The sequence below is a fragment of the Heterodontus francisci genome, chromosome 34 (assembly GCF_036365525.1).
Source record: "Heterodontus francisci isolate sHetFra1 chromosome 34, sHetFra1.hap1, whole genome shotgun sequence".
In the NCBI taxonomy this organism is placed as follows: domain Eukaryota; kingdom Metazoa; phylum Chordata; class Chondrichthyes; order Heterodontiformes; family Heterodontidae; genus Heterodontus; species Heterodontus francisci.
Window position 1 is genome coordinate 17,723,983 of NC_090404.1, and position 70,860 is coordinate 17,794,842.

General features: G+C 47.1%; 2 protein-coding genes across 3 annotated transcripts; both read right to left on the reverse strand.

Moving 5' to 3' along the window:
• Window positions 1-29,817: 29,817 nt before the first annotated feature.
• LOC137349127 (gastrula zinc finger protein XlCGF8.2DB-like) lies at window positions 29,818-34,222 on the reverse strand. 2 transcript variants are annotated; one of them, XM_068014506.1, is made up of 2 exons: window positions 34,135-34,222; window positions 29,818-33,655 (listed from the first exon to the last, which is right to left on the reverse strand). In XM_068014506.1, the coding sequence occupies exon 2, from the start codon at window positions 33,282-33,284 to the stop codon at window positions 32,862-32,864; it is 423 nt and encodes a 140-aa protein (XP_067870607.1). In that variant the 5' UTR covers window positions 33,285-33,655; window positions 34,135-34,222; the 3' UTR covers window positions 29,818-32,861. The 2 variants fall into 2 exon arrangements, with proteins under 2 accessions (XP_067870607.1, XP_067870608.1); XM_068014507.1 differs by having other exon boundaries at window positions 34,151-34,196.
• A 15,665-nt stretch (window positions 34,223-49,887) lies between these two features.
• LOC137348677 (zinc finger protein 391-like) lies at window positions 49,888-60,686 on the reverse strand. The gene is made up of 4 exons (XM_068013936.1): window positions 60,589-60,686; window positions 53,232-53,388; window positions 52,601-52,742; window positions 49,888-51,245 (listed from the first exon to the last, which is right to left on the reverse strand). The coding sequence occupies exons 1-4, from the start codon at window positions 60,684-60,686 to the stop codon at window positions 50,494-50,496; spliced, it is 1,149 nt and encodes a 382-aa protein (XP_067870037.1). The 3' UTR covers window positions 49,888-50,493.
• Window positions 60,687-70,860: the final 10,174 nt, after the last annotated feature.

Sequence of the window (70,860 nt, forward strand, 5' to 3'; positions counted from 1 at the left end):
CACCCTGTAAATGGAGTTTACAAAAGCCATCGCTGTAAGTACAAGATAGAAATTCAGAAGACAATTCTAGTTTCTATGGAATATTTTTTCCTCTCCTGTTCTCCCAAAGCTCCCTCCTCCCTGTGCTGAAATCTAAAACCATTGCTCCATCTTCAACATTTCTTTCCTCGAAGGTAATAATCTCTGAGCCACGTGCAAATTGGCATAGGGCAAATAAGATTAGAGAAATTATGCGTGGCTCAAAGACTGGTGCGGTAGAAGTAGGTTCCGGTTCGTTGGGCACTGGCACCAGTACTGGGGAAAGTGGTGGCTGTACCATTGGGACCGTCTACACCTGAACTGTGCTGGGGCCTGTGTTCAAGCGAGCCGCATAACAAGGGAAGTAGAGAGGATTTAAAACTGAATAGTGGGGGCAAGGGATCAAATTTGGGAAAATATGGTAAAGCAAGGAGTAGAGACAAGGCAAGAGAGGAAGGTATTAATATGGGAAATGAAAAACAGACTGTGACGGGAAGGGACAGAGCATAAAAATCTTAGAATAAATCAACAGATAAGGCTAGAGGTTACAAAAGTAATAAAAGGACAAAACTAAAGGCTCTGTATCTGAATGCACGTAGCATTCGAAACAAAACAGATGAACTGAAAGCGCAAATAGAAATAAATAAGTACAATCTGATAGCCATTACAGAGACATGACACAGACTGGGACCTGAATATTGAAAGGTACATAGCATTTAGGAAGGACAGGAAGCTATGAATAGGTGGAGGGGTGGCTCTGTTAATTAATGATTGTATTCATGCAATACAGAGGAATGACCTAAGTTCAGGAGACCAGGATGTCGAAGCAGTTTGGGTAGCGATGAGAAATCATAAAGGCAAGAAGTCACTTGTAGCAGTGGTGTATAGGTCACCTAACATTAACCACACTGTAGGACGGGGTATAAAGGAAGAAATAATGGCAGCTTGTCAGAAAGGTACGGCGATAATTATGGGGGATTTTAACCTACATATGGACTAGAAAAATAAGATGGGCAGAGGAGTACATAGAATGCTTTCGAGATAATTTCTTGGAACAGTACATTCTGGAGCCAACCAGAGAGCAGGCTAATGTAGACCTGGTATTGTGCAATGAGATAGGATTAATTAATGACCTCATAGTTAAGGCAATTCAATTTTACATTCAGTTTGAGGGAGAGAAGAGTGAGCCCAAGACCAGAATTTTAAACTTAAATAAGGGCAATTATGAGGGCATGAAAGCAGAGTTAGCTAAATTAAACTGGCAAATTAGATTAAGGGATAGGTCAATAGAGATGCACTGGCAGACATTTAAGGGGATATTTCAAATTACACAGAATACCTATATTTCAACGAGAAAGAAAAATTCCAAGGGGGTGTCCTGCCATCCGTGGTTAACTAAAACAGTTAAAGATAGTATCAAACTTAAAGAAAAAGCCTAGAATTGTGCAAAGATGGGTGGCAGGTCAGAAGATTGGACAGAATATAAAAAGCAGCAAACAATGACTAAAAGATTGATAAGGAAGGTAAAATTAGAGTACGAGAGAAAGCGAGCTAGAAATATAAAGACAGATAGTAAGAGTTGCTATAGATATTTAAAAAAGAAAAGAGTTAACAAAGTGAATGTTGGCCCTATAGAAAGTGAGTCTGGGGAATTAATAATGGACAATAAGGAGATGGCAGATGAATTGAACAGGTATTCTGCATCAGTCTTCACCATAGAGGATACAAGTAACCTCCCAGAATTAGCTTTATGTCAGGAAATGGAAGGGAGGGAGGAACTCAAGAAAATTACAATCAGCAGGGAAGGGGCACTGAGCAAATTGTTGGAGCTGCGGGCTGACTAGTCCCGGGTCCTGATGGACTTCATCCTAGGGACTTAAAAGAAGTGGCTAGTGAGATAGTTGATGTGTTAGTTTTAATTTTCCAAAATTCCTTCCATTTGGGGAAGGTTCTGCTAAACTGGAAAATAGCAAATGTAACTTCTTTATTCAAAAAGGTAGGGAGAGAGAAAGCAGGAAACTACAGACCGGTTAGCTTAACATCTGTCTTAGGGAAAATGTTAGAGGGCACTTAGAAAAATTGAAGGTAATCAGGCAGAGTCAACATGGTTTTGTGAAAGAGAAATCAAGTTTAACCAATTTATTGGAGTTCTTTGAGGGAGTTACATGTGCTGTGGATGAAGGGGATCCAGTGGATGTATTATACTTAGATTTACAGAAGGCATTTGATAAGGTGCCACATCAAAGGTTATTGCAAAAAATAAAAGCTCATGGTGTAGGGGGGTAAGATATTGGCAATGGATAGAAGATTGGCTAGCTAATAGACAGTAAGCATATGCCAGTAGACATAAATGGGCCATTTTTGGGTTGGTAAGATGTATCGAGTGGTGTGCCACAGGGATCAGTACTGGGGCCTCAACTTTTTACAATTTATATAAATGACTTGGATGAAGGGACCGAAGGTATGGTTGCTAAATTTGCTGATGACACAAAGATAGGTAGGAAAGTTGGTTGTGAAGAGGACGTAAGGAGGCTACAAAGGGATACAAATAGGTTGAGTGAGTGGGCAAAAATCTGGCAGATGGAGTATAATGTGGGAAAATGCGAAGTTGTCCATTTTGGCAGGAAGAATAACAAAGAAGCATATTATCTAAATGGTGAGAGATTGCAGAGCTCTGAGATGCAGAGGGATCTGGGTGTCCCAGTACATGGATCTGGGTGGCACAGTGGCGCAGTGGTTAGCACTGCAGCCTCAAAGCTCCAGTGACCTGGGTTCAATTCTGGGTACTGCCTGTGTGGAGTTTGCAAGTTCTCCCTGTGACCGCGTGGGTTTTCGCTGGGTGCTCCGGTTTCCTCCCACAGCCAAAGACTTGCAGGTTGATAGGTAAATTGGCCATTGTAAATTGCCCCAAGTATAGGTAGGTGGTAGGGGAATTGAGGGAAGGTGGGGATGGGGTAGGAATATGGGAATAATGTAGGATTCGTATAAATGAGTGGTTGATGGTCGGCACAGACTTGGTGGGTCGAAAAGCCTGTTTCAGTGCTGTATCTCTAAATAAAAAATCGCAAAAGGTCAGTATGCAGGTACAGCACGTAATTAGGAAAGCTAATAGAATGTTATCGTTTGTTGCGAGGTGAATTGAATATAAAAGTAGGGAGGTTATGCTTCAGTTATACAGGGCATTGGTGAGACCACATCTGGAGTGCTGTGTACAGTATTGGTCTCTTTATTTAAGGAAGGATGTAAATGCCTTGGAAGCAGTTCAGAGAAGGTTTACTGGACTGATATCTGGAATGGGAGGACTATCTTACAAGGAAAGATTGGACAGGCTAGGCTTCTATTTGCTGGAATATAGAAGAGTAAGAGGCAACTTGATTGAAATATACAAGATCCTGAGGAGTGTTGACAGGGTGGATGTGGAAAGGATGTTTCCCCTTGTAGGAGAATCTAGATCTAGGGGTCACTGGTTAAAAATAAGGGGTCGCCCATTTAAGACAGAGATGAGGAGAAATCTTTTTCTCAGAGAGTCGTGAGTCTTTGGAATTCTCTTCCCGAAAAGGCAGTGGAAGCAGAGTCTTTGAATATGTTTAAGGCAGAGGTAGATAGATTCTTGATAAGCAAGGGGGTGAAAGGTTATCGGGGGTAGGTGGTAATGTGGAATAATCAGTTCAGCCATGAACTTACTGAATGGCAGAGCAGGTTCGAGGGTCCCAGTGGCCTAGTCCCACTCCTAATTTGTATGGTTGTACCTTCCTCCTCTCCCAGTTTTCTCCCTCCCTGAAGGTGCTGACTGTGGCTGGGTTCAGTTCTAGACTCACTGAACATAAGAAATAGGTGCAGTCGACCATTCGGCCCCTCGAACCTGTTCCGCCATTCAATACGATCATGGCTGATCTTCTGCCTCAACTCCACCTTCCCACCCACTCCCCATATCCCTTGCTTTCCTGAGATTAAAAATCTGTCGATCCCAGCCTTAAATCTATTCAATGATGGAGCATCCTCAACCCTCTGGGGCAGAGAATTCCAAAGATTCACAACCCTTTGAGTGAAGAAATGTCTCCTCATCTCAGTCCTAAATGGTCGTCCCCTTATCCTGAGACTGTGTCCCCATGTTCTAGCTTCTCCAGACAGGGGGAAACAACCTCTCAGTGTCTACCCTGTCAAGACCCTTCAGAATCTTTTATGCTTCAATGAGATCACCTCTCATTCTTCTGAACTCCAGCGTTTAGGCCCAATTTACTCAGCCTCTCATCATAGGACAACCCTCTCATTCCAGGAACCAATCTTGTGAACCTTCGCTGTACTGCCTCCAATGCAAGAATAACCTTTCATAGATGTGGAGATCAAAACTGAACACAGCGCTCCAGGTGTGGTCTCACCAAAGCCCTGTACAACTGTAGCAAGACTTTCTTATTCTTGTACTCCTGTTCCCTTGCAATAGGCCAACATGCCATTTTCCTTCCTAATTTCTTGCTGTACCTGTATGCTAATGTTCTGTGTTCCTTGTACAAGTACACCCAAGTTTCTCTGAACATCAAGATTTGCAAGTTTCACACCTTCTAAAAAATATTCTGTTTTTCTACTCCTGTGAATAACTTCACAAATACCCACATTATATTCCATCTGCCACCATGTTGCCCTTAACCTGTCCACATATTGTTGCAGTTTCTTCACAGAGTACATTTCCAACTAGCACCTCTCTCTCCTTCCCTGAAGGTGCAGACACTGACTGGGTTCAGTTCTGCACTCACTGATTCCCCATATATTGTGAAGTGTGTCAAGCACTTAATTAAACACACACAGCAGAAACACAGTAATCTGATAGGAAATAAAAACAAGAAATGCTGGAAATACTCAGCAGGTCTGGCAGCATCTATAGAGAGAGAAGCAGAGTTAATGTTTCAGGTCAGCGACCCGTCATCAGAACTGGCAAAGGTTAGAAATGTAATAGGTTTTAAGCAAATAAAACGGGGGTGGGGCAAGAGATAACAAAAGGGAAGGTATTGATAGTACAGGGTCACAGAGAATAACTGACCAGTAGGCCATGGAGCAAAGGCAAACGGTATGTTACGGTGTGTTGAAAGACAAAGTGGTAGTGCAGAGAGGGTGTTAATGGACAGAGAAATGAACAGCCCTAGGCAAAAGCACAGACATGAAAAAAACAGTGGGTAGGCACATGGTAAGAAAAATGAATGAAGTAACAAACTAAAATAAACATTAAAAAAATTTAAAATTATAAAATAACTGAAAATAGAAAGGGGAGCCCGTCATGCTCGGAAATTATTGAACTTAATGTTCAGTCCGGCAGGCTGTAGTGTGCCTGATTGGTAAATGAGATGCTGTTCCTTCAGCTTGCGTTGATGTTCACTGGAACACTGCAGCAATCCCAGGACAGGGATGTGGGCATGAGAGCAGGGGTGTGTGTTGAAATGACAAGCAACCGGAAGCTCGGGGTCCTGCTTGCGGACTGAGCGGAGGCGTTCTGCAAAGTGGTCACCCATCAGCACTTGGTCTCCCCAGTGCAGAGGAGTTCACATTGTGAGCAGCGAATACAGTATACTAAATTGAATGAAGTACAAGTAAATCGCTGCTTCACCTGAAAGGAGTGCTTGGGGCCATGGATAGTGAGGAGAGGAGGTAAAAGTGCAGGTATTACACCTCCTGCAATTGCACGGGAAGGGGACAAGGTGTTGGGGGTAATGGAGGAGTGGACGACGGTGTCACAAAGGGAACGATCCCTTCAGAATGCTGATGGGAGGGGAGAGGAAGATGCGTTTGGTAGTGGCATCATGCTGGAGGTGGCGGAAATGGCGAGGATGATCCTTTGGGGATGCAGGCTGGTGGGGTGCAAAGTGAGGACAAGGGGAACCTTGTTGTGGTTCTGGGAGGGAGGGGAAGGGGTGAGGCAGAGGTGCGGGAAATGGGCCGGACATGGTCGAGGGGCCTGTCAACCACAGTGGGGGGGAGGGGGGGTGGCGAATCCTTGGTTGACGAAAAAGGAAGACATATCAAAAGTGCTGTCGTGGAAAGCTGCATCATGAGAGCAGATCCGTCGGACACGAAGAAACTGGGAAAATGGAATGGAGTCGTTACAGGAGGCAGAGTGCGAAGAAGTGTAGTCGAGGTAGCTGTGGGAGTCGGTGGGATTATAATGAATATTAGTAGACAGCCTATCCCCAGAGATAGAGACAGAGAGGAAGGGAAGTGTCGGAGATGGACCATGTAAAGGTGAGAGAAGGTGGCCAGACCTGCCGGTATTTCTTGTTTTTATTTCAGATTTCCAACATCTGTAGTATTTTACTTTTATTTTTGTAATCTAATAGAAGATCACTTACACACAAGCAGCCTGCAGTGTGGACCCTCCCAAGAGTTTGCTCCCTTTACAGCCAGTATCGGGACACGAAAAAGAATCTCAGTAAAATCAGGGATATATTAATTCACACAAACCAATCTCCCAAAAATACTGAGTTATTTCTCCTCCATTTACAGATGTTCTCTGCCCAGTCCCCATTTCTCCTCCATTTAGAGACACTCCCTGACCAGTCTCCATTTCTCCTTCATTTACAGAAGCTCCCTGCCCAGTCTCCAATACTCCTTCATTTACAGAAGCTCCCTGCCCAGTCTCCATTTCTCCTCCATTTACAGATGCTCCCTGACCAGTCCCCATTTCTCCTCCATTTACAGACTCTCCCTGACCAACTTCATTTCTCCTCCATTTACAGACACTCTCTGACCAGTCCCCATTTCTCCTTCATTTACAGAAGCTCCCTGCCCAGTCTCCATTTCTCCTCCATTTACAGACACTCCCTGGCCAGTCCCCATTTCTCCTCCAATTATAGACACTCCCTGACCAGTCCCCATTTCTCCTCCATTTAGACGGTCCCTGACCAGTCCCCATTTCTCCTCCATTTAGACGCTCCCTGACCAGTCCCCATTTCTCCTTCATTTACAGACTCTCCCTGACCAGTCCCCATTTCTCCTTCATTCACAGATGCTCCCTGACCAGTCTCCATTTCTCCTCCATTTACAGAAGCTCCCTGACCAGTCTCCATTTCTCCTTCATTTACAGACTCTCCCTAACCAGTCCCCATTTCTCCTCCATTTATAGACGCTCCCTGACCAGTCTCCATTTCTCCCCCATTTACAGACACTCCCTGACCAGTCCCTATTTCTCCTCCATTCACAGACGCTCCCTGACCAGTCCCCATTTCTCCTTCATTTACAGACTCTCCCTAACCAGTCCCCATTTCTCCTCCATTTATAGACGCTCCCTGACCAGTCCCCATTTCTCCTTCATTCACAGATGCTCCCTGACCAGTCTCCATTTCTCCTCCATTTACAGAAGCTCCCTGACCAGTCTCCATTTCTCCTTCATTTACAGACTCTCCCTGACCAGTCCCCATTTCTCCTCCATTCACAGACGCTCCCTGACCAGTCCCCATTTCTCCTCCATTCACAGACGCTCCCTGACCAGTCCCCATTTCTCCTCCATTCACAGACGCTCCCTGACCAGTCCCCATTTCTCCTCCATTTACAGACACTCTCTGACCAGTCCCCATTTCTCCTTCATTTACAGAAGCTCCCTGCCCAGTCTCCATTTCTCCTCCATTTACAGACACTCCCTGGCCAGTCCCCATTTCTCCTCCAATTATAGACACTCCCTGACCAGTCCCCATTTCTCCTCCATTTAGACGCTCCCTGACCAGTCCCCATTTCTCCTCCATTTACAGACACTCCCTGGCCAGTCCCCATTTCTCCTCCAATTATAGACACTCCCTGACCAGTTCCCATTTCTCCTCCATTTAGACGCTCCCTGACCAGTCCCCATTTCTCCTCCATTTAGACGCTCCCTGACCAGTCCCCATTTCTCCTTCATTTACAGACTCTCCCTGACCAGTCCCCATTTCTCCTTCATTCACAGATGCTCCCTGACCAGTCTCCATTTCTCCTCCATTTACAGAAGCTCCCTGACCAGTCTCCATTTCTCCTTCATTTACAGACTCTCCCTAACCAGTCCCCATTTCTCCTCCATTTATAGACGCTCCCTGACCAGTCTCCATTTCTCCCCCATTTACAGACACTCCCTGACCAGTCCCTATTTCTCCTCCATTCACAGACGCTCCCTGACCAGTCCCCATTTCTCCTTCATTTACAGACTCTCCCTAACCAGTCCCCATTTCTCCTCCATTTATAGACACTCCCTGACCAGTCTCCATTTCTCCTCCATTTACAGAAGCTCCCTGACCAGTCTCCATTTCTCCTTCATTTACAGACTCTCCCTGACCAGTCCCCATTTCTCCTCCATTCACAGACGCTCCCTGACCAGTCCCCATTTCTCCTCCATTCACAGACGCTCCCTGACCAGTCCCCATTTCTCCTCCATTCACAGACGCTCCCTGACCAGTCCCCATTTCTCCTCCATTCACAGACGCTCCCTGACCAGTCCCCATTTCTCCTCCATTCACAGACGCTCCCTAACCAGTCCCCATTTCTCCTCCATTCACAGATGCTCCCTGACCAGTCTCCATTTCTCCTCCATTTACAGAAGCTCCCTGACCAGTCTCCATTTCTCCTTCATTTACAGACTCTCCCTGCCCAGTCTCCATTTCTCCTCCATTCACAGACGCTCCCTGACCAGTCCCCATTTCTCCTCCATTCACAGACGCTCCCTAACCAGTCCCCATTTCTCCTCCATTCACAGACGCTCCCTGACCAGTCTCCATTTCTCCTCCATTCACAGACGCTCCCTGACCAGTCCCCATTTCTCCACCATTTACAGACGCTCCCTGACCAGTCCCCATTTCTCCTCCATTCACAGACGCTCCCTGACCAGTCCCCATTTCTCCTCCATTCACAGACGCTCCCTGACCAGTCCCCATTTCTCCTCCATTTACAGAAGCTCCCTGACCAGTCTCCATTTCTCCTTCATTTACAGACTCTCCCTGACCAGTCCCCATTTCTCCTCCATTTACAGAAGCTCCCTGACCAGTCTCCATTTCTCCTTCATTTACAGACTCTCCCTGACCAGTCCCCATTTCTCCTCCATTCACAGATGCTCCCTGACCAGTCTCCATTTCTCCTCCATTTACAGAAGCTCCCTGACCAGTCTCCATTTCTCCTTCATTTACAGACTCTCCCTGCCCAGTCTCCATTTCTCCTCCATTCACAGACGCTCCCTGACCAGTCCCCATTTCTCCTCCATTCACAGACGCTCCCTAACCAGTCCCCATTTCTCCTCCATTCACAGAAGCTCCCTGACCAGTCTCCATTTCTCCTCCATTCACAGACGCTCCCTGACCAGTCCCCATTTCTCCACCATTTACAGACGCTCCCTGACCAGTCCCCATTTCTCCTCCATTCACAGACGCTCCCTGACCAGTCCCCATTTCTCCTCCATTCACAGACGCTCCCTGACCAGTCCCCATTTCTCCTCCATTTACAGAAGCTCCCTGACCAGTCCCCATTTCTCCTTCATTTACAGACTCTCCCTGACCAGTCCCCATTTCTCCTCCATTTACAGAAGCTCCCTGACCAGTCTCCATTTCTCCTTCATTTACAGACTCTCCCTGACCAGTCCCCATTTCTCCTCCATTTACAGAAGCTCCCTGACCAGTCTCCATTTCTCCTTCATTTACAGACGCTCCCTGACCAGTCCCCATTTCTCCTCCATTTATAGACGCTCCCTGACCAGTCCCCATTTCTCCTCCATTTACAGACGCTCCCTGAGTGGGCTTGCACTGCGCATAATCGGACCGAAACAAAATGCGGGTCTTGAGGCGGCGGGAATAACGAGCACGGTATTACATTCAAGGGTAGATAATGTTCGGTTTTACACTCGGCCCGCATTTGGTGTTTATAAAACCTGCATTTCATTTCGGGAGGGGGCAGATTTGGAAGTCATTCTCTCACCTGCTGCGTCAGCGCCTTTCGTTGCTCACTGCGCATGCTCGGCTCGCTCAGTGCGCGGGCGCTGATTGACAGCAGCCCTGGACCAATAGTCAGAGCGAAGACGCAGCTGGAGGACCGAGAGGGGCAACTGGTCCTCCAGCCAATCGGAGGCGGGGCCTGTGTCACTGAGTGGGCGGGGCTGAGTCCGGATCTCCCTCATTGGCTGAAACTCTGTATCATTGTGAAATGACTCCAGGAGCAAATTGTCCCTGTTCTGTTGTGGCTTTGAACAGATGAAACCCTGTGGGTGTGGAGCAAACATTTCAACATTTGTTATTGAAATGAATTAATTCAGGACAGACAGCAGGGATTATTTCAGGAAATAACACCGTGTAGTGAGAAAAGAAATGCAGTGGATGTTGTGTCGATGAATTGTCAAAAGGTGTTGATAAAGTGTCAGACAGGAGGCTTATTGATAAAATTAAAGCTCACGGTATTAAAGGGAGTGGGGCAGCGTGGATAGGAAGTTGGGTAAAGGGCAGAAAACAGAGAATCGTAGTTAATGGATGTTCTTCAGACTAGAGGGATGGAAATGGGGTGTCCCCCCAGGGTCAGTGTTGGGACCATTGCTCTTGTCAACATAGAGAAATGATCTGGGCTTGCGTATATTGAGCACAAGGTCAAAATCTCCAGATCACTTTAAAATAAGGAGTGTGGGGAACTGTGAAGAGGAAATGTAAGTGACTCAGTGAATATGCAGGTTAGTAAATGGGGCAGACAGGATGTATCCACTTACACCACACTCGTGAGCAGCGAGTTCCTGGTTATTAACACCCTCTGCGTAAAAAAGTTCTTCCTCATATTCCCCCTACATCTCTTGCCCAAAACCTTGATTGTGTCCCCTAGTCCTTGTACCATAAATTAATGGGAACAGTTTTTCCTTGTCTAACTTATCTAAGCCTGTCATAATCTTGTACACCTCTATCAAATCTTCCCTCAATCTCCTTTGCTCCAGGGAGAACAACCCCACCTTTTCCAACCTAGCCTTGTAACTAAAATTCTCCATCCCGGGAACCATTCTGGTAAATCTCCTCTGCACCCTCTCAAGGACCCTCACATCCTTCCTGAAGTGCGGTGACCAGAACTGGACGCAATACTCCAGTTGGGGCCGAACCAGAGCTTTATAAAGGTTCAGCATAACTTCCCTGCTTTTGTGCTCTATGCCTCTATTTATGAAGCCCAATATCCCATATACCTTGCTAACCACTCTCTCAATATGTCCTGCCACATTCAAAGATTGATGCACATGCACCCCCACATCCTTCTTTTCTTTCACTCTTTAAAACTACACCATTAAGTCTATAGATTGTCTCTCCCTATTCCTTCTGCCAAAATGCATCACCTCACACTTGTCTGTATTAAATTCCATATGCCACTTGACTGCCCATTCTGTTAGCCTATCTTTGTCCTGTTGCAAGCGGTTTGTATCATCCTCAATGTTTGCCACTCCTCCAAGTTTGGTGTCATCAGCAAATTTTGAGATTCTACTCTGTATTCTAAGATCCAAGTCATTTTTATATAGCAAAAAAAGCAGCGGTCCCAGCACTGACCCTTGGGGAACACCACTGTCTACCATCTTCTAGTCTGAAAAACAACCATTTACCACGACTCACTGTTTTCCATCCTTAAGCCAATTTTTAATCCAATTGGACACTGACCCTCCTAATCCAGGAGTCTCTCATTTTGTTAACCAGCCTTTTAAGAGGTACTGTATCAAATGCTTTCTTAAAATCCATATAGATAACATCCACTCTATTCCCTTCATAAACCTTCTTTGTTACTCCATCAAAAAAATCAATTAGATTAGTCAGGCATGATTTACTTTTACAAATCCATGCTGGCTATCCTTAATTAACTCAAACCTCTCTCAGTGTTTGCTGATATTTTCCCTGATCATTCTTTCAAAAACTTTACCCAACACTGATGTTAAACTAACTGGCCTGGACTGTCCTTACACCCTTTCTTGAATAAGGGTGTCACATTTGCCACTCTCCAATCCTCTGGCACCGCCCCCATATCTAGGGAAGATTGGAAGATTATGGGAACCCCTTCCACTATCTCCATCCCCACTTCCTTTAGCAACCTGGGATGCAAGCTATCCCGATCAGGTGACTTATCTACCCTAAGCTAGCCAGCCATTCCAGTACCTCCTCACTCTCAATTTGTACCCTATTCACTGCCTCTATATTCTCCACTGATATTTTGTCAGATTCCTCTTCCTTAGTAAACACCGATACAAAGTACTCATTAAGTATTCTAGCCTTGCTCTTCGCCTGTAAGGATATATTACCTACGTTGTCCTTAATAGGCCCCACTCCACCTCTCACTATCCACTAAGTATTTACATATTGGTAGAAGATCTTTGGGTTCCCTTTTATGTTGACTGCTATTCTATTCCCATATTCTCTTTCACCTGTCTTATTTTCCTCTTCACCGCACCTCTCAACTTATTGCATTTGGCCTGGTTGAAAAATTCACCTGACATGCATCATACACCCTCTTTTTTTGTTTCATCATAATCTCTATCTCCCTCATCATCCAAGGAGCAATTTCTTGGTTCCCCTACCTTTCTCCCTTGTTGCAATGTACCTAGCTTGTACCTAAAGCATCCCTTCCTTAAAGGATAACCCATTTGTTCTGTTACAGTTTTTTCTGTCAGTGTTGCTTCCATTTAGCTTACAGACGTACCTGAGGACCGGAGCGGGGGCTGGCGGACCTGGGAGGAGGCTGATCTGGAGCGGGACCTGAAAAAGAGAGCGTGGGGCTTGAGGCCCTTACTTACCTGGAGACCGGAGCGGCGGCAGGCGGACCTGGGATGAGGCTGATCCGGAGCGGGGTGCGAGGCGGACCTGGGAGGAGGCTGATCCGGAGCGGGGTGCCAGGCGGACCTGGGAGGAGGCTGATCCGGAGCGGGGCGCCAGGCGGACCTGGGAGGAGGCTGATCCGGAGTGGGTGCGAGGCGGACCTGGGAGGAGGCTGATCCAGAGAGGGGCACGAGGCAGACCTGGGAGGAGGCTGATTCGGAGCGGGGCGCGAGGCGGACCTGGGAGGAGGCTGATCCGGAGCGGGGCGCGAGGCGGACCTGGGAGGAGGCTGATCCGGAGCGGGTGCGAGGCGGACCTGGGAGGAGGCTGATCCGGAGCGGGTGCGAGGCGGACCTGGGAGGAGGCTGATCCGGAGCGGGGTGCCAGGCGGACCTGGGAGGAGGCTGATACGGAGCGGGGCGCGAGGCGGACCTGGGAGGAGGCTGATCCGGAGCGGGTGCGAGGCGGACCTGGGAGGAGGCTGATCCGGAGCGGGTGCGAGGCGGACCTGGGAGGAGGCTGATCCGGAGCGGGGTGCCAGGCGGACCTGGGAGGAGGCTGATACGGAGCGGGGCGCGAGGCGGACCTGGGATGAGGCTGATCCGGAGCGGGGCGCGAGGCGGACCTGGGAGGAGGCTGATCCGGAGCGGGGCGCGAGGCGGACCTGGGAGGCGGCTGATCCGGAGCGGGGCGCGAGGCGGACCTGGGAGGAGGCTGATCCGGAGCGGTGCCAGGCTCTCTCTTGCTCTCTCTCTCTCTGTGCTGGCACGTGCTGAGATTCGAAAGAGGGGGAAAAAAAATTACTGTGACATCACGGGAAATCTGCAAGGTGATTGGTTGGGTAAGTAACAGCTGTTAGTGCATTTAATTAACTTAAAAAAAGGGGAAAGTTTTTTTTGAAAAAAAAGCTCAAGTGATAAGGTGAGAACCACGAAAGAGTGTTTTTAAAAAATTAGTGTAATTGATAAAGGACTTTAGATTGTAGTGGGTAGTGTTTGGAGTAGAACAAGGCCCCTAGTGTAATTAGTATTTTTTAATTAAAGGGAGTAACTAAGTAATCTAAAGGTAAGTTATGGCAGGAGAGCTCGCACCCGTGATATGCTCCTCCTGGGCTATGTGGGAAATCAGGGATGCTTCCAGAGTCCCTGACGACCATGTGTGCAGGAAGTGTATCCATCTGCAGCTACTGGCTACCCGCATTACGTAGCTGGAGCTGCGGGTGGATTCACTGTGGGAGCATCCGCGATGCTGAGAACATCGTGGATAGCGCGTTTAGCGAGCTGGTCACACCGCAGGTAATGGCTGCGCAGGCAGAAAAGGGATGGGTGACCACCAGGCGGAGTAGTAGGCGCAGGCAGGTAGTACAGGAGTCCCTTGTGGCCAACCCCCTCTCAAGCATATACCGCTTTGAATACTGTTGGGGGATGGCCTCCAAGAGGAAAGCAGCAACAGCCAAGTTCGTGGCACCAAGATGGCTCTACTGCACAGCAGGTGAGCAAAAAGAGTGGGAGAGCCATAGTGATAGGAGATTCAATTGTAAGGGGAGCAGACAGGGGTTTCTGTGACCACAAATGAGGCTCCAGGATGATATGTTGCCTCCCTGGTGCTAAGGTCAAGACTGTCTCAGAGAGGCTGCAGGACATTCTGAAGGGGGAGGGTGAACAGCCAGTGGTCATGGTACATGTCGGTACCAACGAAAAAGGGATGAGGTCCTGCAAGATGAATTTAAGGAGTCAGGAGCTAAATTAAAAAGCAGGACCTCAAAGGTAGTAATCTCAGGATTACCTCCTGTGCCACGTGTTAGTGAGTATAGAAACAGGAGAATAGACCAGATGACTGCGTGGCTGGAGAAATGGTACAGGAGGGAGGGATTTAGATTCCTGGGACATCGGGACCAGTTCTGGGGAAAGTGGGACCTGTACAAGCAGGACAGGTTACACCCAGACAGGACCAGAACCAATGTCCTTGCAGGGGCGTTTGCTAGTGCTGTTGGGGAGGATTTAAACTCGAATGGCAGGGGGATGGGAACCTGGTCGGGGAGACTGAGGAGGAGGAAACAAGGATAGAAACAAAAAACAGGAAACAAAAAGGCAGAAGTGGAAGGCATAGAAATCAAGGGCAAGAAACAAATAGGGCCATAGTGTGAAATAATGCTAAGATGACTAAAAATGTTGAAAAGACAAGCCTAAAGGCATTGTGTCTCAATGCACGGAGTATTCACAATAAGGTAGATCAATTAACTGCGCAAATAGATGTAAATGGATACGATATAGTTGTGATTACGGAGACATGGCTGCAGGGTGACCAAGGATGGGAACTGAACATCCAAGGGTATTCAATATTTAGGAAGGACAGGCAAAAAGGGAAAGGATGTGGAGCAGTGTTGTTAGTAAAAGAGGAAATCAATACAATATTGAGGAAGGATATTAGCTCAGAGAATCCTGATGTGGAATCTGTATAGGTGGAACAAAGAAACACCAAGGAGCAGAAAAGGTTGGTGGGGGTTGTATATAGACCGCCAAACAGCAGTGGTGATGTAGAGGATGGCATTAAACAAGAAATTATAGATGCATGCAGTAAGGGTAACTGTAATTATGGGTGACTTTACTCTACATATAGATTGGGCAAACCAAATTAGCAATAATACTGTAGAGGAGGAACTCCTGGAAGGCGTACATGATGGTTTTTTGGACCAATACGTTGAGGAACCAACTAGAGAACAGGCCATCCTAGACTGGGTATTGTGTAATGAGAACGGATTAGTTAACAATCTTGTTGTGCGGGGTCCCTTGGGGAAGAGCGACCATAACATGATAGAATTCTTCATTAAGATGGAGAGTGAGAGAGTTGATTCTGAGACTAGGGTCCTGAATCCAAATAAAGGAAACTATGAAGGTATGAGGCGAGTTGGCTATGATAGATTGGGGAACGTTACTTAAAGGGTTGAGAATGGATAGGCAATGGCTAACATTTAGAGAGCGCATGGATGAATTACAACAATTGTTCATTCCTGTCTGACGCAAAACTAAAACAGGAAGGGTGGCACAACTGTGGCTTATGAAAGAAATTAGGGATAGTATTAGATCCAAGGAGGAGAAATATAAAATGGCCAGAACAAGCATCAAACCTGAGGATTGGGGGCAGTTTAGAATTCAGCAAAAGAGGACAAAGGGATTGATTTAAGAAGGGGAAAATAGATTATGGGAGTAAGCTTGCAGAGAGTATAAAAACTGACTGTAAAAGCTTTGAAAGGTATGTGAAGAGAAAAAGATTAGTGAAGACAAATGTGGGTCCCTTACAGTCAGAAATGGGGGAATTTATAATGGGGAACAAAGAAATGGCAGACCAATTAAATACATACTTTGGTTCTGTCTTCACAAAGGAGGACACAAATTACCTCCCAGAAATGTTGGGGAACATAGGGTCTAGTGAGGAGAAGAAACTGTATGAAATCAGTATTTGTCGGAAAATGGTGTTAGGGAAATTGATGGGATTGAAGGCTGATAAATCCCCAGGGCCTGATAATCTGCATCCCAGAGTACTTAAGGAAGTGGACCTTGAAATAGTAGATGCATTGCTGGTTATTTTCATAATTCTATAGACTCTGGAACAGTTCCAATGGATTGGAGGGTAGCTAATGTAACCTCACTATTTAAAAAAGGAGACAGAGAGAAAACAGGGAATTGTTAGCCTGACATCAGTAGTGGGGAAAATTATATTAAGTCCATTATAAAAGATGTAATAACAGAGCACTTGGAAAACAATGACATGATCGGACAAAGTCAACATGGTGAAAGGGGGAACCAAGGAAATTACAGACTGGTTAGCCTGACATTTGTGGTGGGGAAGTTGCTGTAATCTATAATCAAGGATAGGGTGACTGAACACCGAGAAAAATTTCAGTTAATCAGGCACAGCCAGCATGGATTCATGATGGGAAGGTCATTCCTGACACATCTCATTGAATTTTTTGAAGAGGTGACTAAAGTAGTGGACAGGGGAGTGTCCATGGATGTTATTTATATGGACTTCCAGAAGGCATTTGATGAAGTCCCACACAAGAGACTCTTAACTAAGGGAGAAGCCCATGGAGTTGAGGGCAAATTATTGACATGGTTAGGAAGTTGGTTGAGTGGTAGGCGACAGAGAGTGGGGATAATGGGTAAGTACTCCGATTGGCAGGATGTGACTAGTGGTGTCCCACAGGGATCTGTGTTGGGGCCTCAATTATTCACATTATTCATTAACGACTTGGATGACAACATAGTAAGTCCTATATCCAAATTTGCTGATGATACAAAGTTAGGTGGCATTGTAGACAGTCTAGACGATGGAATAAAATTGCTAGGAGATATTGACAGACTAGGTGAGTGGGCAAAACTGTGGCAGATAGATTTCAATGTGGGCAAGTGTGAGGGTATCCAAAATGGACCAAAAAAGGATAGAGCAGGGTACTTTCTAAATGGGAAGGGGTTAAGTACAGTGGATGTCCAAAGAGACTTGGGGGTTCAGGTGCATAGATCTTTAAAATGCCACGAGCAAGTGCAGAAAATAATCAAAAAGGCTAATGGAATGCTCGCCTTTATATCCAGAGGATTGGAGTATAAAGACACAGAGATTATGCTGCAGCTGTCCAAAACCCTGGTTAGACCCCACTTGGAGTACTGTGAGCAGTTCTGGGCACCACATCTTAGGAAGGATATATTGGCCTTGGAGGGAGTGCAAAGTAGGTTTACAAGAATAATACCTGGACTGCAGGGGTTAAGTTACGAGGAGAGATTACACAAATTCGGCCTGTTTTCACTAGAATTTAGAAGGTTAAGGGGTGATCTGATCGAAGTCTTCAAGATATTAACAGGAAAAGACAGGCTAGATAAAGATAAACTATTTCCACTGGTTGGAGATTCTAAAACTAGGGGGCACAGTCTAAAAATTAGGGCCAGACCGTTCAGGAGAGATGTTAGGAAGCATTTCTTCACGCAAAGGGTGGTAGAGGTTTGGAACTCTCTCCCACAAACAGCAGTTGAAGCTAGAATAGCTGTTAATTTTAAATCTGAGATAGATAGATTTTTGTTCAGCAAAGATATTAAGGGATATGGGCCAAAGGCAGGTATATGGAGTTAGGCCGCGGATCAGCCATGATCTCATTGAATGGCGGGACAGGCTCGAGGGGCTGAATGGCATTCTCCTGTTCCTATCTTCCTATATTCTTCCTATGATTTACGAAAGGGAAATCATGCTTGACAAATCGACTGGAATTTTTTGAGGATGTAACTAGTAGATTAGATAAGGGAGAACCAGTGGATTTGGTGTATTTGGACTTTCAGAAGGCTTTCGATAAGGTCCCACATAAGAGATTAGCGTGCAAAATTAAAGCACCTGGGATTGGGGATAAGGTACTGACACAGATAGAGAACTGGTTGGTAGACAGGAAACAAAGAGTAGGAATAAACGGGTCTTTTTCCGAGTGGCAGGCAGTGACTAGTGGGGTACTGCAGGGATCAGTGCTAGGACCCCAGCTTTTCACAATATATACTAATGATATAGACAAGGGAACTAAATGTAATATATCCCAAGTTTGCAGATGACACAAAGCTGGGTGGGGGTGTGAGCTGTGAGGAGGATGCAGAGAAGCTCCAGTTTGATTTGGACAGGCTGAGAGAGTGGGCAAATACCTGGCAGATGCAGTATAATGTGGGTAAATGTGAGGCTATCCACTTTGGTGGCAAAAACAGAAAGGCAGATTATTAGCTGAACGGGGATAGATTGGGAAAGGGGGAGGTGCAGCGAGACCTGGGTGTCCTTGTGCACCAGTCACTGAAAGTAAGCATGCAGGTGCAGCAGGCAGTTAGGACAAATGGTATGTTGGCCTTCATAGCGAGAGGATTCGAGTACAGGAGCAAGGAGGTCTTGCTGCAATTATACAAGGCCTTGGTGAGACCACACCTGGAGTATTGTGTGCAGTTTTGGTCTGCTTATCTGAGGAAGGATGTTCTTGCTATGGAGGGAGTGCAGCGAAGGTTCACCAGACTGATTCCTGCGATGGCAGGACTGACGTATGAAGAGAGATTGGGTCGATTAGGCTTGTATTCGCTAGAGTTTAGAAGAATGAGAGGGGATCTCATAGAAAGCTACAAAATTCTAACAGGACTGGACAGACTAGATGCAGGAAGGATGTTCCCGATGGCGGGCGAGTCCAGGACCAGGGGTCACAATCTAAGGATAAAGGGGTAAGCCGTTTAAGACTGAGATGAGGAGGGATTTCTTCACCCAGAGAGTGGTGAACCTGTGGAATTCTCTACCACAGAAAGCAGTTGAGGCTAAATCATTAAATATATTCAAGAAAGAGTTAGATATAGTTCTTAGGGCTAAAGGGATCAAGGGATAAGGGGAGAAAGCGGGAACAGGTTTGGACAATCAGCCATGATCGTATTGAATGGTGGTGCAGGCTCGAAGGGCCGAATGGCCTACTCCTGCTCCTATTTTCTATGTTTCTATTTCATCCTGGCTAGATCCTTTCTCATCGCATTGAAATTAGCCCTCTTCCAATCCAGCCATTCCACCTTACATCGTTCCTTCCTTTTCTGCACTACGAGTCGAAACCTTACGATACGATGATCACTCTTACCCAAGTGCTCCCCCACAGACACTTGGTCAACCTCGTCCATTTCATTCCCCAGCACCAGATCCAGCAATGCCTGCTTTAGAGTTGGGCCGAGAACAGACGGATCAAGGAGGTTCTCCTGAAAACATTTTAGGAATTCTTCCCCCTCCTTCCCCTTTACTGTAAAATTACCCCAATCGATGTTTGGGTGATTAAAATCCCCCATTTCAGCACTCTATAGTTCTTGCACATCTCAGTGATTTCCTGCAGATTTGCTCCTCTATCTCTCTCTCACTATTTGGAGGCCTATAGAATACCCTTAGTAGCGTGATCATACCCTTCTTGCTTCGCAACTCGAAACGAGTGTTTGATAAGGTGCCAGACAGGAGGCTTGTTGATAAAATTAAAGCTTACAGTATTAAAGGAAGAGGGGCACTGTGGGCAGGAATATGGGTAAAGGACTTAAAGCTTTGGTTAGTCCCCAACTGGAGTATTGCATCCAGTTCTGGTCACCACACTTCAGGAAGGATGTGAGGGTCCTTGAGAGGGTGCAGAGGAGATTTACCAGAATGGTTCCCGGGATGGAGAATTTGGTTACAAGGCTAGTTGGTAAAACTGGGTTTGATCTCCTTCGAACAAAGGAGATTGAGGGGAGATTTGATAGAGGTGTACAAGATTATGACAGACGTAGATAAGTTGTAAAAGGAAAATCTGTTCCCATTAACTAATGGTACAAGGACTAGGGGACACAAATTGAAGATTTTGCGCAAAAGATGCGGGGGGAATATGAGGACGAACATTTTTACGCAGTGGGTGGTGATGACCTGGAACTCGCTGCCCACAATGGTGGTGGAAGCAGAGACGATCAATGACGTGAAGAGGAGGTTGGATGGCCACCTGAGAGAAATAGACTTGTAGGGCTACGGGGGATCAAGTGGGGGAGTGGGACTGATTGCGTAGCTGCATGGAGAGCCGGCATGGACTTGATGGGCCGAATGGCCTCCTGCGCCGTAGATGACTCTATAACAGAAAACAGAGAGTAGCGGAATGGATGTTCTTCAGACTGGAGGGATGGCAACAGTGGTGTCCCCCCCAGGGTCAGTGTTGGGACCATTGCTCTTCCCAATATACAGAAATGATCTGGGCTTGGGTATATGGGGCACAAGGTCAAAATCTCCAGACCAGACTAAAATCTCAGGTTAACCCCAAACAAGGGTCCGTGGCCAACTGTGAAGAGGACGGTGAGTGACTTCGGTGTGAATACGCAGGGACGTAAATGGGGCAGGGAGATCTCAGATGAAATTTAACATAGCAAAATGTGAGCCGATAAGATTTTAGGAGGGAACAAAGGATCGAAAATGTGTATGAAATGGTAACATTTTAAAAGGAGTGGAGGAGCTGAGAGACTTAAGGGCATAATATTCCAGCAAACATTTTGTTCAGGCATTTTCAAGAGTCTGGTGTCAGCAACTAAAGATTGATAAACAGTGAGAAGAATGGTACCAGCATTCTGGAGGATATTGACAGACTAATGCAATGGGCAGATACATAGCGGGCAAGATTAAGGAAAATCCTAAGGCATTTTATAAGTATATTAAGGGTAAGAGGATAACCAGGGAAAGAGTAGGGCCCATTAGGGACCAAAGTGGCAACCTGTGTGTGGAGCCGGAGGACATAGGTGAGGTTTTAAATGATTACTTTTCATTGGTGTTCACTATGGAGAAGGACGATGTAGGTGTCGAGATCAGGGATTGTGATATACTTGAACATATTAGCATTGAAAGGGAGGAAGTATTGGCCGTTTTAGCGGGCTTAAAAGTGGATAATTCCTCAGGCCCAGATGAGATGTATCCCAGGCTGTTATGTGAGGCAAGGGAGGAGATAGCAGGGGCTTTGACACAAATTTTCAGATCCTCTCTGGCCACAGGAGTGGTACCAGAGGACTGGAAGACAGCGAATGTGGTACCATTATTCAAGAAGGGTAGTAGGGATAGACCAGGTAATTACAGGCCGGTGAGTCTAACATCAGTGGTTGGGAAAATATTGGAAAATATTCTGAGAGACAGGATTAATCTCCACTTGGAGAAGCAGGGATTAATCAGGGATAGTCAGCATGGCTTTGTCAGGGGGAGATCGTGTCTAACTAACTTGATTGAATTTTTTGAGGAGGTGACTAGATGTGTAGATGAGGGTAAAGCAGTTGATGTAGTCTACTTGGACTTCAATAACGCTTTTGATAAGGTCCTGCGTGGGAGATTGGTTAAGAAGGTAAGAGCCCATGGGATCCAGGGCAATTTGGCAAATTGGATCCAAAATTGGCTTCGTGGCAGGAGGCAGAGGGTGATAGTCGAGGGTTGTTTTTGCGATTGGAAGCCTGTGATCAGTGGTGTACCACAGGGATTATTGCTGGGACCCTTGCTGTTTATAGTGTACATTAATGGTTTAGACGTGAATATAGGAGATGTGATAAGTAAGTTCGCAGATGATACAAAAATTGGTGGTGTCGTAAATAGGAGGAAATCCTTAGATTACCTGACGATATAGATGGTCTGGTAAGATGGGCAGAGCAGTGGCAAATGGAATTTAATCCTGAGAAATGTGAGGTGATGCATTTTGGGAGGACTAACAAGGCAAGGGAATACACAATGGATGGCAGCAGCACAGGTAGATAAGGTGGTTAGGAAGAAATATGAGATACTTGCCTTTATTAGCCGAGGCATAGAATATAAGAGCAGGGAGGTTATGATGGAGCTATATAAAACGCTAGTTAGGCCACAGAACTGTGTATAGTTCTGGTCACCACACTATAGGAAGGATGTGATTGCACTGGAGAGGGTGCAGAGGAGATTCACCAGGATGTTGCCTGGGCTGGAGCGTTTCAGCTGTGAAGAGAGACTGGATAGGCTAGGGTTGTTTTCCTTGGAGCAGAGAAGGCTGAAGGGGGACCTGATTGAGGTGTACAAGATTATTAGGGGTATTGAGAGGATAGATAGGAGGAAACATTTTCCCTTAGCGGAGGGATCAATAACCAGGGGGCATAGATTTAAGGTAAGGGGCAGAAGGTTTAGAGGGGATTTGAGGAAACATTTTATCACTCAGAGGGTGGTTGGAATCTGGAACGCACTGCCTGAAGAGGTGGTGGAGGCAGGAACCCTCACAACATTTAAGAAGTATTTCGATGACCACTTGAAACGCCATAGCATACAGGGCTACGGGCCAAGTGCAGGAATATGGGATTAGAATAGTTGGATGCTGTATGGCCGGCACAGACATGATGGGCCGAAGGGCCTTTTTCTGTGCTGTATAACTCTATGACTCCATAACTTTTATACTCTATTATAAGAAGCTGATGGGTTTATATTTTATCATCTTTGGGTTCATTGTTGTGCTCAGTGAGGTGAGCACCGTGTGTCCCATCAAACTTTCCAAGTATAGCATGGGTTAGATACATAGTCAAGCTCCCTCGACACTGTCCCCATCAAACACTCCCAGGACAGGGGTTGGTTGCTTCCTAATTGGGACTCCAGAACGCATCAACGAGGTGCAGCTGACAGTGCTGCAGGTGCTGCTGGAGAGGGAGAGCTGAGGACAGAACTGCAAAACTTTGAACAACTTTTGCTGCAGAGGAGGAATGACTTTGGCAATTAGGCTGTATTTCGAGGTGGGTGTCAAGCACCAGACTATAATTCATTTGGACTGTTGTGGGAGGTGGAAGAGGCTGGAACAACAAGGGGTGGGGGCTGTATAATTCTGCAGGGAACTGTGCAATTGCACTGAATACACAAGGAAGCTCCCTTCCCACCCTAATTCCCCAGCCTGGGTCACCTGAAGCTGCCTGGCTATAGAGACAGAAGGATCTAACTAGTGCCTGGGCAGCTTTCGGCTAACCCAGGTGAAGACCCCTCCCACAACCAGAAGACCGGAAGATCAGAAGACCAGGAGTCTTTAGATTGCTCTGAGTACCACCCTTTAAGGAGGAAAAAAGCATAGTCATCGCTTGCAGCCTGTCTTTCCCCTTTCCTGTATTCCCTCAGCCTCTCCCCAAACCTACTAGTTGGTTTCTTTGTTTGTTTTTGTTTGTTTGCCTGCAATTTGGGGGTGGGTTTGGCTCTTGAACCCATGGCCAGCCCATCATCACCGGTGGCGGGGCCCTCTCATACCTATGCGGCTGTAGCCTCTGTGGCCGCCCGTGTGACCCCGTCACCTTTTAAATTCATTACTTCAAGCCATGGGGTAAAGAGCTATCCCCACCCCAATATGTCTATAGAGGCCTGTGTAAAGGCAATGGTCGAGGTTGTCGGCCCCTCGGCCATTGTGGCAGCCTCAAAAATGTACGGGAAGGCTGTGTTCTTCCTGAAGACAGAGCGGGCCGTGTCCCTGGCCCTGAATAAAGGGCTCACTGTGGGGGGGGACTTTCCTGCCGGTGGACCCTCTGGGGGCCACTGCGCAGAGGATATTATCAAACGTCCCGCCCTTTATTCCCAGTGAGCTCCTCCTCCCCCCCCACCTGCACCATCTGGGGGAGGTGAGGTCGGGGATCACCCCAATCCCGCTCGGTCTTCGGGAGCACAGCCTCCGACATGTCTACTCCTTCCGCCGCCAGCTATTTATGCAGCTGGCACGGGAGGAGGTCTTGGAGGGCCACTTCAGTGTGGAGATCCAGGGGACGGCCTACCGCGTCTTTTGGACCTCGGACGGGGCGCGGTGCCACGTCTGCAAGGGGGTGGGGCATGTTTGTAAGAATTGCCCCAACCTCCCGGCCACCAGTTCCACCTCGGCGGCCCAGGGTGGTTCCACAGCACCTCCTCCCACTCCCCCCAAACATCCAACAGACACCGCTCAGTCGGTTCCGGAGGCTGTGGTTTTCACAGCCTCCGGCAGGGAGGGGAGTGCCTGTCCGAGTGGAAGGAAGGCGCGGAGGAAAAGTAAACACCGAGGCTCGTCCCTTAGACGCCGTGACCCAATCCGAGCCTGGGCTCAGCCCAAGGCCTGCTGCCAGGGAATCCACCTGTCCCAGGGCTGGGCTCAGGCCCAGCGTAACTAAAAAAAGAGGGTGCGGAGTTGGAGGCCTCTGATGACATGGAGGTCTCTGAGCCTCTGCGCCCCAGCGGGAAAAAGAGGAGAAGACACCCCTCCGCAGAGGTACCACAGGGCCCTGAGGTGCAGGGCCCATCTGTTGGAGGGGAGCTGTCTCCTGTTTCGGGTCTCCAGGTTCCCCCTACCACCACCAACATCAAGGCTGCAAAGTCTGGGCAGGAGCTCCCTATTCCTCAGGATGGAGGGAAGGGGGAGGCCCCTCTACATGCAGCCCCTCCTGTGGGGGCAAGTGAAGCTCGACTTGTGGTGGGGGAGTCTGGGGACGCTTCTGGAGAAGCCTCCCATTCTGCCACTGGGTCGGGTGCCCAAAGGGTCAGCCCTCCCAGCCAGAATCCACTCGCAACCAGGAGACACCCGACCTGGTTATAACTGAAAATGCTGCCCTATCTGCTGGGCCTGTGGGTGCTGGTGGAGCGGGAGATGGCCTCCTCTCTCCAACTCCGGTCTCGGCACCGGCTGGATTTCCGGAGTCGGGAACTTTCGTCTCCCCTGGACCGCTCATTGGCCTGGGGACGGAGATGGAAGGGGTCCTGAACCGCTGGTGCCCACAGGCTCCAGTTCCATTTTAGAACCCAGAGAGGACTCCTCCGCCATCGATCCTGGGGGTGGGATCGCGACGAAGGTGGGACCAGCTGGTGCGGCCGGGACGTCCGCCCCACAGTGTGTGGTGGGTGTGTCGACCGCTGGCAGTGATGACCCGGAGGTGGACGGGGACTCTGTGTGGGGCACAGATTCCATCGCCAGTGAGGTGATGGAGTCCCTCATACCTCGCACGGAGTCTCCTCTCATCCCCACGGCGGAACTCCGGGATTTCCTCGTGGCTTGCAGGGGTTGCCGCGATAAAGTTCAGCTGACCTTCAGCCGTTGGTCGAGTCTGGAGCTGATCATCCAGTCCGTCCGTGCCGCCCTCAAGAAAATGGGCAAGGGTGCGGGCATGAAACTGGTTGAGAGGCGTCGTTTTAATGTGTTCCTCAATGAGGTGCTGGGGAATGGAAGGCCAGGTGCACTTCCACTCCCTCCTCACAGTGAGGTGTTGGTGACGGGTTTCAAGTACCTTTGACATGAAGATAACCATAGCCAGCCTCAACATCAATGGCAGCAGGGGGTCTCACCGCAGATTTCACAATCTCTCAGTCCTCAGGGAAGGGAGATACATGGTGAAATTTCTGCAGGAAACCCACACTGTTCCGGGAGACGAAGCCACATGGCTCCTGGACTGGCAGGGTGGGGTCTACACGAGTCACCTCGCCCCTATTTCTAGTGGGGTGGCTATCTTGTTGGCCCCGACTTTTCAGCTGGAGATCTTGGGGGTCAAGGAGCTAGTGCCAGGTCGCTTGCTCCACCTCGCCATTCGCCTGGGTAGCGTGCCGCTCCACCTTGTGAACGTGTACGCGCCCAGGCCTGGCGCGTTGCAAGCGCGCTTCTTTGAAGAAGTGTCCGCTCTCTTGAGCTCCATCGATAATGGCGAGTGCATCATCCGTGGGGGGCGGGGGGGGGGTGGATTTTAACTGCATCCTCGAGGTGGGGATCACTCCGGTCCGCAGTGCGGCCAAGCATCGGTGGAGAAGTTGAGGGAACTGATCAGCTCCCTGAACTTGGTGGACATCTGGCGGAATCTCCAGCACCTTCACATGGAGGTCTGGAGGAGGAGGGTCCCGAATCGACCGCTTCTGCTTTTCGCATGTGTACGTCTCCCACGTCTCGGCGGCCTCCGTGCGGCTGGTGCCGTGCTCGAACCACCACCTGGTGTGAGCGGAGTACACTCCGCTCCGCACGCGGGCAGGGTCCACGTAGTGGCACTTTAACAACCGGCTGCTGGAGGATGAGCGATTCCGGGACTCGTTCCATCGATTCTGGGTCGACTGGAGAAGGAAGCAGGGGGGCTTCCCCTCCTTGAGGCTAGGGTGGGATGTGGGCAAGACTCACATCCGCGTCTTCTGTTTGGAGTATGCGAAGGGGTCGACCGAGAGGCAGGAAGCCGAGATTGGGTGCCTAGAGAGGGAGGTGCTCGACTTGGAGTCCCGCCTCGTTCGTGCCTTCGTGGACCCGGCCTTGTGGCAGGTGTACAAAGAGAAGAAGGGCACGCTGAGGGATCTGCAGCTCATAGGATCCCGAGGCGTGTAAGCGAGGTCGCGGATCCAGATCCTGGAAAATTTGGACCGCACCTCACCCTTCTTCCACTCGCTGGAAAAATGGCGGGTGGTCCATAAGCAGCTCATAGAGCTGCGGGCCGACCATGAATCCAGAGGGAATGGGCCTTATTACAGTGCGTTGTTCTCTCCGGATCCGTCCAGCGAGGATGCGCGCAGAGTTTTGTGGGAGGACCTGCTGCAGGTCAGTCCGGAGGGCGCCGACGAATTGGAGGCTCCGCTCATGTTGGTGGAGCTGACCGGCGCCCTCCACCAGCTCTCGAGGGGCAAATCCCCGGGGCTGGATGGGCTGACCGTGGAGTTCCTCAGGGCATTCTGGGACATCCTGGGGGACGATTACACGCGGGTCCTGGGGGACTGCCTGGCAACTGGGGAGATGCCCCTCTCGTGGCGCAGGGCGGTCATTGTCCTGCTGCCGAAGAGGGGCGATGCCCGCCTGATTAAAAACTGGCATCCAGTCTCCCTCCTCAGCACTGATTATAAGATCTTTGCCCGGGCTATGCCTGGGCTCCGTGCTGGCCCACATGATCCACCCCGACCAGTCCTACACGGTCCCGGACCGATCCATCCAGGACAACGTTCACCTGGTCCGGGACCTGATCCATCTTTCCCAGCGGACTGGTCAGTCGGTTGACTTTCTCTCCCTCGATCAGGAGAAGGCATTTGACAGGGTGGATCACGAATACCTTTTGGGGACTCTGCGTGCTTTCGGACTCGGGCCGCATTTCGTGGCCCGGGTCCGACTTTTATACGCCGCCGCAGAGTGTCTAGTCAAGGTTAACCCTTTGCTTTGGGAGAGGAGTGCCCCATGTCTGGCCAATCGTACACCATCTGCGTGGAGCCCTTCCTGTGCCTGCTTCGCAGGAGGTTGACGGGATTGGTTCTGCGCGAGCTGGCCATGCGGGTCATCCTCTCGGCTTACGCCGACGACGTGCTCCTCGCGGTCACAGATCCCGTTGACCTGCGGAGGATGCGCGACTGCCAGCAGACCTTTTCTGCCGCGTCCTCCGCGAGGATCAATTGAGAGAAATGTTCCGGACTCCTGGTGGGTCAGTGGCGGGTGAACTCCCTGCCGGAGGAGATGACACCTTTTGAGTGGAGCACCACGCACCTCCTCTATCTGGGAGTCCACCTTAGCCCCGCTGAGTAAGCCTGGCCAGCAAACTGACAGGAGTTGGAGGCGAAAGTCACCACTCGGCTGGGGTGCTGGACAGGACTGTTCCGAGTGCTTTCCTACAGGGGCCGAGCGCTGGTCATAAACTAACTGGTGGCCTCCATGTTGTGGTACCGGTTGGTCACTTTGGCCCCGCCCCCTGCATTTGCCACCAAGATCCAGAAGAAACTCGTCGATTTCTTCTGGGGCAAGAGGAAACACTGGGTCTCTGCCACGGTCCTGAGTCTCCCGATCGAGGAGGGCAGCCAGTCGCTGGTGTGCGTCCACACCCAGGCTGCGACTCTCCGCCTTCGGACCCTGCAGATACCTGTACGTCGAGCATCCTCCCAGATGGTGTGCGCTGGCGACATATTTTTTCTGCCAGTGTCACTGCCTTCAAGACGTCACGCAGCTCCCGGTGGAGTCTGTTAGCTGCGCCTCTCTGAGGGAGTTGCCTGTCTTTTACCGGGATCTATTCCGGGTCTGGAACATGGTCGCCTCCAGTCAGGGCCCTCCCCCGCCGGTGGAGGAGAGCGCCTCGGCTGTCCGGGCGACCGACTCCGGGTACGGTCTGGCGGGCGGAGGAGTAGCCGAAACCCCCGGGACGCCTCTCACTGTGGGTGGCGGGGTGGCGAGGGTTCTCGGGAGTGCGGAGCGCTCCCGGCCGAGCTGAACCCCGTTTGGCTGGAACTGCTCATCAGACCCAGGCCCCAAGACCCTCCTCGGGAGCCGGTCTCACACAACCCGAGCCGCTTCTCGGAAATGCCTTCCGTGCCATTCCAATCGGCGCGGAGGGGTTTCCTGTACAGGCTGCTCCTGCACACTCTCCACTTCCTCGCCCTCGTCAGCCGGCCGGACACGCCCTGGCGGTCCGCGTTGCCATCTGGTGGCGAGGGGAAACCCCGATGAAGGTCTCTACGCGGGAGTCCTTCCCTTTTACATCGGGGACCTGGGTGGAGGGTGTTGCACAGGGCAGTCCCGTGCAATAGACTTTTAAGTAGGTTCATGGACTCCCAGGCCGCTTGTACTTTCCGCGGCCTGGACGAGTCCTTGTTTCACGTATATGTGGAGTGTGCGAGGTTGCAGCCCCTCTTTGAGTATTTGAAGGGGCTGCTCCTCAAGTTTTGGCTGCACTTCAGTCCCACACTTATGATCTTTGGGCACCCGGTGCGGAGGGGCGTGGGCCGGGAGGAGGATCTCCTCGTCGGTCTGCTCCTGGACCTGGCCAAGGTGGCAATTCACAGGTCCAGGCTGTGGGCCGTCCGGGGTGGGAGGGGGGGGGGGGGTCCATCCTCCCTGATTGCCTGCCCCTCTTCCGCGGTTATGTTCGCACCCGGGTGTCCCTGGAGAAGGAGCGTGCGCTGTCCACCGGTACGCTTGAGGCCTTCTGCGACTGGTGGGCACTGCAGGGACTGGAGTGCATTGTCGACGCCGAAAATGGCATTTTAATTTGAGTTTTTATTTTAAAAATATGTATATAAAGGGGGCCTGAGGAATAAAGGCCCCCTCGACATAAAATGTATAAAAGGGGCCTGGGGTATGGAGGCCACCTTGGAAAAAAAAAATAAAAGATAAAAAAGAGATTTAAAAAAACGGGGTTAGATACAGAGTGAAGCTCCCTCTGCACTATACCCATCAAATGCACTACTAGGAGCTGAGTGATGACCTTGCTGTACATGATAAAGAAGCTGTGATTCTGTTATTATTTGCACAGGAGATCCCCATTATTCACATCCCTGACTATCCACCAGAATTTTCTCAGTGCAACCTTGCAACAGACGTCCATTTAGACAAATCTCCAGTCTGCTATACACGAACCCCACAGTCACTAACACCAATATCCCACTATCTGATATAAACCAACCTCAGTCACTGACACCAATCTCCTCCTGTCTGATATAAACCAACCCGCACAGTCTCTGAGACCAATGGCCTGCACATATCTGTCTGAAGTTACTTACAATCCTCATGTGTTTTTACACTATTCCTCATTGAGTTTGAGATCTCTGAGGAGACACTCCACACCCCTGAACCACCATGAGCACAGGCTTTATTTTTTACTGTGTAGATTCCACGAAAACACTACTACATGCAATTCTACAAAGCGATTCTAATTGTAATATTTATACAATATTCTAGTGATACAGTTAGACTCCTAATCTAACAAATTGCATCCATGAACTTCGATAATTGCCAAGCTTGGGGGTCACAAGAGGGTGTTTGACTCTTTCGAAATGCCACTGTAGTGACACTGTCATCAGTCAAGATCAAATTAACCATCTTTCCCCCTTTTTTTAAAAAAAGGGGCACAAACAATCCTTCCTGAATTATAATTAAAACAAAGGGAAAGACTTGTCAAATCAGAGCACTATTCCCGGTGTCGATAATTCAGTCCAGTTCCTCCGGCCCTCACCGGTCGCTGAAGGCCTCGAGTGTGCTGGCGGACATGGCCTGCTCCCTCTCTGGGGACACCTCTGAAGGATATTCCACATTGCCTGTCGCTGCTCAGAGTTCTTCTTCCTCTCTGGCATAAGCTGCCATCTGATCCTATGCTTAAAGGGACAGTCCGTGCGACTCTTGGTTATCTCGGCCAATCAAACCATCAAATGCTGGAAGACGTTTATCCAACAAAACGCTCCATTGGACGGCTGTTTAGGTTTCCTCGAGCAGCCTCTTTCCTGTTTCAATGACACAAACACTGGCGGCATTGTGGACATTGCAGATGGAAGCATCAAATTACAAAAAGAGACATTAATAGATTAAGTGAATGAGCAAAACTGTGACAAATGGATTTCAATGTAGGAGAATGTGAGGTCGTTCACTTTGGGCCTAAGAAGGATAGAACAAGGTAATTTCGAAATGGTGAAATCGTGGAGGACCAAAGAGACTTGGGGAGTCCAGGTACACAGATCATTAAAATACCCTGGACAGGTACAGAAAATAATCAAAATGCAATGCAAATGCTGTCCTTTATACCTTGAGGACTAGAATACAAGAGGCTGGAAGTCATGCTTCAGCTGTACAAAGCCCTGGTTAAGACCACACCTGGAGAACTGTGAGCAGTTCTGGGCACCATACCTTAGGAAGGATATATTGGCCTTGGAGGGAGTGCAGTGTAGATTTACCAGCGTGATACCTGGACCCCAAGGGTTAAATTATGAGGAGAGATTACACAAACTAGGACCTGAGGGCACAGTGTAAAAATTAGAGCCAGACCTTTCAGGAGTAAAATTTGGAAACACTTCTGCACACAAAGGGCGGTAGAAGTTTGGGAATTCTCTTCCACAAATGGCAACTGATGCTCGATTAAGTGCTAATTTTAAATCGGACATTGATCTTCGTTAACCAAAGGTTTGGTTTAGTTTAGTTTAGAGATACAGCACTGAAACAGGCCCTTCGGCCCACCGAGTCTGTGCCGACCATCAACCACCCATTTATACTAATCCTACACTAATTCCATATTCCTACCACATCCCCACCTGTCCCTATATTTCCCTACCACCTACCTATACGATGGGCAATTTATAATGGCCAATTTACCTATCAACCTGCAAGTCTTTGGCATGTGGGAGGAAACCGGAGAACCCGGAGGAAACCCACGCAGACACAGGGAGAACTTGCAAACTCCACACAGGCAGTACCCAGAATTGAACCCGGGTCGCTGGAGCTGTGAGGCTGCGGTGCTAACCACTGCGCCACTGTGCTGCCCTAAGGTACTAAGGGATATGGGGCAAAGGTGGGTATATGGAGTTAGATCACATATCAGTCATGATCTCACTGAATGGCCCTTTCCTTGCTTGTAGTGGGCATTTAAAGAAACGAACAGCCTACACGGTTCCTCTCAGGCCACGTTCAGGCAGAGTTCTCAGGCTTGCTAGTTCCGTTGGCACCAGGTCATCTTAAAGGGGATAATTAATGCCTGTTCTGTGTGAGATGATTCCAAGCTAACTGCATTCAAGACCAGTGTCTAGTGAACTAAGTCCTCTAATATTAAACATACATGTATATAAAACAAAGTAAGACTTTGCTCTTGTGAATTGTGTTTCAGGCTAAATCTGATCTTTTAACAAAATCCAACTTTCTTACAGTCCACTCCTGGAGGCCCCACTCACTGAGCCTACAAGCTTCAGCAGGCTCAGTGGTGGAGTTCCACAGCGGGAGCTACCCCCAGAGCACCTGTCGGGATCGCACCCACCGTGGATGTTCCGGGTTGCGTATTTTTAGTTATCCTGGTGTCTAACACTCAAACATCAATAAAACAGGGAATTCCTGGAAACTCGCTGCAGGTCCTTCTTCATCTGGAGATCAAATGTCTGTTGTATAATTGCACCAGCAGTTAACCGGCTCCTGTGAACTCCTCCATCTGCTATTTTAATGCAGGCTTTAACTAATTTATTTTCTACATGTTTTCTTTAAATAAGTTAACACCTGCCTTAAAATGGTCGACTCAGGACTGTCACACAAACACGTTAAAGATTTGTAGAATAATTACCACAGTCATTTTCAAACTGGAAACTTAAACCCGCCGTTTCACTTTCAGTCAGGAACAGATCACAGTTTTACACCAATCTCTGATTTGACAGCACGTTTCCAGCATTCACCGTTGTTCTTCCTGACTCTAAACACAGTTGTAAAGGAGCCTTCTGTTCCGTGCCCAGGAGCTCTGAACCATGGAAGAGAGCGGCTGGGACACATTTCTTACAGGCCTCAGGATTAACCCACATGGGAACTTTGCTGTCAGTGAAGAGAGACGAGAAAGACCAAAGTGCTGTTTGTCCCTCTCAGTGTGATCCTCACGGACTGTGTTCAGGCTGAAGTTCTGTTCCTGCCGTACGATCTTCCCCCCAGATTGTCCTGTCTGAGCTCCAGCCAGGTGATGTTAAACACTCAGGTGGGTAAAACAAAAATCTACAACAGTGTGTTTGAAACAAAGTTGACTTATTTCACATATATTGAGAATGACTATCTTCAGCCCAGGTACTGGGGTTACGAGCATTACCAGAAACAAACTCAAACTGTCAGATGAACATGGGTCAGTCTTGGATGTGATTAACAGCAGCAATAACAGCAGAATTGAACCCCTGCAGTCAAATGTGAACTCGCTGGTGTCTCAGCAGGTGGAATGGCCGAATAAATCCCTTCGCGCACACAGGACAGGTGAACGGCCTCTCCCCAGTGTGAGTGCCTTGGTGGGTTAGCAGATCCCTTGTGCTTTTAAAGCTCTTGTCACAGTCAGAACATTTAAAAGGTCTCTTATCAGTGTGAACTTTCTGGTGTCTCAGCAGGTTGGATGACTGAGCAAACCCCTTCCCACACACGGAGCAGGTGAACGGCCTCTCTCCAGTGTGAAGACGCTGGTGTGTCATCAGGTTACATAACTGAGCGAACCCCTTCTCACACACGGAGCAGGTGAACGGCCTCTCCCCAGTGTGACTGCGTAGATGAGTTTCCAGCTGGGACGGGGAATTGAATCCCTTCCCGCAGTAAGAACATTTACACGGCTTCTCCATGGTGCTGGTGTCCTTGTGTCTCTCCAGGTTGGACAATCAATTGAAGCCTCAACCACAGACAGAACACGTGTACAGTTTCTCCCCACTGTGAATGGTGCGATTTTTTTTCAGGCTGTGTAACTGGTTAAAGCTCTTTCCACAGTCAGTGTACTGGAACACTCTCACTCGGGTGTGTGTGTGTGTGTGTCTCGGTGTTTTTCCAGTCACGCTGATGTCTGAAATGTTATCCCACCAGCAGAAAAGACATACTTTTCCCCTTCCGCATTCAAAGACTGATGATACACAGGTCCTGATCAACTGAGTGACTGACAGATCGTGACGTGATGTTTGGTTTGAGATTTCCCTTCTGCAAATCCTCCCTTTCTCATCCCCTGTAAAACAGGTCACGAAAATCATCACTCAAAGCACAGAACACACGATTCTAGTTGCTTCGGAATATTTTTTTCCTCTCTTTCCCCCCCAAAAGCTGTAAATCCCCGTCCCACACACTCCGTCTCCTCCCTGTGCTGAAATCCAAACCCATGTGCACCATCTCTTTCCTCCAATGCCAGTTTTCTCCCTCCCTCTACTCTGGCTGGGTTCAGCTTGAATTGGAGTGAGCCACTGTTAATTCGACCCGTGCACTAGGACCCGGTTGGGAACAGAGACCCTGAAAACCCGCCCACCCCTTCGCCCATCGCCATGACAGCCGCTCCGACCCGGCCTGTACAAGATGGCGGCCAGTGGCCCCGCTCGCCGGGCTGTCACTGTGGGGTAAACAGGGACCTGTGGGCTTTTATTCGGGGCCTCAGGCCCACGCGAAGTGTTTTTAAGCTTCCTGGCACACCCACGGCTCCAAATTCTCCCTTACTCCCACAATCTCCCACCGCCTCCAGAATCGCCTGCTCCGCTTCAGTCCGTCTCCACCATCCGCACGCTCGGAGCGCTGTCCAGACCCGCGCCGGCGCACTGGGCTCCTGCAGTCATTGGTAGGCGACCTTCTGCCGCGCGGCGATTCCTGGGTAAAGGCGCCGCCATTGGATTTCCCCGTCGGTGAACTGAAAATTCAATTTTTTTCATCTGGTTGAAACTGGACCTTTCTTGTTAAACTGAAATCAAAATACTTCGCATGCTGAAATCTGAAAGAAAAATGGACCTGAAACGTTAACTCTTGTTTCTCTCTCCACAGATGCTGCCACAGATGTATTTCCAGCACTTTCTGTTTTTATTCCTCTTTTTAACGATCTGTGGCAGCTACCTTAGTGCCACAAGGTGGGAACAAAGACCATTGAGACATGTCACCCAGGGCACCATAAATTATTCTTCTTTGGCCTCCTTGTCTCGAGAGGCAATGGGTAAGCGCCTAGAGGTGGTCAGTGGTTTGTGGAGTGGCTATAAAGGCCAATTCGAGAGTGACAGACTATGGCACCACAAATATGAGACAAATAATAATAACTTATAACTTGCAAGAACAAATAGGGGGGAAAATGGGATGTGGTTGTTGCTGGCAAGGCCAACATTTGTTGTCCGTCCTGAATAGTCCGCCAGGGACAGTCGGCTCCAGACCTCCTTACAATCTTGGTCCAAACATGGACAAAAGAGCTGAATTCCAGAGGTGAGGTGAGAGCGACTGCCGTTGATATCAATGCAGCATTTGCCCGAGTGTGGCATCAGGAAGCCCTAGCAAAATTGAAGTCAGTGAGAATCAGTGGGAAAGCTCTCCCCACTGTTTGGAGTTATACCTAGTACAAAGGAAGATGGTTGTTGTTAGAACCATAGAACCATAGAAAAATTACGGCTCAGAAGGAGGCTATTCAGCCCATCATATCCATGCCGGCCATGAAGAAAAAAAATAGAAACTAGCCGCCCAATCTAATCCTACCTTCCAGCACCTGGTCCATAGCCTTGCAGCTTGCAACACTTCAGGTGCATGTCCGGGTACCTTTTAAAAGTTTCTGCCTTCACCACCATTCTTGGCAGTGAATTCCAGACACCCGCCACCCTCTGGGTGAAATTTTTTTTCCTCATTTCCCCTCTAATCCTTCTACCAATCACCTTAAATCTGTGCCCCCTGGTAAGTGACCTCTCTGCGAGGGGAAACAGGTCCTTCCTGTCTACTCTATCTAGGCTCCTCATAATTTTGTACACCTCAATTAAGTCACCCCTCAGCCTCCTCTGTTCTAAGGAAAACAACCCTAGCCAATCCAATCTTTCCTCATAGCTGCAACTTTCAAGCCCTGGCAACATTCTTGTGAACCTCCTCTGTACTGTTTCCAGAGCATTTAAGTCCTTTCTGTAATGTGGTGACCAGAACTGTACGCAATACTCCAGCTGTGACCTAACCAGCGTTTTATACAGTTCCAGCATTACATCCCTGCTTTTGAATTCTACAGCTCGGCCAATAAATGAAAGCATTCCATATGCCTTCTTCACCACTCTATCTACCTGTCCTGCCACCTTCAGGAACCTGGAGACATGAACTCCAAGGTCTCTCACTTCTACCACTCTCAATATCCTCCCGTTTATTGTGTATTCACTTGCTTTGTGTGACCTCCCCAAATGCATTATGTTACACTTATCTGGATTGAATTCCATTTGCCACTTTGCTGCCCACTCAACCAAGTCATTGATATCATTCTGGAGTCTACCGCTAACCTCTTCACTATCAACTACACAACCAATTTTTGGGTCATCAGCAAATTTCCCAATCATGCCTCCCACATTTAAGTCCAAATCATTACTATATACCACAAACAACAAGGGACCCAACAGTGAGACCTGTGGAATGCCACTGGAAACAGCTTTCCATTCACAAAAACATCTATCAACTACTACCCTTTGTTTCCTATCCCTGAGTCAATTCTGGATCCAACCTGCCACATTGCCCCTTTTTTATTCATTCAAGGGATGTGGGCATCACTGCCCAGGCCAGCATTTATTGCCCATCCCTAATTGCCCTTGAGAAGGTGGTGGTGACCTGCCTTCTTGAACTGCTCCTGTCCATGTCGGGTATGTACACCCACAGTGCTGTTAGGAAAGGAGTTCCAGGATTTTGACCCAGTGACAGTGAAGGAATGGCGATATAGTTCCAAGTCAGGATGTTGTGTGACTTGGAACAGAACTTGCAGGTGGTGATGTTCCCATGCATCTGCTGCCCTGGTCCTTCTAGTTGGTAGAGGTCACGGGTTTGTAAGGTGCTGTCTAAGGAGCCTTGATGTGTTGCTGCAGTGCATCTTGTAGATGGTACACACTGCTGCCACTGTCTGTCGGTGGTGGAGGGAGTGAATGTTTGTAGATGGGGTGCCAATCAAGCGGGCTGCTTTGTCCTGGAGGTGTCGAGCTTCTTGAGTGTTGTTGGAGTTGCACCCAATCCAGGCAAGCGGAGAGTATTCCATCACGCTCCTGACTTGTGCCTTGTAGATGCTGGACAGGCTTTGGGGAGTCAGGAGGTGAGCTACTCGCTGCAGGATTCCTAGCCTCTGACCTGCTCTTGTAGCCACGGTATTTGTATGGCTACTCCAGTTCAGTTTCTGGTCAATGGTAGCCCCTAGGAGGTTGAAAGTGGGGGATTCAGCAATGGTAATGCCGTTGAATGTCAAGGGGAGATGGTTAGATTCTCTCTTGTTGGAGATGGTCATTGCCTGGCACTTGTGTGGCGCGAATGTTACTTGCCACTTATCAACCCAAGCCTGGATATTGTCCAAGTCTTGCTGCATTTCTACATGGACTGCTTCAGTATCTGAGGAGTCACGAATGGTGCTGAACATTTTGCTATCATCAGTGAACATCCCCACTACTGACCTTATGATCGAGGGAAGGTCATTGATGAAGCAGCTGAAGATGGTTGAGCCTAGGACACTACCCTGAGGAACTCCTGCAGTGATCTCCTGGAGCTCAGATGATTGACTTCCAACAACCACAACCATCTTCCTTTGCGCTAGGTATGACTCCAACCAGTGGAGGGTTTTCCTCCTGATTCCCATTGACCTCAGTTTTGCTCGGGCTCCTTGATGTCATACTCGGTCAAATGCTGCCTTGATGTCAGGGGCAGCCACTCTCACTTCATCTCTTGAGTTTAGCTCTTTTGTCCATGTTTGAACCAAGGCTGTAATGAGGTCAGGAGCTGAGTGGCCCTGGCGGAACCCAAACTGAGCAGCACTGAGCAGGTTATTGCGAAGCAAGTGCCGCTTGATGACACTGTTGATGACACCTTCCATCACTTTACTGATGATTGAGAGTAGACTGATGGGCCGGTAATTGGACTTGTCCTGCTTTTTGTGTACAGGACATACCTGGGCAATTTTCTACATTGCAGGGTAGATGTCAGTGTTGTAGCTGAACTGGAACAGCTTGGCTCGGGGCGCGGCAAGTTCTGGAGCACAGGTCTTCAGTACTATTGCCGGAACATTGTCAGGGCCCACGGCCTTTGCAGTATCCAGTGCCTTCAGTCATTTCTTGATATCACGGTGAGTTAATCAAATTGGCTGAAGTCTGGCGTCTGTAATGCTGGCGACTTCAGGAGGAGGCCGAGATGGATCATCAACTTGGCTCTTCTGGCTGAAGATTGTTGCAAATGCTTCAGCCTTATCTTTCGCACTGAAGTGCTGGGCTCCCCCATCATTGAGGATGGGGATATTTGGGGAGCCACCTCCTCCAGTTAGTTGTTGAATTGTCCACCACCATTCACAACTGGATGTGGCAGGACTGCAGAGCTTAGACCTGATCCATTGGTTATGGGATCGCTTAGCTCTGTCTTTTGCATGCAGTTAGTCCTGTGTTGTAGCTTCACCAGGTTGACACCTCATTTTGAGGTATGCCTGGTGCTGCTCCTGGCATGCCCTCCTGCACTCTTCATTGAACCAGGGTTGGTCTTCTGGCTTGATGGTAATGGTAGAGTGGGGGATATGCTGGGCCGTGAGGTTACAGATTGTGGTTGAGTACAATTCTGCTGCTGCTGATGGCCCATAGTGCCTCATGGATGCCCAGTTTTGCATTGCTAGATCTGTTCGAAATCTATCCCATTTAGCACAGTGGTAGTGCCACACAACACGAAGGAGGGTATCCTCAATGTGAAGGCGGGACTTTGGTCTCCACAACCACTGTGCGTTGGTCACCCCTACCAATACTGTCATGGACAGATGCATCTGCGGCAGGCAGATTGGTGAGGACGAGGTCAAGTATATTTTCCCCTCTTGTTTGTTCCCTCATCACCTGCCGCATACCCAGTCTAGCAGCTATGTCCTTTCGGACTTGGCCAGCAGTGGTGCTACCGAGCCACTCTTGGTGATTGACATTGAAGTCCCCCACCCAGAGTACATTCTGTGCCCTCGCCACCCTCAGTGCTGTTCAACATGGAGGAGTACTGACTCATCAGCTGAGGGAGGGCGGTAGGTGGTAATCAGCAGGAGGTTTCCTTGTCCATATTAGACCTGATGCCATGAGACTTCATGGGGTCCAGAGTCAATGTTGAGGGCTCCCAGTGCAATTCCCTTCCTACTATATACCACTGTGCCACCACCTCTGCTGGGTCTGTCCTGCCGGTGGGACAGGACATACCCGGGGATGGTGATGGCAGAGTCTGGGACATTGTCAGGTATGATTCCGTGAGTATGATTATGTCAGGCTGTTGCTTGACTAGTCTGTGGGACAGCTCTCCCAACTTTGGCACAAGCCCCCAGGTGTTAGTAAAGAGGACTTTGCAGGGTCGACAGGGCTGGGTTTGCCGTTGTCGTTTCCGGTGCCTAGGTCGATGCCGGGTGGTCCGTCCGGTTTCATTCCTTTTTATTGACTTTGTAGTGGTTAGATACAACTGAGTGGCTTGCTAGGCCATTTCAGGGGCATGTAAGAGTCAACCATATTGCTGTGGGTCTGGAGTCACATGTAGGCCAGACCAGGTAAGGACAGCAGATTTCCAATGGTTTCATGGCCATCATTAGAGTAGCTTTTTAATTCCAGATTTATTAATTGAATTCAAATTCTACCTTCTGCTGTGGTGAGCTTTGAACCCACGTCCCCAGAGCAATACCCAGGGTCTCTGGGTTACTAGTCCAGTGACAATACCACTACGCCACCGCCTCCCCTGTATCCCATTGCCTTTCATTTTACTTACCAATCTGCCATGTAGGACCTTGTCAAATGCCTTACTAAAATCCATGTAGACCACATCCACTGCACTACCCTCATCAATCCTTCTTGCTACTTCCTCAAAAAGCTCAATTAAGTTAGTAAGACATGACCTTCCCTTAACAAATCCAAGCTGACTATCCCTGAATAATCTGTGCCTGTCTAAGTGGCAGTTTATCCTGTCCCTCAAAATAGATTCTAACAATTTACCTACCACCGAGGTCAGGCTGACCAGCCTTTAAGTATTTGGCCCATCCCTCGCACCCTTTTTAAACAATGGTACAACATTCACAGACCTCCAATCATCTGGTACCTCTCCTGTATCTAGTGAGGATTTGAAGATGATCCTCAGTGCATCCACTATTTCCTCCCTGGCTTCCTTTAACAATCTGGGATGCAATCCATCTGGCCCTTGTTGTTGGAGACTGATCATCTCAGTCCCAGGACATCACTGTGTTATAACCGCGTTGGGAGCAGCACACTGTCAATTCAGTTCCGTCACTCCACTGGTCGCAACATATTATTAAGGTTTTCCCACCCCTGGAATAAAACAGACCAAACTAGGTATCTTTAGACAACAACAAATTAACTACCGATTAAAAACTAAATTTTAAACACTATTAAGATAAACCTATGTCTAAAGACCTTGTAACTTCTTATTTTAATCTAACTTCCCCCATTCACACACATACACTCAAAAATAACTGTAGTTAACCAGTTTCAACTTGGTGTTTTTAAAGATTAACCGTTCCTTACGAATAAATAAACAAGTAAGTCTTTGTGGGTTACGTTCCTGATGGATGAGGTATTCTAATGTGGAAATAATCAATTGCTACTCGAAGTCTTCACTTGATTTGATGAAATTGTCTGCTCTTAATAGGCATTGAAAACATTTCGGCTGCAGCAGGCATCAAACACCGGTGAATTCCAGAAAAATATAATCAGTCAAGAGAGCTCCAATCTTGAAGCAAACACTTCCTGGCTTGGAAGTAAAGAAAAAGAGTTTTACTACCTTCAGTAATACAAACGGTCTATTGAAAGAAAATACTTTTTTTCTTCTTAGGCAATTAATTCGGTCTGTAGTTCCTTGTAGAATTTCTGCTGAGAGAGAATAGACAGCTCTCTTTTCTTCAGTAGCACGCCTCACTGTTTGCTGGTTCAGACGTTTTTTTTTGCCAGTTTTACACACAGTCAAATCAAAACATTATACCATGTGACCTCTCTCTCCTGCGGTGGCCTAGAGTAACAAAATGTAGCTGTGGCAGACTGTGCCCCAGAAATCCAAAACGTCTCTCCTTTTTTTAAAAGGGGAACTGTTTTAAGAGTCTTAAAGGCACATTGTTTTAATCTGAGGAGAAAACTAATAGAAGTCTGTGACAATTGCAGGAGTTCCTCAGGGTAGTTCCCTAGGCCCAACCATCTTCAGCTGCTTCATCAATGACCTTCTCTCGAACATAAGTTTGGAATTGGGATGTTTGCTGATGATTTCACAGTGTTTAGTACCATTTGCAACTCCTCAGATACTGAAGCAAACCCTGCCCGTGTGCAGCAAGACCTGGACAAAACGCATACTTGGGCTGATAAGTAGCAAGTAATTATCGCACCACACAAGTGTCAGGCAATGATCATCTCCAACAAAGGAGAATCTAACCTTGATGTTCAACAGCATTACCATCACTGAATCCCCCACCATCAACATCCTGGGGGGGTTACCATTGACCAGAAACTTAACCGGACCAGCCACATAAATATTGTGGCTACAAGAGCAGGTCAGAGGTTGGGAATTCTGCGGTGAGTAACTCACCTCCCGACTCCCCAAAGCATGTCCACCATCTACAAGGCACAAGTCAGGAGCGTGATGGAATACTCTCCACTTGCCCGGATGAGTGCAGTTCCAACAACACTCAAGAAGCTTGACACTCATCCAGGACTTAGCAGCCTGCTTGTCTGGCACTCCATCAATGATCTTCAACATTCACTCCCTCCACTACCGACACATAGTGGCAACAGTGTGTACCATATACAAGATGCACTACAGCAACTCACCAAGGCTTCTTCCAAACCTGTGACCTCTACCTCCTAGAAGAACAAGGGTAGCAGATGCATGGGAACACCACCACCTGCAAGTTCCCCTCCAAGCCACACACCATCCTGACTTGGAATTAAATCGCTGTTCCTTCACTGTCGCTGGGTCAAAATCCTGGAACTCCCTTCCTAACAGCATTGAGGGTGTACCTACCCCACATGGACTGCAATGGTTCAAGAAGGTGGCTCACTACTGCCTTCTCAAGGGCAATTAGGGACGGGCAATAAATACTGGCCTAGACAGCGATGCCTTCATCCTGTGAAAGAAGGAAAAAAACAATTCCCGGCCCATAGGAAATTACAGTCCACTACAGGTCAGCATTGATATCAGCAAACTCAATGCAGTAAAGCAGTTTACCTATCTAGGTAGCATTGTTTCAAATGATGCCACTGTCAACAAGAACAAAGACAATCGGCTGTCCAGGGTCTACAGCTCTCTTAGCTGCCTCTCAAAGTGTGTCTGGTGAAACCACTCATTACGCATCTCTACCAAAATTCAAGTACACAGAGCGGTTGTCATCACCACCCTCTAGTATGGGTCAGAATCATGGGTTCTGTACAGAAAACAAATGCGACTGTTGGCGCGCTTCTCTCAACACTGTCTTTGATCAGTTATGAACATCAGATGGCAGGACTGCATCACAAACAATGAAGTCCTCAACAGAGCCAATCTGCCCAGCATTGAATGCATTCCCTTACAACGCCAGTTGCACTTGGCAGGACATGTGTCATGCATGGAGGATGCTTTACGGTGAACTATGCTCCAGTAAGCGAGATCGAGATGCATCTCGCAAACACTCAAAGAAGAGCCGAAAAGAAAGCTCTCTCTGGCTGGCATTGACCAATGGGTGTGGGAGCAAGAGGCTGCTGACAGAGACAACTGGCGCGCAAAAACAGGGAAAGCAACCTACAAGTTTGAAATGAGCAGATGCGAGGCTGCTGAAGAAAAGCGCAGACAACAAAGGAATCTTCTTAAACCAAACCAGGAGTTCTTGTCCCCCAACTGCTCGAGAGCCTGCAGATCAAGAACTGGCCTCTTCAGTCACCAACGATCATGCCAACTACCGCTGAGACAGGCCTTACCGTGATCTTTGCCTGCAAAGAATTTACCATCATCATCATTCATGACTGGATGTGGCAGCATTGCAGAGCTTTGAGCTGATCCATTGGTTGTGGGATCGCTTAGCTCTGTCTATTGCACGATGCTTCCATTGTTTAGCATTCGTGTAGTCCTGTGTTGTAGCCTCACTAGGTTGGTACCTCATTTTTCGGAATGCTCCTGGTAAAGCCTAGCTCGGGTACAAAATTAAAACCCAACCTGAACTCAACCCGAGCCTGAGTCCTTTAATTTTTTTTGCGTGCCTGACCCGACACGAATATTCTACATCCGTTCCGGCAGCAGGTTATTCCTGCAGATGGAGTTGTGGGGAATCATGGGTAAGACTAATCCCATGACTTCCCGGAAGCAGCACGGTCCAGCCCACACCCGACTTGAGCCCGAATGCTGGCCTCGTAATATAGACCCGATCCTGACACATGTAGTCGGGTTCGGGTCGGGTAGCCAGGCTTTCGCTCCTGGCATGCTCTCCTGCACTCTATATTGAATCAGGGTTGATCCCCTGGCTTAATGGTAATGGTAGAGTGAGGGATATGCTGGGCCATGAGGTCACAGATTGTGGTGGAGTACAATTCTGCTGCAGCTGATGGCCCACAGTGCCTCATGAATGCCCAATTTTGAGCTTCTAAATCACTGCCGAATCTATTCCATTTAGCACAGTGGTAGTGTCACACAACATGATGGAAGGTGTCTTCAGTGCGAAGATGGGACTTCATCTTCACAAGAACTGTGGGGTGGTTACTTCTACCAATACTGTCATGGACAGATGCACCCGCGACAGGCAGATTGGTGAGGATGAGGTCAAGTAGGTTTTTCCCTCTTGTTGGTTCCCTCACCACCTGCCGCAGACCCAGTCTAGCAGCTCTGTCCTTTAGGGCTCAGACAGCTCAGTCGGTAGTGGTGTCACCGAGCCACTCTTGGTGATGGACATTGAAGTCCCCCATCCAGAGTACATTCTGTGCCCTTGTGACCCTCAGTGCTTTCAACATGGATTCATCAGCTGAGGGAGGGCAATAAGCGAGTAATTCCTCTCCTGATTCCCCGAAGCCTGTCAACCATTTGTAAGGCACAAGTCAGGAGTGTGATGGAATATTCTCCACTTGCCTGGATGAGTACAGTTCCAACAACACCCGGTCACATCCCTCAAATGAATGGAAAAAAAATCAGTAGATTTCCCTGCCCATGTTTGACCTGATCTCATGATACTTCATGGGGTCCAGAGTCAATGTTGAGGACTCCCAGAGCCATTCCCTCCCGACTGTATACCACAGTGCCACCACCTCTGGTGGGCCTGTCCTGCCAGTGGGACAAAATATAGCCAGGGATGGCGATGCACGAGTCTGGGACATTGGCTGTAAGGTATGATTCTGTGAGTATGATTGTGTCAGGCTGTTGCTTGACTAGCCTGTGGGACAGCTCTCCAAATTTTGGCACCAGTCCCCAGATGGTAGTGAGGACTTTGTAAGGTGGACTGGTGGAATTTGAAGTCAAACTTCTGAACTAATAGTCTAGGCTCCAGATTACTAGTGCAGTAACATAAATACAACATTCGCATACTCCTGGTTCGATTTCTATCCCTGTTTCTCTGTATCTGCTCCTTCTCTACCTCACTCTGCATTTCTCTGACTCTCTTACTCTCTCGGTCTATGGCACTGTTTCTGTCTCTGTGCCGTCGCCCTGTCTGTTTGTGTCTGTGCCTCTGTCCTGTCTATGAAACCCTTTCTGTGTCTCTGCCTCTGTCTATATTTTTGTCCATTTCTAGATCACTTTCTATGTCTCCCTGTGCCTCTGTCATTTCTGTACCTCTGTCCTTGTTAGTGTTTCTATCACTGAATCCCTGTTTCTGTGTCTCTATCCCCGTGTGTGTCTCTGTCCCTGTGTGTGCATCTCTGCTTGTTCCTGTGTGTGCATCTCTGCTTGTTCCTGTGTCTCTCTCTCCCTGGATGGTTGGTTCCCTCTTCCCTCTCAGAGTTTATCATCGACTAGCAGACACAGTCAAACACGTGAAACAATTGCTTTTTCCCACCCGCCGATCTCCCTTCAGAAAACCCAAAAGAAGCAGCCAGGAAATTTACTCCAATGCCTTAGTGATGGTGCGGTCACATCAACACCAGAGGAACTGGCTGGAGCCAGGGGCGAGAGTTTGTGTTTTGCTGGAATGGGTGCACACTCCATGTAGCAGGAGTGGAAGAGACGGAAACTGAGACAACATAAATTTAATGAATGAAGCGCGAAAGACGATGGGGCTTGTTGGCTTTTTAGGATTCTCACGAGTCTTCACCTCAGTACCAGTTTAAGGACTAGGACAGAGACACCTGATTCATAACTTTTATTAATAAGCACAGTAAGGCCAGCTATTCCAGGTAGGCTCCATGCCATCGATGCCACATCCACTCAGAGAGAAAGAACTCGGCAAGGCCGATGAGTTACTGCTCGGAGCAGCTCCCGGGTCAGATTATATACAGTGTAGCCTGTCCTTATACAGCTAACTATGCATCCAATACTTCAGTATATTCTGTGTAATGCTGCTGATAAGCAAACTCAGTTAGCTGGGGAGCTGCTGGGTCAGTGGGGATAGGGGGAGCTGCTGGGTCAGTGGGGATAGGGGGAGCTGCTGGGTCAGTGGGGATAGGGGGAGCTGCTGGGTCAGTGGGGGATAGGGGGAGCTGCTGGGTCATTGGGGATAGGGGGAGCTGCTGGGTCAGTGGGGATAGGGGGAGCAGCTGGGTCAGTGGGGGATAGGGGGAGCTGCTGGGTTAGTGGGGATAGGGGGAGCTGCTGGGTCATTGGGGATAGGGGGAGCTGCTGGGTCAGTGGGGATAGGGGGAGCTGCTGGGTCAGTGGGGGATAGGGGGAGCTGCTGGGTCAGTGGGGATAGGGGGAACTGCTGGGTCAGTGGAGGATAGGGGTTGCTGCGAAGTCAGTGGGGGATGGGGAGAGTTGCAGGGTCATTGGGGATAAGGGGAGCTGCGAGGTCAGTGGGGGATAGTGGGAGCTGCGAGGTCAGTGGGGATAGGGGGAGCTGCTGGGTCAGTGGGGGATAGGGGGAGCAGCGAGGTCAGTGGGGGATAGTGGGAGAGTTGCAGGGTCATGGGGGATAAGGGGAGCTGCGAGGTCAGTGGGGGATAGTGGGAGCTGCGAGGTCAGTGGGGATAGGGGGAGCTGCTGGGTCAGTGGGGATAGGGGGAGCTGCTGGGTCAGTGGGGGATAGTGGGAGCTGCGAGGTCAGTGGGGGATGGGGAGAGTTGCAGATTCATTGGGGATAAGGGGAGCTGTGAGGTCAGTGGGGATAGGGGGAGCTGCTGAGTCAGTGGGGGGTGGAGGAGCTGCAGGGTCATTGGGGGATAGGGGGAGCTGCAGGGTCATTGGGGGATAGGGAGAGCTGCTGGGTCATTGGGGATAGGAGGAGCTGCTGGATCAGTGGGGGATAGGGAGAGCTGCTGGGTCATTGGGGATAGGAGGAGCTGCTGGATTAGTGGAGGATAGGGGGAGCTGCGAGGTCAGTGGGGATAGGGGGAGCTGCTGGGTCAGTGGGGGATAGAGAGGAGCTGCTGGGTCATTGGGGGATAGGGGGAGCTGCCTTCATTCTGTGGAATGAAGCTGAGGCCATAACAGCGAAGTGCAAACTGACTGATCGATTGGAAGAGACAACTGCTTAACAGAAAGGCCTTCCTTCAGCGTGAACATGTTTACTTACGCACAGTGACAGACAGGAACAGATCTAATGTCTTATCCCGTCTGCTCCGCGATCGTCTATTCCAATCCCAACACAGGAGTCCTCAATGCTTGATTGTCACCTTGGAGCCCTTCTCCCTTCCGAAATCCTTTACCAAAGGAATGGATTCCCTGGGCCACATTCCCCATCGAACATCCCGGTGTCAGTAAATCCCTTCTTCACTCTCGCAAACGGAACTGGACGGGCACTCGAGGGGTGTAAATTTGCAGGGCTACGGGGATAGAGTGGGGGAATGGGAGTGACTGGATTGCTGTACAGAGAGCCGGCACGGATTCAATGGGCTGAATGGCCTCCTTCCGAGCCGTTATGGCTCTATGACCCCTGGTGGCAGCAGCTGCATGTCTGTCTGAAGCATGTCTCAACTTACCTCAGGTTATTCAAGTTTATTACTCTCATACTATATTATGTCAACTCGCCTTTTCTAATTAATATATTTTATTGCTGAAAACAGAGACATTTTGTCAAAGCTTTTCATCTTGCACTCATCAGGACAATTCGCAAGAATAACCAATGAAAGGGAAAGCAACAAATTTATACTATATGAGAAGAGAGAGCTGATTGGTTGTCAAGGAGACTCTGATTGGTAGAGGAGTTGCCAGAATTGTACTCAACCACAATCTGTAACCTCATGGCCCGGCATAACCCCCACTCTACCATTACCATCAAGCTGGGGGAATCAAGCCTGGTTCAATGAAGAGCGCAGGAGGGCATGTCAGGAGCAGCACCAGGCATACCACAAAATGAGGTGTCAACCTGGTGAGGCTACATCCCAGGACTACTTGCATGCCAAACAGAGTAAACAGCATGCGATAGACGGAGCTAAGTCTGTTTTCAGCAATACTCAAGTTCTGTACTAACAAATAACTATTAATAATTGTTACGACCAGGTGACAAATGTGTCCAGGGGTCTTTTGCTGTCTTTATTTTATTTAGAGATATAGCACTGAAACAGGCCCTTCGGCCCACCGAGTCTGTGCCAACCATCAACCACCCATTTATACTAATCCTACATTAATCCCATTACCCTCTCACATCCCCACCTTCCCTCAATTCCCCTACCAATACTAGGGGCAATTTATAATTTATAATGGCCAATTTACCTATTAACCTGCAAGTCTTAGGCTGTGGGAGGAAACTGGAGCACCCAGCGAAAACCCACGTGTTCACAGGGAGAACTTGCAAACTCCACACAGGCAGTACCCAGAATCGAACCCGGGTCCCTGGAGCTGTGAGGCTGCAGTGCTAACCACTGCACCACTGTGCCGCCCACTGGTCTTATTGTAACGGGGTTTAATTTTAAACACACTGTGTTTTGAGCTCCCCTCTGTGTGAATCCTTATTCACAGTTTCCAATTATAAGGCAAAGAACTGAACACAAACAGACTTTCATTGGTTTAAAGCAGAAAGTAAAAATTTATTAAAACCTTAAAACTTAAACTCTAATACGGTTCACGCCTACACGATCCACTCATGCTAGCACGCACATGTGATATAAACATGCAAAACGGGGGCAGAAAAGAGCAGAGGAAAAGATAAGTAGAACAGTTTGAGGCAATATCTTGTTACTGTTTCTCGAGCTTGCTGTAGCCCTTGATTGAAGATATGGTCTCGCGTTTCGTTGGGGCCCAGTATTTGTCTTAAACCTTGTTCACCGTAGGAAACCTTTTCTGTCTCTGAGTTTACGTGTCTTCAATGGTTTCAGTTCCCTGAGAGATGAGCAGGCAGACAGGAGAGGCTGTAATTCTTGCTTCAGTTCCAGGAGAGGTCTTAATTCCATGAGCACATGGCTTTGTCTCCGATCCCTTTGTTGGGAGTTCAAATCCAAAAAAACTCCAGCCAGCTAGTCATGTGACTAAAACTGGTTTGACCACTTCTGTGTATTGGGGAAGCAACTGCTGGGTCCCCATTGTTTCAACATTGTCTGGTATTATGCAAATGTCCTGCCAGTAAGGGCTTGCAATTTTAAGTTTTAATGTTCATGTGGCGAAATCATGCGTGCCTCAGTCTTGGCAGGTGGGGTTTGCCTCCGCACCCAGGGGAATAAAATGCAATTTGAAGAAAATGGCGCAGTTCATTACAGAGTTTGAGAGAAATGTAAGATAGGGAAAGACACTATGCATTTCTCTCATTCATTTCCATTCATTCACCAATCCTGAAGCTCATTAAACATGGTTTGTTCTGGGTGTCAGGGCTGCTTTAATTTCTCCCCTTTTTTTCCTCAGGAGAGTTAGTGGGGGGTGTCTATCCTGAACTCCATGAATCATGCAAAGACTTTTGACTTCAGGGGATGGGTGGTTCCCTTTTCCTCTGACTGTGGGGGAGGAGTCTCTGTTCCCTTTGTTCTCTGGGACACTCCCACCTGCAGATATTGGTGCAGACTTAACTGTACTCTCCAGTGACAGTTCGACTAGGTGAGGCATCACCCTCACGGTTTTTCTGCCCCCCTAGAGGTCTCTCTTTGTCTCTGCAGGTTCCTGTAAATGCTGTTAGCAACTCTGGTGGGGTGCTTCTAGAGTCTGCATTTACATAGGAGGATGTGGGGTCTAACTTTTCACACTTTTCTGGGTGGTTGACTGGGCGGTAGGGGTTTTCATCCGGGATTCTTCCCGGACTTCCTTTAACCTGTCCTCTGGGTCACTTCCTCCCCTTCTCTTTCGAAACTTTTGCCAGCTGTGTGCCTGCCTGTCCCCTTTTGTTCTTGGCGGGGGGTCCCTTACAGTTCCCCAGCCCTCAGCCGGAGGGTCCTCCTAACACCGGTATAGGACTTAGGGGTGCAGGTTTCACTGTAGGTTGGGGTTTCCCCTCAACCTGGCACACGTGGCAACTCCTGCAGTACTCCACCACAACCTTGTGGAGTAATAGCCAGTCAAACTGCGATCTTATGCGGGGTTTGGTCTTTCGTACTGGCATGTACAGCCACTGTAGTCTCGTGGGCCCTTCTTAATATTTCTCCCTGGTACCTCTAGCACCACTAACTGGTGAACTACTGTCCACTCTTTGTTCTCAGGTCTGTGAGGAGAACTCCATTTCCTTATCAGTACCTCATTCTTTAAATAGTAGCAATCAGGGACTCCCTCTGCTTCACTTTCAGACTGGGCAGCCTGTGCTAACTCTCACAATACTGGGTCGGCTCGCTGAGCCTCACCTCGGGAAAATCCATTTAATTCATTCCCTGGGTCTCCTAACTTTCCAAAGAAAGTCTTGAACCCAGGTCGCTGGAGCTGTGAGGCTGCAGTGCTAACCACTGCGCAATCACACACAACCACAAGAAAACCTGTATTGATTTGCTCTTTTTTGATTGGGAACAACTTGGCTTCCCACTGAGATGCTGAATGACATTATATTTCTATTTTCACTCGTTTGTCTGTGGGTAACAATCCGGATGCTAGCACCCAATTTCTGTTACAACCAGGTGAGAAATGTGTCTAGGGGTCTTTTATTGTCGTTACCTGGTCTTATATTAACAGGGTTTAATGTTAAACACACTGTGTTTTGAGCTCCCCTTTGTGTGAATCCTTGTTCACAGTTTCCAATTATAAGACAAAGAACTGAGCACAACAGGCTTTCTTTGGTTTAAAGCAGAAAGATGAGATTTATTAAAACCTTAAAACTTAAACTCTAATACGGTTCATGCCTACGGACACACGACGTGCTCACGCTAGCATGCACATGTGATATAAACATGCAAAACAGGGACAGAAAAGAGCAGAGAAAAAGATAAGTAGAACGGTTTGAGGCAATATCTTGTTACTGTTTCTCGAGCTTGCTGTAGTCCTTGATGGAAGATATGGTCTTGCGTTTCGTTGGGGCCCAGTATGCGTCTTAAAGTTTGTTCATGTTGGAAACTTTTTCTCTCTCTGAGTTTACGTGTCTTCAATGGTTTCAGTTCCCTAAGAGATGAGCAGGCAGACTGGAGAGGCTGTAATTCTTGCTTCAGTTCCAGGAGAGCTCAAATCCAAAAAAACTCCAGCCAGCTAGTCATGTGACTAAAACTGGTTTGACCACTTCTGGGCATTGGGGAAGCAACTGCTGGGTCCCCATTGTTTCAACATTGTCTGGTACTATGCAAATGAACTTCCAGTCAGGGGCTTGCAACTTTACGTTTTAATGTTCATGTGGTGAAATAATGTGTGCCTCAGTCTTGGCAGGTGGGATTTGCCTGACATAATCTATAGGTACATATCCTGGCAAGAGCTTTTAAGAGGTTGGTTGTCAGAGTGAACCAGTTGGTGTTTCAGCAGGCTGGATGACCGAGTGAATCCTTTCCCACACACGGAGCAAGCAAACAGCCTCTCCCGGGTGTGAGTGCGTCGGTGTGCAGTGAGGTTGAACGACCATCTGAATTTCTTCCCACAGTGAGAGCACCCGAACGGTCGCTCGTCAGTGTGAATGCGCTGGTGTTTAAGCAGCTCCTCAGAGCTTTTAAAGCTGCTCCCGCAACTGGGGCATTTGAAAGGCCGCTCGTCAGTGTGAACACGCTGGTGAGTGAGTAGGTTGGAGGACTGGCTGAATCCCCTCCCGCACAGGGAGCAGGTGAACGGCTTCTCCCCGGTGTGCATACGCTGGTGCAACAGCAGGTTGGATGAGTAGCTGAATCCCTTCCCACACACGGAGCAAGTGAATGGCCTCTCCCCAGTGTGGACGTGCTGGTGCTGGATGAGGTGGGACGACTGACCGAATCTCTTGCCGCAGAGCGAGCAACTGAACGGTTTCTCGTCAGTGTGAACGTGCCGGTGTTTCTGGAGGCTGGATGCCCGAGCGAACTCCTTCCCACACAGGGAGCAGGCGAATGGCTTCTCCCCGGTGTGAACGCGCTGATGAATTTCCAGCTGGGAAGGGTAATTGAATCCCTTCCCACAGTCCCCACATTTACACGGTTTCTCCGTGATCCGGGTGTCCTTGTGTCTCTCCAGGTTGGACAATCAGTTGAAGCCTCGTCCACACACACAACACGTGTCTGGTTCCTCCCCGCTGTGAATGGTGTGATGTTTTTTCAGGCTGTGTAACTGGTTAAAGCTCTTTCCACAGTCAGTGCACTAGAACACTCTCACTCGGGTGTGTGTGTGTCTCGGTGCTTTTCCTGTCACACTGATGTTTGAAATCCTTTCTCACAGACAGAACTGACAAACATTTCTCCTTCCACATTCAAAGGCTGATGATATTCAGCTCCTGATGAATCGAGTGACTCTGTCAGATCTTGACATGATGTTTGGTTTGAGATTCCCATCTGCAAACCCTCCAATACCCTGTAAAATGAGTTTATAAAAATCATCACTCAGTCCAGGATAGAAATTCAGAACAGACAATTCTAATTTCTATGGAACATTTTTTTCCTCTCTTGTTCCCCCAAAGCTGTAAATCCCCGTCCCACACACTCCTCCTCCTCCCTGTGCTGAAATCCAAACCCATGGCACCATTTCTTTCCTCCACTGCCAGTTTTCTCCCTCCCTCTATTCTGGCTGGGTTCAGCTCTCCAGCCCCTGTGTGCAGAGTGAGAATCGAATCAATGAGTCAATGATTTTCTCTCCCGGTCACTGGGACCCTGAAACCCCGCCCTCCCTCTGACGTCACCAAGCTGGTCACGCATGCGCCCTGACTCCGCCCTGTCTAACATGGCGGTCACAGCCCCCGCTGTCCTCGGGCCTGTCACCGCGGGGTAAACACGGGGCCTGCAGGCTCTTATTCGGAGCCACAGACCTACTCACAAGCTTATAAACTACCGAGTCCACCCAGGGTCTCCATTGCTCCCCTCTGCCCAGAGGGTCCTTCAGCTTCCCGAACTATCCGTCCGACCTCACTCCGTCGCCATGACGCGCATGCTCAGAAAGCACCCTGATCCTGCGCCGGCGCACTGGGCTGCACTCGTCATTGATAGGGGACTCTCCGCCACGCTGGGGATTCTGGGTAGTCACACCGCCATTTCACAGAATTGCAGAACAGAAAGAGGTCATTCGGCCCGATGTGACCGTACTGGCTCTCTGAAAGAGAAGTTTACCTAGTGCCACTCCTCCACCTTTTTCTCTGTAGCCCTGCATATTTTTCCTTTCCAGATAACAATCCAGTTCCCTCTTGGATGCTTCGATTGAACCTGCCTCCACCACACTCTCAGGCAGTGCATTCCAGACCTTAACCACCCTCTGCGTGAAAAAGTTTTTCCTCATGGCACTTTTGCTTTTACCAAATTTTCAATCTGTGCCCTCTTTTTCTCGATTCTTCCACCAATGGGAACAGTTTTTCCCTATCTATTCTATCCAGGCCCGTCATGATTTTGAATACCTCGATCAAATCTCCTCGCAACCTTTTCTCCAAGGAGAACAGTCTTCACTTCTCCAATATATCCACGTAACTGCAGTTCCACATCCTTGGAACTATTCTGGTGAATCTTTTCTGCATTCTCTCTAATGCCTTCATATCTTTCCTAAAGTGTGGTGCCCAGAACGAGACACAATATTCCAGTTGAGATTGAACCAGTGTTCAAAACAAGTTTAACATAACTTCCTGGCTTTTGTACTCTATGCCCCTATTAATGAAGCCTATGGTGCTGTGTGCTCTATTAACTGCTCTCTCAACCTTCAATAATTTATGCACACATACACTTTCATGCAGGCCCCCACCTGCCGAGCATGAGGCATATTAATTTTGCCACACGGACATTAAATTTCAAACTGTTGTTGAAGTGAAGAAAGGACTTGCTTTAAAGAAAATTGCCAGATCTTGCCTGGAAATACATTTGCATATTAACAGACAGTGCTTGGAAGGACAAAGCAGCCATTCCCTGACACATTCAACCTACAATGGACTTTTGATCACAGACGTTGAAGGTGGCGAAGCTCACATTCCAGATTGACTGCGAAGAAGGCCAAATACACAAACGGACATGGTCAAACCAGCTAGTCACATGACTAACCTGCTGGGCAACCTGAGTTTTTGAATTTGTCCAAAAAGTTTGGGCAGAGAGTCTGTTTGCTCCTGAACTGAGAAGATCTCTCCTGCCAGCTCCAAACTCTTTCTCATAAGCCTCTGAATCCACGGAAGCCACATGGACCTCAAGGGAGAACAGTTTCCTACGCGAACAAGGTATAAGAAGAATACTGGGCACCAACAAAAAGCAAGATCTACCTACAATCAAGGACTCTACAGTGAGCTCAAAGAACCGTAACAAAAACTCTTCTGATATTGCCTCAAACTTTTCCCCTTTTTTTTCTTCTGCTCTTTTCTGTCTCTATTTGCATGTGTGTATCGCGTATGCATGTTAGTGTGGGCGCATCATGTATCCGTAGGCATTAACCGAATTAGAGTTCAAGTTGAATAAATTTCAAATTTTCTTCTAAAAACTGCTACAACCAGGTGAGAAAGGTATCGAGGGGTATGTTACTGTTTTCATCTGGTCTTATTGTAACAGGGTTTTAGTTTTAAACACACTGTGTTTTGAGCTCCCCCTTTGTGAATTGTGCAATGCCCTTTGTGCAAATTGGCATAGGGCAAATAAGATTAGAGAAATTAATGCGTGGCTCAAAGACTGGTGCGTTAGAAGTGGGTTCCAGTTCGTGGAGCACTGGCACCAGTACTCGGGAAAGTGGTGGCTGTACCATTGCGACCGTCTACACCTGAACCATGCAGGGGCCGGTGTTCTAGCGATTGCATAATTAGGGAAGTAGAGAGGGTTTTAAACTGAATAAGGAACAATTTTTGGGAAGATATGGTAAATCAAGGAATAGTAAACAAGGCAAGAGAGAAAATGGGAAATGATAAACAGACCATGACAGGAAGGGGCAGAGCGTACAAATCTAAGAGTAAATCAACAGATAAGGTTATAGGTTACAAACTAATAAAAGGGCAAAACTAAGGCTCTGTATTTGAATGCACATAGCATTTGAAACAAAACAGATGAACTGAGAGCGCAAATAGAAATAAATAAGTAACCAACAGAAAACAGAGAGTTGGGATAAATGGGTCCTTTTCTGGTTGGCAAGATGTAACTTGTGGGGTGCCGCAGGGTTCGGTCCTCAGGCACCAACTATTTACAATTGATATTAATGACTTGGATGCAGGGATAGAAAGTACTATAGCCAACTTTGCAGATGACACTAAAATAGGTGGGATAGTAAGTTGCAATAAAGAAATAAGAAATTTACAAATGGATATGGATAGGTTAGGTGAATGGGGTCTAAATTTGGCAGATGGAGTTTAACGTGGATAAGTGTGAGGTTATCCATTTTGGTCAGAAGATTAGAAAGGCAAATTATTATCTAAATGGAGAGAAACTTCAGAGTCCTTTGGTGCAGAGGGATCTCCGTGTCCTCGTGCACGAATCGCAGAAAACTTGTATGCAGGTGCAGTAGGTAATAAGGAAGGCAAATGGAATTTTGGCATTCATTGCTAAAGGAATAGAGTATAAAAGTAGGGAAGTATTGCTGCAACTGTACAAGGCATTAGTGAGACCGCACTTGGAGTATTGCGTACAGTTTTGGTCCCCTTACTTGAGGGGGGATGCAGTTGCATTGGAGGTACTTCAGAGGAGGTTCACGAGATTGATTCCAGAGATGGGGCGGTTTGTCTTATGAAGAGAGATTGAGCCTCGACTCTCTGGAGTTTAGAAGAATGAGAGGAGATCTAATTAAGGTATATAAGATGATTAAGGGGATTGACAAAGATGACATGGAGAGGATGTTTCCTCTGGTGGGGCAATCTAGAATGAGAGGTGATAGTTTTAGGATAAGGGGTAGCAGATTTAAAACAGAGATGAGGAGAAATTACTTCTCTCAAAGGGTCGTAAGTCTGTGGAATTCACTACCCCAGAGTGCGGTGGATGCCGGGACAATGAGTAATTTTAAAGAGGAGATAGACAGATTTTTAATTAGTACTGGGTTGGAGGGTTATGGAGAATGGGCAGGAAAGTGGAGTTGAAGCCGAGATGAGTTCAACCATGATCGTATTGAATGGCGGAGCAAGGCTCGAGGGGCTGAATTACCTACTCCTGCTCCTAGTTCTTATGTTCTTATGTTCAACCTGATAGCCATTACAGAGACATGGATGCAGCACAACATGGATTGGGACCTGAATATTGAAGGGTACATGGCATTTAGGAAGTAGGAAAAGGTGGGGGGGGTGGGGTAGCTTTGTTAATTAATGATGGTATTAGAGCAATAGAGAGGGATAACCTAAGTTCAGGAGACCAGGATGTAGAAGCAGTTTGGGCAGCGATGAGAAATCATAAAGGCAGGAAGTCACTTGTGGGAGTTATGTACAAGCCTAACATTAACCACACTGTGGGATGGGGTATAATGAAGAAATAATGGCAGCTTGTCAGAAAGGCACAGCAATAATTATGGGGGATTTTAACCTACATACAGACTGGAAAAATCAGATGGGTAGAGGTAGCCTAGATGAGGAGTATATAGAATGTTCTCGGGATAATTTCTTGGAACAATACGTTCTGGAGCCAACCAGAGAGCAGGTTATACTAGACCTGGTATTGTGCAACGAGATAGGATTAATTAATGATCTCATAGTTAAGGCACCCCTAGGTAGCAATGATCATAATATGATTGAATTTTACAATCAGTTTGAGGGAGAGAAGAGTGGGTCCAAGACTAGTATTTTAAACTTAAATAAGGGCAATTATGAGGGCACGAAAGCAGAGCTCGCTGAAGTGAACTGGCAAATTAGGTTAAGGGACAGGTCAATAGAGATGCAGTGGCAGATATTTAAGGGGATATTTCAGAATACACAGAATAGATACATTTCAACGAGAAAGAAAAATTCCAAAGGAGGGACCCGTCATCCATGGTTAACTAAAACAGTTAACGATAGTATCAAACTTAAAGAAAAAGCCTATAATTGCGCAAAGATGGGAGGCAGGTCAGAAGATTAGACAGAATATAAAAAACAGCAAAGAATGACTAAAAGAGTGACAAGGAAGGTAAAATTAGAGTACAAGAGAAAGATAGCTAGAAATATAAAGACAGATAGTAAGAGTTCCTATAGATATTTAACAAAGAAAAGAGTTAACAAAGTGAGTGTTGGTCCTGTAGAAAGTGAGTCTGGGGAATTAATAATGGATAATAATGAGATGTCAGATGAATTGAACAGGTATTTTGCATCAGTCTTCACTGTAGAGGATATAAGTAATATCCCAGTATTAGCGGTAAATCAGGAAATGGGAGGGAGGAACTCAAGAAAATTACAATCACCAGGGAAGTGATACTGAACAAATTGTTGGAGCTGTATGCTGACAAGTCCCCGGGTCCTAATGGACTTCATCCTAGTGTGCTAAAAGAAGTAGCTAGTGAGTTAGTTATTGCATTAGTTTTATATTTCCAAAATTCCCTAGATTTGGGGAAGGTTGCGTTAGATTGGAAAATAGTGAATGTAACTCCTTTATTCAAAAAGGGAGGGAGAAAGAAAGCAGGAAACTATAGTCAAGTTAGCTTAACATCTGTCTTAGGGAAAATGTTCAAAGCTATTATTAAAGATGTTATAGCAGAGCATTTAGAAAAATTGAAGGTAATCAGACAGAGTCAACATAGTTTTGTGAAAGGGAAATCATGTTTAACCAATTTATTGGGGTTCTTTGAGGGAGTTACATGTACAGTGGATAAAGGAGAACTGGTGGATATATTGTCCTTAGATTTCCAGAAGGCATTTGATAAAGTGCCACATCAAAGATTATTGCAGAAAATAAAAGCTCAAGGTGTTGGGGGTAACATATTGGCATGGATAGAAGACTGGCTAGCTAACAGGAAACAGAGAGGAGGCAGAAATGGGTCATTTTCTGGTTGGCAAGATGTAACGAGTGGTGTGCCACAGGGATCAGTGCTGGGGCCTCAACTTTTTACAATTTATATAAATGACTTGGATCAAGGGACCGAAGGTATGGTTGCTAAATTTGCTGATGACACAAAGATAGGGAGGAAAGTAACTTGTGAAGAGGACATAAGAGGGCTACAAAGGGATATAGATAGGTTAAGTGAGTGGGCAAAAATCTGGCAGATGGAGTATAATGTGGGAAAGTGTGAAATTGTCCACTTTGGCAGGAAGAATAAAAAAGAAGCATATTATTTAAATGGTGAGAAATTGCGGAGCTCTGAGATGCAGAGGGATCTGGGTGTCCCAGTGCATGAATCGCAAAAGCTTAGTATGCGGGTACAGCAAGTAATTAGGAAAGCTAACAGAATGCGATAGTTTATCACAAGGGGGATTGAATACAAAAGTAGGGAGGTTATGGTTCAGCTATACAGGGCATTGGTGAGACCACATCTGGAGTACTGTGTACAGTACTGGTCTCATTTAAGGAAGGATGTAAATGCATTGCAGGCAGTACAGACAAGGTTTACTAGACAAATACCTGAATGGGCGGGCTGTCTTATGAGGAAAGATTGGACAGGCTAGGCTTGAAGAGTAAGAGGTGACTTGATTGAAACATATAAGATTCTGAGGGGTCTTGACAGGGTGGATGTGAAAAGGATGTTTCCTCTTGTGGGAGAATCTAGAACTAGGGATCACTGTTTAAAAATGAGTCACCCATTTAAGACATAGATGGGGAGAAATTTTTTCTCTCAAAGGGTCGTGAGTCTTTGGAATTCTCTTCCTCAAAAGGGGGTGGAAGCAGAGTCTTTGAATATTTTTGAGGCGGCGGTAGATAGATTCTTGAGAAGGAAGGGGGTGAGAGGTTATTGGAGGTAGGTGGAAATGTGGAGTAATCAGTTCAGCCATGAACTTATTGAATGGTGGAGCAGGATCGAAGGGTCGAGTGGCCTACTCCTGCTCCTAATTCATATGTTCGTATGAATCCTTGTTCACAGCTTTCCAATCGTAAGGCAAAGAAATGAGCACAACAGGTTTTTCTTAGGTTTAAAGAAGAAAAGTGAAATTTATTAAACTTATTTAAATTGTAATACGGTTAACACCTATGGGTATGTGACACGCCCACGTCACACCCACATTAGCATGCACACACGATACACACATGCAAATAGGGACAGAAAAGAGTAGGAGAAAAATAAAATGGAGAGGTTTGCGGCAGTCTCTGAAGGGGGTTTCTTGTTACTGTTTCTGTGTTTCCAGCTCGCCGTAGAGTCCTTGACTGTAGACAGCTCTTACCTTTCGCTGGGGCCCAGTATTCTTCTTAAACTTTGTTCACTGTAGGAGACTTTTCTCTCTTGGTGTTCATGTATCTTCAATGGTTTCTGAAGCTGGTGAGAGCGAGAGGAGAGCAGACAGGAGAGAGGTCTTCTCAGTCCAGGAGAAAAGTGCTATCTCATTGCAAATCTGTGGCAAGTTCAAAAAACCAACAGCCAGCTAGTCATGTGACTAAAACTGGTCTGACCACTTCTTCTGTGTATTGGGGATGCAAAGACTGGGTCCCTTTGTTCCAACACTGTCTGTTACTATGCAAATATCTTTCCAGTCAATTTTAAGTTTTGATATTCATGTGGCGAAATAATATGTGCCTCAGTCTTGGCAGGTGGGGGGTTTGCCTGACAATACCTAAGAAAGCCTGTTTGTGCTGGTTTCTGTACCTTATAATTGGATTCACTGAGGGGGAGCTAAAAACACAGTGTATTTAAAATTAAACCCTGTTACGGTCAGCACAAGTGAAAGCTGAAAGGGAACCCTAGACTTCTTTCTCACCGGGTTGTAACATACACCCAGGTCCCTCTGCTCCTGTACCCACTTTAGAATTGTACCCTTTATTTTATATTGTCTCTCTGTGACCTTCCTACCAAAATGAATCACTTTGCACTTCTCTGCATTAAATTTCATCTGCCACTTGTCCACCCATTCCATCAACATGTCTTTGCCCTTTTGAAGTTCTACACTCCTCACAGTTCACAATGCTTCCAAGTGTTGTAACATCTGCAAATTCTGAAATGGTGCCCTGTACACCAAGATCTAGGTCATTAATAGATATCAGGAAGAGCAAGGGTCCCAATACTGACCCTTGGGGAACTCCACTATAAACCTTCCTCCAGACCAAAGAACATCCATTAGCCACTACTCTCTGTTTCCTGTCACTCAGCCAATTCTGTATCCATGTTGCTACTGTTCCTTTTATTCTCTGCGTTATAACTGTGCTCCCAAGTCTGTTGTACGGCACTGTACCAAATGTTTTTGGGAAGTCCATGTACACCACATCGACGGCATTACCCTGATCAACCTTCTCTGTTACCTTATCAAAAAACTCCAGGAAGTTAGTTAAACATGATTTGCCCTTAACAAATCCATTCTGGCTTTCTCTAATTAACCCACAATTGCCCAAGTGACTATTAATTTTGTCCTGAATTATTGTTTCTAGAAGCTTCCCCACCACTGAGGTTAAACTGACTGGCCTGTCATTGCTGGGCTTATCTTTACATCCTTTTTTGAATAAGGGTGTAACATTTGCAATTCTCCAGTCCTCTAACACCATCCCTGAATCTAAGGAAGACTGGAAAATTATGGCCAATGCCTCTGCGATTTCCACTCTAACTTCCTTCAGTATCCTTGGATGCATCTCATCTGCTCCTGGTGTCTTATCAACTATAAGTACAGATAGCCTATCCAATACCTCTTTCTTAACAATTTTAAATCAATTGAGTGTCTGAATTACCACCTCTTTCACCATGATCTGTGCAGTATCTTCTTCCTTGGTAATGACAGATGCAATGTATTCATTTCATACCTCAGCCATGCCCCTGCTTCCATATGTAAATCCCCTTTTTAGTCCCTAATTGGCCCCACTCCTTGTTTTACCACTCTTTTACAATTAATATGCCTATAGAAGACTTTTGGATTCCCTTCTATATTAGCTGCCTGTCTCTTTTCATGTTCTCTCTTTGCTTCTCTTATTTGCTTATTCACTTCCCCTCTGAACCTTCTATATTTAAGCCTGATTCTCAGTTGTATTATCCACTTGACATCTATCATTAGCACACTTTTTCTTCTTCATCTTAATTTCTATCTCTTTAGTCATCTAGGCAGCTCGGGATTTGTTTGTCCTACCGTTCCCCTTCGTGGGAGTATACCTTGACTGTGACCAAACTATCTCTTCTTTAAAGGCAGCCCATTGTTCAGTGACTGTTTTGCCTACCAACCCTTCATTACAACTTATCTGGGTCAGATCCATTCTTACCCCATTGAATTTAGCTTTCCCCCAGTTAATTATTCTTACTCTGGCTTGTCCCGTGTCCTTCTCCATAGCCAATCTAAACCTTACAATACAATGATCACTCTCCTCCAAATGTTCCCCTACTGATACTTGATCCACTTGGCCCACCTCATACCCAAGAATCAGCTCGAGCTGTGCCTCCTTTCTCATTGGACTGGAAACATGCTGCTGTGGAAAATTCTCCTGAATACACTCGAGGAACTCTTGTCCCATCTCTGCCCTTTCCACTACTGCTATCTCAGTCTATATTTGGATAATTGAAGACCTCCATTACAACCACTCTATAATTCTTGCACCTTGCTGTAATTTTCTTGCGAATTTGTTCCTCTACATTTTTCCCACCAGTTGGTGGCCTGCAGACTACACTGAGCAATGTAATTGCACCTTTTTGTTCCTTTGCTCTAGCCAACTACATTTTGTCCTTGACCCCTCTGGAATATCCTCTCTCTCCAGCACTGCAATGTTCTCCTTAATCAATACTGCCAGCCCTCCCCCTTTCACTTCTTTCCTATCTTTCCTGAACGCCTTGTATCCAGGAATATTTAATACCCGAATATAAAAACAAGAAATGCTGGAAATGCTCAGCAGGTCTGGCAGCATCTGTGGAGAGAGAAGCAGAGTTAACGTTTCAGGTCAGTGGCCCTTCATCTGAGGCTCCACCTCACAGCAATGTGGTTGACTCTTAACTGCATTCTGAAATGGCCTAGCAAGCTACTCAGTTGTTCAAGGGCAATAAGGGATGGGCAACAAATGCTGCCCTAGCCAGTGATGCCCATATCCCATGAAAGGATTAAAAAAAAAATTCCACATTGACATTTGGCTGAACGGCATGTTCCTGTGTTTTAATCCTATGCAGCAGGGGTGGATTAATGCTCGGGCCCATGAAACTACAGCCATAAATTCCATTTCCCTCGCCTCTCACTCTATTCTCTCCTTGGCCACAATCTGAGGATGCACCAGACCAATCACAACTTCAGTCTCCTATTTGACCCTGAGTTGAGCTGCCGAGCACATATCCTCTCCATCATTAAGGTCACCTCCTTCCACCTCATGTCATGATCCTGTCTTTTTTTCCTCTCCGGCAAATATGTGCGGTGTCTTGGTAAGACAGGAAAGGAGCCGTACTGCTTTAAGAACCAGCAAGCTTTAGGAGCTGGAGAAAGTGCATTTTGGTTGCCATTAGATACAAGCATATGGAGACGGAACCAACCAGCTTCAAAGAATGCATCCTGGTTACCCGGCAACTGCCATTCAGAGACCGAGGAGCAGATAAACAATGTTGCAATTATTTTTTGAACTGGCTTTTTAGTTGCAGACAGTCTGTTCTAACAGAGAACACAGAAAGACAGCTGGTGTTAGCACCTGAAAGAAGAACTCGCAGCCATTTAAACTGAAGGAAGAGAATTTAGTCTGTTTATTTATTATCATCTCTCAGAATTCTAAAAATATCAAGCCAAAACAGAGATCTCTGGTAATTTAAACTGAAGGAAAGGAAGTTAGACTGTGACAATCTTTTATCCCTCAAAAACTCTAAAGTCAGATTGATTCTATTGAAAATGTTTCCAAGTTGTTAATTGTTGAAATCCATTGCTGAAGAAGGAAGCATCATTACTGCTGGAATTAGACTACGCACTGTTCTACTGTTCAAGAACCGTTTTTTTCCCCATCAGACGGCTGTGAGGACTTCAAGCAACATTGGACTGTAAATTTGCAAGGGCTCAATTTTTTTTCTATTTTATATCTTCATAGTATTTAAGAATTTAATTTTTCTAGTTAAACAGTTAATTTGTTGATTTAAAGACACCTGGTTTGGTTAGCCTCATTCGGAGGTTAATAGATGGTACAATTCGGCTGGGTCTTTCTTTAATTTGGAAAGTTTAGAATGTTATGTTAGGCGATCTGTGGAGGGATGGGATTGAATTAACAGTGCATTTCCCCCACCAAAATCAGAATCGTATATTTTGATTGGGGGCTTTGACTGGAGTGTTCAGTCGTAACACTCTGTAATATCCATCCCACCTCCGCCCATCTGTTGCTGAAATCCTCATCCATGCCTTTGTCACCTGCAGACCTGACGATCCTAATGCTCTCCTGACTGATTCCCCCATCATCCACCCTGCATATCTATCTTAACTAGCACTAAGTCCTGCTCACCCATCACAGGGGTGATACAGTGGCACGGTGGTTAGCACTGCAGCCTCACAGCTCCAGTGACCTGGGTTCAGTTCTGGCTACTGCCTATGCACAGTTTGCAAGTTCTCCCTGTGACTGTGTGGGTTTCTGTAGGGTGCTCTGGTTTCCTCCCACAGCCAAAGACTTGCAGGTTGATAGGTAAATTGCTCCTAGTGTAGGCAGGTGGTGGGGATGGGATGGGATGGGGTAGGGAATATGGGATTAATGTAGGATTAGTATAAATGGGTGGTTGATGGCTGGTACAGACTCAGTGGGTCAAAGGGCCTGCTTCTCTCTATGACTCTATCACCACTGGCTCCTTATTTTTCAATTCTTTCATGGGCATGGCACCAATATTGAGACTAGCTATCAATTCCAGATTTTTATTAATTGATTGAAATGAAATTCCACCAGCTGCCATGGTGGGATTTGAACTTGTGTCCTCAGGACATTATCCTGGGCTTCTGGATTACTAGTCTAGTGACATTATCTACATCTCTCCTGGTCCAGCATTACCTCAAATTCATCGGCATCTTATCCTTGTTTTCAACTGTCTCCATGATGTCTCCCCTCCCCATTTCTGTAATCTCCTTCAGCCCACAGCCCATGACCTCTGCCTTCCTCCGATTCTGCCCTCTTGTCCAGCTCCAGTTTGCTTCACCCCACCATTAGCAGCCATGCATTTATCTGTCTAAGCTTGAAACTCTGTAATTTCCCCCCAAACCTCTCTGCCTCTCCACCTCCCTCTCCTCCTGGAAGACTCTCCTTCAAACCTACCTCTTTGACCAAGCTTTTGGTCACCTGTTCTCATGCCTTTTCATGGGGCTCAGTGTCAAATTATGTCTGATAACGCTCTTGTGAAGACCCTGCAAAATTTTTACTATGTTAAGGGCGCTATATAAATACAAGTTGCTGTTGTGGTTGGCCTCACTAGGAGGCCATTTAGCATTTCAGGCTGAACATGGCTTTGAATGCTTTAGCCTTGCCTTTTGTGCTTATGTGCTGGGCTCCACCGTCATTGAGGATGTTCATGAAGCCTCCTCCTCCTGTTAGTTGTTTAATCGTTCACCCCTATTCACAATTAGATGCAGCAGGACTGCAGAGCTCTGAGCTGATCCGTTGGTTGTGGGATTGCTTGTGAGGGTGACTGCTCTTAACATCAAAACAGAATTTGACCAAGTAAAATTGAAATCGATGGGAATCAGGGGGAAAACTCTCCACTGGCTGGAGTTGTACCGAGTGCAAAGGAAGATGGTTGTGATTGTTGGAGGTCAATCATCTCAGCTCCAGGATATCACTTCAGGAGTTCCTCAGGATAGTGTCCTAGGCCCAACCATCTTCAGCTGCTTCATCAATGACCTTCCCTCCATCATAAGGTCAGAAGTGGGGATGCTCGCTGATGATTGCACAATGTTCAGCACCATTCGCGACTCCTCAGATAATGCAATAAAAACAGAAAATGCTGAGCAGGTCAGGGAGCATCTGTGGAGAGAGAAAATTTGTTAGCGATTCAGGACAATGATTTCTAGATTTCAACCATCTGGAATATTTTGCCTCAGATGCTGAAGTAATCCATCTTGTTACGATCCTGTTAGATTCCAGTTATGTTTTAAGAAGAAATTCGAACTCCCAGTTATTACGGAAAGAATTATGCCACAAGATTTCACATTTTAAACAAAAAAGCTTTATGTACAAGAGTTAAACAGAACAAGCACTACTAACCTAACACTACAATTTGTAATCACTTATACTGTAAAGCCAAAATCTCAAATGCACGTAACGTCTTATACTTTGAACTTAAAATCTCAACAGAACACTCCCCGTTTGACTTTTCCTTTCACCCAAGAGTTCCCCTATACTTTACAGGATCTTGAAGGTTCATTCACGTCTCCTGAGACTAATCCAAAGCATATCACAACTCTCAGGAATTCACTTTGATTTTCCTTAGTTTTGCAGCTAACTTCCAAGGTAAGAGATTTCTTGGGGATTCTCCCTCTAGCATCCAGCTAGGTGAATCCTTCAGCTTTCCTTCAACACCTCGCGAATCTGGTTTTCGCCAACCTGAGCATGGGCCACAATCGCATCCCTTTCGTAGTGGCTTTCAATCAGAAAGCACCCTTGGCTCCTGATTGCCCTTTGCTACTGGGTCTAGCTGATTCCAAATACCAACTGACTTTCTGTGTGCAAAACACGGAGATAAAAACACCTGACCAAATGGCATCTCCCTGCATGATCTATCTCCATAGCAATGTGGTACATCTGAAATATCCCAGATAGAAATTTAAGCTAATTATGTCTAACTCCGAAACACCTCTTTGCTTCTGGATGACCACATGAATAATTCACATTGTTAACAAAGACAGGGCAAATCTCTTCCAACTTACTGGCTTCAGTTCCCAACTAAACGAGACCACCTACTGTTTTATGGCTCTCACCCCTTTAATTCTGACTCTGTAGATACACATGAAAAGATCTTTGAAGTGTAAATATCTTGGGTGGTCCTGCAACCTTTTGACTCCAGAATTTCAATTGCCTTACATCTACCAATTTAATTTCCCCAAAACTAAAAGTGACCTCTAAAAACTATTAATATAAACCATGAACTAAGTGATCGTGACAATGCCTGAATGCACCATGTCCTGGATAACGTTCAGGCTTGGGCTAACAAGTGACCAGTAACATTCACGTCACATAAGTACCAGGCAATGACCATTTCTAACAATAGAAAGTCCAACCGTGTCCTCTTGGAACTTAAAGCATTACCATTGTGGAATCCCCCATCATAAGAGATTTCTTGGGGATTCTCCCTCCAGCATCTAGCTAGGTGAACCCTTCAGCTTGCCTTCAACACCTTATTTTAACCAACATCTTCTCCAATTGGGAGGCTTTTCGAGACAGCCATATAACGAAATGTGAAGTTAACGTCATTGACCACCGCCTCGGCCTCCACTCTCACATCCTTCACGTTGACTCCCTCAAAGTCTCTCTAATCACCTGGGCAACCACTGATCAGAAATTTAACTGGCCAAATGAACACTGTGGCTGCAGAAGCAGGTCAGAGGCTGGGAATTCATCACCTGCTGACTCCCCAGAGCCTTTCCACTAGCTACAGGAATGTGATGGAATACTCTCCACTTGCCTGGATGAGTGCAGCTCCAACAACACTTAAGAAGCTCGACACCATCCAGGGAAAAGCAGCCTGCTAGACTGGCAACTTATACACCTTAAACATTCACTCCCTCCACCACTGGTGCACAGTGGCTGCAGCGTGTACCATCTACAAGATGCACTGCAGCAACTCACCAAGGCTGCTTTGACAGCACCTTTCAAACCCGTGACCTCTACCACATGGAAGAACAAGGGCATGGGAACACCACCACCTCCAAGTTCCCCTCCAAGTCACACACCATCCTGATTTGGAAATACGTGGCATTCCTTCATCGACACTGGGTCAGTAGAGAAAGCGCAGGTGTGAAAGGAAAAAGTAAAAAACGAGTGAAGCAAAGAGAGGGCCGAAAAAAATATTGGTAGGTAAACTCAAGGAAAACCCAAAGACATTTTAAAAATATGTAAAGAGCAAGAGGATAACTAAGGAAAGGCCTATTTGAGACCAAAAAGGTAATGTGTGTGTGGAGGCGGAGGACGTGGGCATGGTTCTTAATGAATACTTTGCGTCTGTCTTCATAAAAGAAAGGGAGTGTGAAATATTGAATGGTATAAACAAAGTGAGAGAGGAAATATTAAGTGGCTTCGTATCTTTGAAAGTAGATAAATTGCCAGGCTTGGATGAATTGAATCCCAGGCTGTAAAGTGAAGCAAGAGAGGAAATAGTGGAGACAGCGAGAGGGTGTAGATGGATTGTTACTCTATAGATTTGACAGAGAGAGAGAGAGAGAAAGAGAGAGAGAGAGAGATGGAAAGGGACAGAGAGTGAGATGGGGAGAGAGTGCAGAAATAACTTTAAGCTAGATCTACAACCTCCTGTTATGCTGCACCTGCCCAGGGAGTGTTTGATGGGACAGTGTAGAGGGAGCTTTACTCTATATCTAAACCTTTTTAATATCTAACCCTGTTTTTTTTTTCTGTATCTAACCCCGTGTATTTTTCTTTTTTTTTTAAGGTGGCCTTTAAACCCCAGGCCCCTTTTATATATTTTTGTTGAGGGGGCCTTTATTCCCCAGGTCCCTTTATGTACATTTTAAATAAATAACTTTATTAAAAACAGATAAATAAAACAAAACTCAAATTAAAATGCCATTTTTGGCATCGATGATGACATCCAGCTCCTGCTGTGCCCACCAGTTGCAGAAAGTCTCAAGCGTACCAGCGGACACCTTCTCCAGGGACACCCGGGCACGAACCTAACCTCGGAAGACTATCTAACCCCGTGCTGTACCTGTCCTGGGAGTGTTTGATGGGACAGTGTAGGGGGAGCTTTACTCGCTATCTAACCCCGTGCTGTACCTGTCCTGGGAGTGTTTGATGGGGACCATGAAGAGGGAGCTTTACTTTATATCTAACCCCAGATGGGCATTTAGAGTCACAGAGTTATAAAGTAATAACGGCACAGAAGGAGGCCATTCGGCCCTTCGAGTCCCTGTCGGCCCTCTGAAGAGCAATCCAATAAGTTCCATTCCCCAGCTCTACCCCTGTAGCCCAGCAAGTCCATTTCCCTCAAGTGCCCATGCAATTTCCTTTTGAAATCATTCATCGTCTCTGCTTCCACCACCAATATAGACAGCGAGTTCCAGGTCATGAACCACTCACTATGTAAAAAAGTTCTTCCTCACATTCCCCCTTCAACGCTTTCCCAAAATCATAAATGTGTGACCCCCTAGTCCTTGTACAAAGAGCTAGTGGGAATAGCTTTACTTTGCCTACCCTATCCAAATTTGTCAAAATATCCTACATCTCCACCAAATCTCCTCTCAATTTCCTTTGCTCCAGGGAAAACAATTCCAGCTTCATCAACCTAACCTTGTAACTAAAATCCCCCATCCCTGCAACCATTCTGGTAAATCTCCTCTGCACACTCTCAAGGACTCTAACATCCTTCCTAAAGCATGCTGACAAGAACAGGACACAATACTCTAATTGTGGTGTTATGAGAGCGCTTCTATTTTTGGAAAATATGTTTTTACGGACTTATAGTTGAATTATAGACATTGATTCATCTGGAAGCTTGAAGAGATGCTGAACTTTGTGGTTTTTCAAAAGAAGTTTCCTGGACTTGGATTGTAAACAAGCCCTTACTGGAAGGCACCTCTTTTCAGATTAAATACCAGTAGGGAGCTTGTTGTTTTGACTTGGAGAAGATGTTTACAAAGAAGTGACAGGTCAAGATTTATAGAGGTCAGGCTGCTTGACTTCTGAAATGTTTTTGGTTTCACTTTGAATTGTTAAAAAAGACAGTTGTTTTTTGCCTGACAAGAAAAACCCAGCTCATCTCTCTCTTGAAAAGAAACCCTGCATATCTAGTGTGTCAGTGTTCTCTTTCCTTCTGTATTTGAAGAAACTCTGCATATCGAATGTGTGGGAACTGAAACTCCTGTTGCTGCATTTCTGCTGCAAGTTCTATCTGAAACCTCTGTTGCTGCATTTATGGGAAAGCCTACCCAAACTGATCTCAACATCACCTGGAAAGAACCATTCACCCGCCTCCAGCATTCTCCCTCTAGCTGGACCCCTCCCTCTGGTCTCTTACCCGTTCTTGATCTTTTCATTGAAAACTGTCGGTGAGACATCGGCCATCTCAATTTCAGTGCCCCCTCACTCACTCTAACCTGTCCCCCTCTGAACTTGCCGCACTCCGTTCTCTCAGGTCTAACCGCAACATTGTCATCAAACCTGCAGACAAGGGTGGTGCTGTTGCTGTCTGTCCGACCTCTACCTTGCAGAGGCTCAGCGCCAACTCTCAGACACTTCTTCATACCGCACCCTGGACCATCACCCCACTGCCGAACATCAAGCAATTGTCCACAGGACTGCCACTGACCTCATCTCCTCTGGAGATCTTCCCTCTACAGCTTCCAACCTCATAGTCCTGCAACCCCAGACAGCCCACTTCTACCTCCTTCCCAAAATCCACAAACGGGACTGTCCAGGCAGACCCATTGTTTCAGCCTGTTCCTGCCCCACTGAACTTATTTCTTCCTATCTTGACTCTATCTTTTCTCCCCTGGTCCAGTCTCTTCCCACCTACATGCGTGACTCTTTTGACGCCCTCTGTCATTTTGACAATTTCCAGTTTCCCGGCCCCAACCGCCTCCTCTTCACTATGGATGTCCAATCTCTCTACACCTCCATACCCCAACAGGACGGTTTGAGGGCTCTCCACTTCTTCCTTGAACAGAGGCCCACCCAGTCCCCATCCATCACCACTCTCCGCCGCCTGGCTGAACTTGTTCTCACATTGAACAACTTCTCCTTCAACTCCACTCACTTCCTTCAAGTAAAAGGTGTTGCTATGGGTACCCACATGGGTCCTAGTTATGCCTGTCTTTTTGTGGGCTATGTCAAACATTCCTTGTCCCAGTCCTACTCAAGCCCCCTCCCCCAACTCTTTTTCTGGTACATTGACGGGCCCCCCTTTTTATTTTTATTTTTAGTTATTTTTTTCTTTTTTATTTGTTTATTTTATTTTAGTTTGTTTAATTTGTTTCTACTGTGCCTACCCACTTTTTTTTTGTTTGTGCTTGGGGCCAGGCTGTTCAGTTTTCTGTCAATTAACACCCTCTCTGCACTAACACTTTGTCTTTCACCACACCATTAACATACCATTTGCCTTTGCTCCATGACCTTCTGGTCAATTATTCTCTGTGACCTTGTCCCATCAACACCTTCTCTTTTGTTAACTCTTGCCCCACCCCTGCTTTACTTGCTTAAAACCCATTACATTTCTAATATTTGCCAGTTCTGATGAAGGGTTACTGACCTGAAATGTTAACTCTACTTCTCTCTCCACAGATGCTTCCAGACCTGCTGAGTATTTCCAGCATTTCCTGTTTTTATTACCTGGAAAGAACTGTTCTAGGAAGATCCCAGTGACAGCCATCTATACGCATTTGGGATGCCGAACTAAAACACAGGACATCTTTCCATATCTTCTCTTTCTTCTTCAAGAATGAGCAAGTATTTAACCCAAGTGTTTTTTGTCTTTTTTTTTGTAATGGACTTCTAAAACGCAACTCTCTTTATTGGTCTGGTTATTCGGTGTGTGTGCGTGTGTGTGTGTCTGTGAGGGGCTAAGGTAAAAAGGGAACTTTATTATTTCAATCTGTGTATTTATCCTTTGCTTCACTACTGGTTAAGACTTGTTTTATAATAAACTGATAATTTTTTTGTTTCTTGAAGAAATATGATTGGTGTGTTTTATTCTGGGAAAAATAGAGTATATGATTGACTGTATTGGTAACTGGGAAAATTTAAATATATGTTGTGACCTGTTGAGAAGCAGAACTAGTGCATGCCTCAGTCATAACAGTGGCCTAACTAAAGCTTTATAAAGGTTTGGCATAACCTCCCTGCTGTTGTACTCAACACCTCTATTTATGAAGCTCAAGATTCTACATGCTTTACTAATCACTCTCTCAATATGTCTTGCCACCTTCAAAGATTGATGCACATGCACTTCCAGGTCCACCTGTCCCTGTACATGTTTGAGAACTGTGTCATTTAGGCTATATTGCCTCTCCCTATCTCTTCTGCCAAAATGCATCACCTCACACTTGTCAGTATTGAATTCCATCTGCCACTTGTCTGCCCATTCTGCTTGCTTATCTATATCCTGTTGCAGGCGGCTCATATCATCCTTACTGCCTGCCACAACTCCAAGTTTGGTATCATTGGCAAATTTTGACATTTTACTCTCTATTCCAAGATCCAAGTCATTTATGTCTATCAAAAAAGCAGTGGTCCTTGTGCTGACCTTTGGGGAACACCACTGTCTAACATCCTCCAGTCTGAAAAGCAACTCGCCGTTTACTGTCCTTAAGCCATTTTTTAATCCAACCTGGCACTGACCCTCCTATTCCATGAGCCTCAATCTTGTTAATCGGCCTTTTATGTGGTACTTTATCAAATGCTTTCTTAAAATCCATATAGACAACATCCGTTGCATGTCCCTTCATCAATCTTCTCTGTTACTGCATCAAAAAAAAAATCAATTAGATTAGTCAAGCCTGATCTTCCGAATTAACTCAAACCTCTCCAAGTG

Bases quoted from the DNA above. Each gene is read 5' to 3' on its own strand.
- LOC137348677 (XM_068013936.1), bottom strand. From the start codon at position 60,686: ATGGGACAAGAGTTCCTCGAGTGTATTCAGGAGAATTTTCCACAGCAG. The intron at 53,389-60,588 runs GTATGAGGTGGG...TTGTTCGCGTAG, and splicing joins CAGCTCGAGCTGATTCTTGG to GAAACTGTTCTCCCTTGAGG. The intron at 51,246-52,600 runs GTATTCAAAATC...GCTTCAACTGAT, and splicing joins TGCGAGGAGATTTGATCGAG to TGTCCAACCTGGAGAGACAC.
- LOC137349127 (XM_068014506.1), bottom strand. From the start codon at position 33,284: ATGGAGAAGCCGTGTAAATGTTCTTACTGCGGGAAGGGATTCAATTCC.